Source organism: Lithobates pipiens, unplaced genomic scaffold (assembly GCF_037356315.1).
Source record: "Lithobates pipiens isolate NorthernLeopardFrog02 unplaced genomic scaffold, aLitPip1_a1.2 Scaffold_22, whole genome shotgun sequence".
In the NCBI taxonomy this organism is placed as follows: domain Eukaryota; kingdom Metazoa; phylum Chordata; class Amphibia; order Anura; family Ranidae; genus Lithobates; species Lithobates pipiens.
In genome coordinates, this window is record NW_027507784.1 from 208,846,670 (window position 1) to 208,918,758 (window position 72,089).

Genomic DNA, 72,089 nt, shown 5'->3' on the forward strand with positions numbered 1-72,089 from the left:
TTATATCTGTCAGTTCCTGATATATTTTTATTATCTTAACCCAAAATATTTTTATCTTCCAGCAACTGTACCAGATATGTTCTAGAGCAGTGGTCCCCAACCTTTTTGGCACCAAGGACCGGTTTTGTGGAAGAATATTTTTCCAAGGCCCGATGGGGGGGGGGAATCGCGATGTGGTGCGTTATCGGTTCAATCATCCTGATACCATTGCATAAATAATATTTAATGTCCCATTGCATGAATAATAATAAATGTCCCATTGCAGAAATAATATTTAATGTCCCATTGCATAAATAATATTTGATGTCCCATTGCATAAATAATATTTGATGTCCCATTGCAGAAATAATATTTAATGTCCCATTGCATAAATAATATTTGATGTCCCATTGCAGAAATAATATTTGATGTCCCATTGCAGAAATAATGTTAAATGTCCCATTGCAGAAATAATATTTAATGTCCCATTGCAGCAATAATATTAGATGTCCCGTTGCAGAAATAATATTAAATGTCCCATTGCAGAAATAATATTTAATGTCCCATTGCATGAATAATAATAAATGTCCCATTGCAGAAATAATATTTAATGTCCCATTGCATAAATAATATTTGATGTCCCATTGCAGAAATAATATTTGATGTCCCATTGCAGAAATAATGTTAAATGTCCCATTGCAGAAATAATATTTAATGTCCCATTGCAGAAAAAATATTTAATGTCCCATTGCAGAAATAATATTAATTTCCCATTATAAAAATATTAGGAGTGCAGAGTGCACTGTACTTACTGTTCCAGCATGGGAGTGAGGGGAGGAGCCGTTGGAGACTGCAGGAAAGTAAGTTCAGTGAGGGTGGGCGGGGAGAGATGAGGTCACACTCTCTCTCTCATTAGCCGGCGCTTCTCTGTGTAGCCAGCTTATGGTAGGGCGGGACAGCGGCGCGCCTGTGCGTAGCGCAGAGGGATGAGGTCATGTCTCTGCTTGTTCGGCCGCATCGCAGTTTTCTCCGTCAGCTGCGAAGCTGACCTTAGCCGGCCGCGGCACGGGGGTTGATGATCTCGGACCTGACAGTGTCCTTGGAGCTGCGGCCCACCTAGAGAGGCGGTACGGCCCGGCTTTGGGCCGCGGCCCGGGGGTTGATGACCCCTGTTCTAGAGTACCCTTCTCATTCTTACATCTCCAACATAATTCAGAGTTCCGTTTATTTATTTTGTTCATAATCACTGAGCTTCTATAGCATCAGAATAGAATTTTATAATTTTTTTCTTGATATTTAATAGCTAAGGATGTTTTATATATTCCTTCAAATACCTCTCCCCACTCTTTCTCTGTCAACTCCTGCCCTATTTCTTCCTCCCATTTTTTAATTCCTGCTATTTTTTTAATATCCCCACCAGGAAGTAATAGGTTATATATCTTAGCTAATTTCTCCTTATTCATTGCTATTTGTTCAAATATGGTTGGTGGTCTATTAATCATTATCTTTATTGGGTCAATAAATGCCCTCAGCTGTAAGTACTGAAACCATTTGTTTTTATACTCTTGCCCCAATTCCTGAAACGTTCGAATATTTCCATCATTTAGGATTTGTATTATCCGCTCATGTTCCTCTATATTCCATTTCAAAAATGTATTATCCTTTATAGCTGGCCTAAATTCGGGATTACCAAATAAAGGGGTCATAGGGCCTATTAAAGATGATAGTTGTTTTTTCTTTATCATATCATCCCAGATTTTTAAAGTTGTTTTTACAAAGATAGGCATTTCCTTCCTCTCTGGTCTTGACTTAGGTTTTATCCATGGCTGGTGTTTTATTTTAGCCCCTAATATGTCTTCCTCCAATTTTATCCATTGCTTGTCTTTTTCATTATGCTGCCAATCGATTATTCTCATTAAAGAGGCAGCTTGTGAATATTTTAAAAAGTCAGGCAATGCTAATCCACCATTATTTTTCGTTCTAATTAATACCTCCCTACCTACTCTAGGGGTCTTATGTGCCCATACAAAGCCTTCTACCATTTCTTTCAGATCTTTCATAATTTTTTTTGATGGTATAATGGGTACCGTTTGAAAGATATACAGCATTATTGGCAAAATCTCCATCTTTACAATATTTATTCTCCCAAACCATGAATGGGTTATTTTATCATATTTGCCTAGAAGTTTCTTTACCTTCTGAACTGCCAAGTTGTAATTCACATCTTGCAAAAGTTTTAAATCTCTTGGAATATATACTCCCAAGTATTTTATCGCATCTTGCTTCCATTTAAATGGAAAATTCTTTTGTACAATAGTTTGATCTTTCTCTTCTAATGTAATATTCATTAATTCAGATTTGTCATAATTTACTTTGAAATTACTAATTTCACCAAATCTCTCAAGTTCTTTTATTAAATTTGGTATAGTAATTATAGGGTTGGTTATATATAATAGAAGATCATCTGCATAAGCAGCCATCTTATATTCTTTGCCTTTAACCTTTATCCCCGTAATATCTTTGTTTATTCTTATAGCCTCCATAAGATGTTCCATCATCATAATATATAAAAGTGGTGATAAAGGACACCCTTGTCGGGTTCCATTTGATATATTTATATACTTTGATAATATCCCATTTGCTCTCACTTTAGCCCTTGAGTTCTTATATAGGGCCATGATCCTTCCTAACATCTTGGGTCCTATCGCTGTTTGCTTCAATACTTCCTCTAAGAACTGCCATCCCACCCTATCGAATGCTTTTTCAGCGTCTATAGCCAGTAGGCAGGTAGGGATGGCAGTTCTCTGAGTGTATTCAATAAGCGTGCATGTTTTAATGATGTTATCTCTTGTCTCCCTCCCTTCCATAAACCCCGTTTGTTCCAAGCTTATATTATTTGAGATAATGGTCGTTATTCTTTTGGATAATATTTTTGAGAATATTCTTATATCTAAGTTAGTCAACGATATAGGTCTATAATTTTTACATAGTGATTGATCTTTTTCCGGTTTTAATATTAACACTATATGAGCTTCTGTACCTTGTATCGCAAATGGCTGATCTAAAGATATAGAGTTAAATGTTTCCTTAAGTATGGGTATTATTTGATCCTTGAATGACTTATAGAATCTAGCTGTATACCCATCTGGGCCTGGACTTTTTCCCAGAACAAGTTCTTTAATAGTCTGTTCAATTTCCTCTGTTGTAATTTCTCCCTCCAACCCCTCCATCTTTTCTTTTAAACAGTTAAATATAGCCATTTCCTTTACATATTTTTGTATATTCTCCCTTTTATCTTCTCCTTCCTGATGTTCCTGACCATCTTTTATATTGTATAATTTAGAATAATATGTATGGAAGGTTTCAGATATTTCCTCTGGGTCATATGTAATTTCCCCATTTGGTTTTACAATTTTCTCTATATAACTTGGGGGTTGTTGCTTTTTTAGTGTTCTGGCTAATATTTTCCCAGGTTTATTACCAAATTTGTACCACTGCGTTCTATCCTTATCTCTTATTCGAAGGGAATCTTCATCAAGCACTGATTGTAATTCCAATTGTTTTTCCTTTAGTCTAGCTCCATCACACGGTTTCCTACTTACTTTATGCAGTTCTTCTAATTCTTTGATCTCACTTTCCAATTGACCTATTTTTTGTGTTTTTTCTTTTTTTATTCTTGCTCCGTGCTTGATGAATATTCCCCTCATAACACATTTTAATGTTTCCCATTGCGTTGGAGGTGAGGTTTCATCCCTTTCATGAATTATCAAAAATTCTTTTATAACTTGTAGTATTTCTGCCTCACATTTTCTATCTTTAATTAAATTATCATTCAATCTCCATGTCCCATTCCTTTTCTTCGTTTCAATCACTGAAATTTCCATATATATTGGGGCATGGTCTGACCAAAGGAATCCTCCTATTTCTGTTACTGGTTTCATCATTAAACCCTCTTTATTTATAAAGAAATAATCCAATCTATGATATGAGTTATGTATATTTGAATAGTATGTGTAGTTTTTTTCGTTTTGATGTTGAGCCCTCCATATATCTATTAATTGATATTTTTTCAATGTATTCTTAAATTCCTTTATTCTATTGTTATTGTTATTTTTTTTTTTTTGTCATTGAGTATTTGTAGTGTCTTTCTTTACATCCATTACAAAATTTATATCACCACCCACTATTACCACTCCTTCCGCCTTCTTCATTGCGTCCGATAGGGCTTTCGTACCATTCTCTATTTGTCCATAATTAGGAAGATACAAATTAACTATAGTGAATTTCTTTCCATATAACATAAACTTTATTATTAAAGATCTCCCATCTTTGCCTTCGTATTTTTGTAGTATTTGGACCGGCAAGTCCCTATGGAACGCAATTGATACCCCTTTTGATTTGGAATATGGAAATGTGTCATGTAACCATGTACTATAATTTCTATTGTTGATTTTAGGTATATGATCTGAGCGGAAATGTGTTTCCTGAAATAGCACAATGTCTATTTTCTGCTTATGTAGGAAATTTAGAATTTGATTTCTTTTAGCAGGGGAATTAATACCTCTTACATTAAAAGAACAAAGCTTGACACTACCCATAGAAAAAAATAAAAAAAAATAAAAAAAAAATAAATAAATTTCCAACAAACAATAATCTCACTTAGAATTACCTCTGTCTATTTCGACACAGATATTAGATATTACAAACCCCCTATCTCTCATTCATTCCTTAACTTACGTTCCCCACCCACCCTATCCCTATCTCATATACACATCCACTTATCTTCCCCACTTCAATTCCCACCCCCTATGACACCTCTTAACCCCTATATATTGACTCTATTAGTCTATCTCACCAAAGGTGAGGTCCCTATTGAGGGGGTATTTAAGACTACTGATCCAGATATACTACCATTTGGTCTATGCAAGCTACTTATAATCTCTTCCCTTTCTTTCCTCGTTGCAAACTCCTTGCATTATGAGTCTTTTGAGCGGTTAATTTTTTTACACAAGTCTTCAGAAAACGTGGAAAGAAAATTAAAATCTTTTTTTTTTTTTTACACAAAGTTGTCCATTTATAAGATATTTCTAACACATAGCATGTATATAGCAAAAATGACACCCCAAAACACATACTGCTACTCCTCCTGAGTAATGCGATACCACATGTGTGAGACTTTTACACAGCCTGGCCATATACAGAGGTCCAACATGGAAGTGGTACCTTCAGGCGTTCTAGGAGCATAAATTACACATCTCATTTCGTTCCTACCTATCACACTTTTGAAGGTCCTGGAGCACCAGGACAATAGAATTACCCACAAAATGACCCATTTTGGAAAGCAAACACCCCAATGTGTATTCTATGAGGCATGGGCTGCAAATAGGTACTCGGGTACTCTGACGGGCTAGTGACAGGTACTCGGGTACTCCGACGGGCTGGTGACAGGTACTCGGGTACTTCGACGGGCTGGTGACAGGTACTTGGGTACTCCGACGGGCTGATGACAGGCATTCGGGTACTCAGATGAACTGTGACAGGTACTCGAGTACTCAGATGAACTGTGACAGGTACTCAGGTACTCAGATGGGCTGTGACAGGTACTCGGGTACTCAGATGGACTGTGACAGGTACTCAGATGGACTGTGACAGGTACTCAGGTACTCAGATGGGCTGTGACAGATACTCAGGTACTCGGGTACTCAGATGGGCTGGGACAGGTACTCGGGTACTCAGATGGGCTGGGACAGGTACTCAGATGGGCTGGGACAGGTACTCGGGTACTCAGATGGGCTGACAGGTGCTCAGGTACTCGGATACTCAGATGGACTGTGACAGGTACTCAGGTACTCAGATGGGCTGTGACAGGTACTCGGGTACTCAGATGGGCTGTGACAGGTACTCAGGTAATCAGATGGGCTGTGATGGGTGATGACAGGTAATTTGATGGGTGATGACAGGTACTTTGATGGGTGGTGACAGGTCCTCTTTATTGAGGGGGGGTGGGTAATCAGTGTGTGATTGGTGTACACTGAGCGGTAACGAGATGTTACCGCAATCTCCTCTTCACACATGATCAGTGTGTGAGGAGGAGAACCCGATAACATCTCGTTACTGCGGTTTGTTTCCATTCTGTGACCGGCTGTGATTGGACACAGCCGGTCACGTGGTAAAGAGCCAATTTCATTGGCTCTTTACTGCGATCGGGGTTGGGCTGTGTCAGGGTGACAAGCCGCATCCCCGATCGGCGCTCTGCACGTGCCCTAGGAGCGTGCACGAGCCCTATAACGGCACAGTACATGGGACCAGCTGTGATTGGACATGACCGGTCACATGTATGGGGGGGGGTCAATGGGGAGGAAAACAGGGACACAGCTCATTCACGATCGCCATGCTGCGGGCCCCCGGGGGCCTGGAGGAGCGGCGAAATACTGAGGCCGTCATATGACGTCCACCCAGGATGGGAGATCCCATCTGTGGCCGTTGTATGACTATGGCTGGGTATTGAAGTGGTCAAGTAAAACAATACATAAATCCTTTAAATATAGTGCCTGGGGGGTCCCATTAGTCCAGGGGTAGGCAACCTCGGCACAGCTGCAGTGAAACTGCAAATCCCATCCTGCTTCTAGGAGTTATGCCTGTGATTGTGAAGGTCTTGCAATGTCTCATGGGACTTGTAGTTTCACCACAGATGGATGGCTGAGGTTGCCTACCCGTGCCTAAAGCCCCATACACACTATCAGATTTTCTGCTGAATTTTGTCTTCAGATTTACCAAAACCATGTAGTGCAAGGGCCTGCCTTATTGCATACAAATTGAAACTAGTAAGGTTTGACCTCATATTATATGGTTTTGGTAAATCTGAAGACAAAAATCAGCAGAACATCTGATAGTGTGTACGGGGCTTTAGTCTGTCTGCACAGTTGCGCATCTGTATCAAAAATGAAATTTCGAAAGAAAAAAAAAAGAGTCAAATCACATTTAAATCGACTGCACTTGCAATTTCTGGCACACAGCTATTTTTAAAAAAAACAGCATAGCCCCCCCCCCCCCCCCCCCCCCCCAGTCCATACCAGGTCCTTCAGGTCTGGTATGGATTTTAAGGGAAACCCCACACCAAAATAAAAAAAAGGCCTAGGGTCCCCAAAATCCTTACCAGACCCTTATCCGAGCATGCAGCCCAGCAGGTCAGGAAAGGGGGGGCTGAGCGCGTGCCCCCCCATGAACCATACCAGGCCACATGCCCTCAACGTGGGGGCATGAGTGTGTTGGGGGCTTTGTGGACAAGGGCCTCTTCCCGACAACCCTGGGCTGTGGTTGTCAGAGTCTGCTGGTGGGGGGCTTATCGGAATCTGGAAGCCCCCTTTAACAAGCAAAAACCACAAGAAACAGTTTTTGACAAGCCCTTTATTAAAAAATGAAAAAAATAGTGTACCTCAATGTGCATCCATCGCCAAACACGATGGCCGCCAGACACATAGATATGCAGAAAGGTAGCAGGCAGAGCATTGTTCAGGTCACTCCGCACCTGGAACTGCGGAACAGGATTGGCAAATGCGGCCACTTGCTCCTTTAGTCACCAGCTCCAGCCTGCTTCTATTTAAAAATATTTCCAACTGGCTCCAAACTCTGCCTGAATAAGTGGTTGCAGGTGTTGAATCAAGCTGTCAAGGGGTTCTTTCTTACACTTGTGGAGCCAACACTAACCTGCCTAAAAAATAAAGGGCAGATTTTTACTGACATAAAATTTCTCTAATTGATATTTACAGACAGCTGTAAAAATCACACATTTTTTCAAAATGTCAGTATACAGTATGTACTAATCAGTGGCAGCCCATGCATCATGGGCGAATGGGCGCCGCCCCCCCCCTCACACTTCCACCGCTTTCCCTATTCATTGCCTGGCCCCTTTCAGGATGCTGGACACATGAAATACTATGGTGGGGATAGGTGGTGGATGTGTATTTTGAAGCACGTGATTAGAGCCAGAGGCTCTTATAGGCTTTAAAATAGGGTTGGCTCGGGGAGCAGAGCAATGCATCACGGTCCCATCATGTTGTGTGGCATAGTGAATTAATTTTTGCTATTTTCACACTAACGTTCTTCCCTGCCAATCAGCAGGCAGGTCAGTGAGACCTCTCTCCCAATTGGCCAAAACATTAGACGATCCTATTGAATGCCTAAAGCTTTGGTGGAAGAGGAGACACAGCGGAGGAAGCCTGAGGAGCCAAGCGGGCACAGGAGCCGCAGCCACCGCTTCCCGCCGTGGAGGAGAGCCGCCGCTTCCCGCCAAGGAGGAAAGCCACCGCTTCTCGATGAGGAGGAGAGCCCCGTCACACGAGCGGTAAGTGCCACCAGACTGGCCGCGGGAGGGGGGGTTAGTGAAGTGACAGCTGAGCCCGGGGATGCATAAACAGAAGAAAAAACAGCGCCAATCTAAGTGCAGTATTGTTGAATCAAAGACATTTAATTTGTGAAGTTATGCACTCACACTCTACCAGAAGGTTTCAGGCACATCATGTATCTAGAGGGCATCGCAGGGCTCTCGAGGAGAAGCGGTAACTCGTTCGGCTGTATCTCTCGTCCGATGGCGCCGGTGGTTCCCAGCGTCGCACGGCTTGGTATAACAGCGTCAGGGAGGTCCGTTCGTCCGTTCGTTGTTACGTTGAGGGGCGCACTGCGATGACGTTTCGTTGTAGTTTACGTTGCACGCGTTCGGAGCATACGTGCTCCTTCATCAGGCATCTGGGTTACCATGTTTGGAGTGGTTTATATAGGGAAAGGGGGCAGTTCTAATAGGTCGTTCGGGTTTAGGTTCCACCTTATGGGGCGGAGCTGTTCCGACCAAAGCATGGTGTTGATTGCTCATGTGTTGCAGGCTGGTTGTATGTGATTATTGTGTGTGTGTTCATCAATGTATGTGGATACAAGTTGGATAGTGTGGACAAGATGTGGGAAAAAGTGATAAGAATTGGAACTTTTTTATTTATTTACTTGTTTTAAAAATTGTTTTAAAAAATTATGAAAATACTTGTTAAAGGTGTAAAATAGAAGTGGATTTTGTAAGAATTAAAAGAAGGTTGTTAAAGGTTAAAAAAATTAAAAAAATTAAAAAAATATACATAGAAAATACTTATAAAAAATATATATATATATATATATATATATATATATATATATATATATATATATATAAAAGAAATTTTTTTATATATAAAAAAATATATATAAAAAATATATATAAAAATTATAAAGAATCAATAAAAATACAGGTAAAAATAATAAGGATAAAATTAAAATAGGAATAAGAATAACAATAAAAATAATAATAATAACAATAAAAATAAAAATAAAGATAAAAATAAAAATAAAAATAAAAATAAGAATAAAAATAAAAATAAAATAAAGATAGAACTAGGAATAAAAATAAAAATGAAAAAGGGGCAAAAAATTGTTAATTAAATTGCTGAAGGTAAATTTCTATGGTGGGTAATTATGACATAACATAGTGGGAGACATATATATTGATAGGATTTGATATTGTGAAAATTTGGTACTGTAAATTATAATAAAATGGTGTTAAAACGAGACGTGGATGTTAAAGCAGAACATACACACATATATATATATATATATATATATATATACACATACACACACATACATACACACATACATATACATATATATATATATATATATATATATACATATATACACATACACATACATACATACATACATACATACATACGCATGCACACGCACTCGGGGGGCGGCTAAGCAATTTTAAGTCTCATTAAAAAATCTCATGGAAAAAAGTGTGATGGGTAAAAATTTGACAACTGAGTTGATTTCTATGTCCTCGTTGAGGCCTCCAGGCGTGAGGGTGTCTAACGTATATATCCAAAAAGTTTCCCTCTCGCAGAGATGTTTGAAACGTTCTGCGAGGGGGAAGGATCCAGGTATCTGTTCAAGGGCCCGGGGATGCACCTGACTGCATTTGACGGGCACAAATGGCTGCATATACTGGGCACAAGTGGCTGCATTTGATGGGGCACAAGGGGCTGCATATGATGGGCAAAAGTGGCTGCATATGATGGGGCACAGTGGCTGCATATGATGGGCACAAGTGGCTACATATGATGGGCACAAGGGGCTGCATATGATGGGCACAAGTGGCTGCATATGATGGTGCACAGTGGCTGTATATGACGGGCACAAGTGGCTACTAGGGACGAGCCGAACACCCCCCGGTTCGGTTCGCACCAGAACTTTCGAACGGACCCCAAATTCGTACGACCGTTAGAACCCCATTGAAGTCTATGGGACTCGAACTTTCGAAATTAAAAGTGCTAATTTTAACGGCTAATATGCAAGATACTGTCCTAAAAGGGGTTTGGGGACCTGGCTCCTGCCCCAGGGTCAATGCCTAAAATGTTTTTAAAAATGGCCGTTTTGGCGGGAGCACTGATTTTAATGACGATTAAAGTGAAAAAAAAAAGTGAAATATTCCTTTAAATATGGTGCCTGGGGGGTGTCTGTAGTATGCCCGTGAAGTGCCACGTGTTTCCCGTGTTTAGAACAGTCCCTGCACAAAATGACATTAAACGGAAATAACTCCATTTAAAACTGCTTGTGGTTTTAATGTTATATCTGGTTCCTGCAATATGGTTGAAAATCATTGAGAAAAATGGCATGGGTAGCCCTCCCTGCCCATTACCAGCCTATTTGGGTCTTGTACGCATATTAAGGGGAACCCTGTACCCATATTTAAAAAAGGAAATGCGTGTGGCCCCCAGGCCCTATATACTCAGAACAGCAGTATACAGGCGGTGCAAACAAGACAGGGACTGTGTAGGTTTGTTGTGTTAAGTTGAATCTGTTTGTAATTTTCAACTGGTACATTTTTAAAGTGTAGCTCCAGTCAAAAAAACTATTTTTAAGCTTTTTGGAAAACATAGGGAAGGGTTATCACCCCTGTATAATTTGTTCTGTCGTCCATCTTTTTTCATCTCACTTGCTGTTGTCTCCTTCCATTTGCAAGTAAGAGATGTTTGTAAGTTGGATGTTTGAAAGTAGGGGCCTGCCCTATATGCTCTGCAGAAATGGCGGAACAAGGTGTTGGTTTTGCCACAACATTGTAAGCCCTCAAAGTGACTCTTGGTGGGCGCTGGAGCGCCCTGCTGTGAACGATTATATTAAGAATTGTAATTACATGCCATTGTTGAACAGTGGTAGAAAAATTGACCTTTGGTGGTTGTGGTGCTGGTGCCACAACACTATAAGTCCTCACCGTTACTCTGGGTGGGCACAGGAAGGGGCCCTCCTGTGAAATATTATATCAAGAATTGTAATTACATGTCCTTGTTAAACAGGGGCAGAAAAATTGGGCCTTAGGCACTGGTGCTGGTGCCACCACACTGCAACCTCTCCCATATACTCTAGTTTTATTGCAGGAATTAGCTCTGCTGCAAAGCATTGCATCAAAAATTGTACTTAAACGCCCCTGTTAAACAGGGGCAGAACAATTGGGCCTTAGGCACTGGTGCTGGTGCCACCACACTGCAACCTCTGCCATATACTCTAGTTTTATTGCAGGAATTAGCCCTACTGTAAAGCATTGCATCAAAAATTGTAATTAAACGCCCCTGTTAAACAGGGGCAGAAAAATTGGGCCTTAGGCACTGGTGCTACCACACTGCAACCTCTTCCATATACTCTAGTTTTATTGCAGGAATTAGCCCTGCTGCAAAGCATTGCATCAAAAATTGTACTTAAACGCCCCTGTTAAACAGGGGCAGAACAATTGGGCCTTAGGCACTGGTGCTGGTGCCACCACACTGCAACCTCTGCCATATACTCTAGTTTTATTGCAGGAATTAGCCCTACTGTAAAGCATTGCATCAAAAATTGTAATTAAACGCCCCTGTTAAACAGGGGCAGAAAAATTGGGCCTTAGGCACTGGTGCTACCACACTGCAACCTCTTCCATATACTCTAGTTTTATTGCAGGAATTAGCCCTGCTGCAAAGCATTGCATCAAAAATTGTACTTAAACGCCCCTGTTAAACAGGGGCAGAAAAATTGGGCTGATGGCATCACCCAGAACCAGAAATGTTCTTCCAACATATCAGCGGAGGAGGAAGAGGATAGACAATCAACGTAACAGGACAGTCACTCAGCATCAGCATAGGCAGTTTTGAAGGGATGTGATATTTCAAAACAAATTATTCTGTTACATCAGCTTCAGGTGCTTGGTAGCTGTGGGTGATCCAAGACTGATTCATCTTAATGAAGGTCAGTCGATCAACTGATTCGGTGGACAGGCGCACCCTGTGATCGGTAAAAAAGCCACCAGCAGCACTGAAGGTGCGTTCCGAAAGAACGCTGGATGCAGGACAGGCCAGTAGCTCAATTGCATACTGTGAAAGCTCTGGCCAGTGATCCATCCTCAAGACCCAGTAAGCCAGAGGATTTTCGGTGGGAAAGGTGTCCAAGTCTGACCTTGCCCCTAGGTATTCCTGCACCATGTAAATCAGACGCTGGCGATGGGTGCTGGAACCGATCATACCTTGGGGCTGCGGACTAAAAAATTGTCTGAAAGCATCAGTCAGACGGCCACCTTCTCCACCGCTCCTTCTGACCGATGCCTCAGCAACACGTTGTCCAGGACCAGGAGTTTGTAACCTCCCAGTCTCTGGGAACGCGTTGCACAGACCTTTCTGCAAGGCCTCCCGGAGATGTCTCATCCTCTGCTCCCTCTGCGATGGCAAGATAAGGTCGGCAACCTTACCCTTGTACCGTGGATCAAGGAGAGTGGCCAGCCAGTAATGGTCCCTCTCCTTGATCCGAAGAATACGAGGATCCTTCCGCAGGCTTTGCAGGATCAGGGAGGCCATGCAGCGTAGGTTAGCTGAGGCATTCGGTCCGGAGTCCTCTGGGTCACTAAGGACAACATGATCCGCAGCTACCTCCTCCCAGCCACGTACAAGTCCACGTGTTTCTTGGGACTGTAAATCATCCCTACAAGACTGCTGCTGCTGCTGCTGCTGATGCTGAGTGCCAGCCTCCACCTCCATGCTGACACAATCATCCTTCTCCTCCTCTTCCTCCTCCTCATCCTCTTCCTGTGTGATGGGTGGCACAGCAGGAACACTGTCTGGATAAAGGGGGCCTTGAGAGTCAAGGAAGTCCTCCTCTTCCTGCCTCTGTTCTGCCTCAAGTGCCCTGTCCATTATTCCACGCAGCGTATGCTCCAAGAGGTGGACAAGAGGTACAGTGTCACTGATGCATGCACTGTCACTGCTCACCATCCTTGTGGCCTCCTCAAACGGTGACAGGACAGTGCATGCATCCCTGATCATGCCCCACTGGCGTGATGAGAAAAAACCGAGCTCCCCTGACCCTGTCCTGGTGCCGTAGTCGCACAGGTACTCATTGATGGCCCTCTGCTGCATGTGCAGCCGCTGCAGCATGGCCAACGTTGAGTTCCATCTGGTGGGCATGTCACATATAAGGCGGTTCTTGGGCAGGTTCAACTCCTTTTGGAGCTCAGCCAGCCGAGCACAGGCATTAAATGATCGGCGGAAATGCACACAGACTTTCCTGGCCTGCTTCAGGACATCCTGTAAGCCGGGGTACCTGCCCAAGAACCGCTGCACCACCAGGTTAAGGACGTGAGCTACACAGGGCACATGGGTCAGTTGTTCCTGTCGGAGGGCGGAGAGGAGGTTGGTGCCATTGTCACAAACCACCATTCCTGGCTTAAGCTGGCATGGCGTCAACCACCTCTCGGCCTGCCCCTGCAGAGCTGACAAAACATCCGCCCCAGTGTGGCTCCTGTCCCCCAAACAAACCAGCGCAAGCACGGCATGGCATCGTTTTGCCTGCGTACTTGCGTAGCCCCTGGAACGCCTACGAAGCACCGCTGGTTCTGAGGACAGAGCACTGGAAGAGGCCATGGAGGAAGAAGAAGAGGAGGGGGTGGAGGAGAGAGGTGTGTCACAACCAATAGTAGCATTTTGGAGGCGTGGTGGCGGAACAACCTCCAACACTACTGCACCTTGTCCTGCATCCTTCCCAGCTGCCAGAAGAGTGACCCAATGGGCCGTGAAAGACAGGTAACGTCCCTGTCCATGCCTGCTGGACCATGAGTCAGCGGTAATATGCACCTTACCGCTGACCGCCCTGTCCAGCGAGGCAAGGACATTGCCTTCCACATGCCGGTAGAGAGCCGGAATCGCCTTCCGTGAGAAAAAGTGGCGTTTGGGGACCTGCCACTGAGGAACCGCACATTGTACAAACTCACGGAAGGGGGCCGAGTCTACCAACTGAAAAGGCAGCAGTTGAAGTGCTAGCAATTTAGCCAAGCTAGCATTCAACCGCTGGGCATGTGGATGGCTGGGAGTGAACTTCTTTCGCCGGTCCAGCAGCTGGGGCAGGGACATTTGCCTGCTATAATCGGATGTGGGTGTACCGCTAGCAGAGTTCCCGGAAGCACTTGGCTGTGACACACCTAATTCTACACCTTCATTCCTCTCAGAGCAGGTTTCAGAGAGGACTGAAGGTCTAGTGGGGTTGGAGATGCCAGCTGATGAGGAGCAAGGAGAGGTCCGCTTTGTTCTTTGGTGTGGGTCTTTGAGGTACGCTTGCCAACGAGCTGCATGGCAGGTCAACATATGTCTGGTCAAGCATGTGGTGCCCAAGCGGCTGATGTTTTGGCCACGCGAGATACGCTTGAGACATATGTTGCAAATAGCAGCGGTGCGATCTGATGCACTCGTCTCAAAAAAGGCCCACACCAAAGAACTTTTAGAATAACGCGCAGAGGCAGCGCCCTGCACAGGCGGAGCTCTGCGGTGTGATTCAGTCGGTGTGCTGCCCCTAAGCTGGCCCCCGGAGGGCATCCTGCCTCTTTGGACATGTGCCTCCTCCTCCTCCTCTCTCCTTCCAGGCACCCACGTGGAGTCAGTGCCCTCATCATCCCCTCCCTCTTCATCGCTGTAGCAAACCTGGCAGTATGCTGCAGCTTGTGGAACATGACTGCCAGATTGCTGTCCTTCTTGAGCATCCCCTCTCTCTGCGCTCACGCTACTGCCTTCCTCTAGCTGAGTGTCATCATCAGAGCCCAAAAAACACTGGGCATCCTCCTGGAGCATGTACCCAACACTGTGCTCAAAGAGTTCAGGAGACTCCTCAGGAGGACGTGGTGGGTCTAGGGAAGGAGTCACTGATGATGACATTGAGAGGAGGGAAGACGATGCGTTGGCAGCTGCTTTGCTAGTACCCTGAGACTGGGTGAGAGAGGATGAGGAGGATGAAGAGGGCTTGGTCATCCACTCTACCAAGTCGTTGGCATGTTGCGGCTCAACATGTCCAGCTGCCGAAAAGAAGGACAAGCGTGTCCCATGGCCACGTGCTGATGACAATGCACCGCGTCCACGACCAGCACTGTTGTCTCTAGACACAGAGCCTGCTTGCCCTCTTTTATCGGCTCGCGCCTGTCTGCCTCTCCTTGCTGGCCTTCCAGACATGGTAATGGCCTGAAGGGAGTTGGGTAAAAAAGCAGTTGGGTAGTGTATATTGTGCTAGAGGCACACAACACCCACTAACTCCTGCAGATGCCTTTATTATAGAACACCAGAGATAAAGGGGTATATACAGATGTATACTGTGCTGTGCTGGAGGCACACACAACTTCCAATAACTCCTGCAGATGGCAAGTGGTCTCAAATAGAGAAGAGCTATGTAGGTGGATATAGCGGTATGTACTGGGTACAGAGCACGCAGACAGCACGCACAAGTTCCTAACACTACTGACTGCAAGCTCTATTATAAAAGATAGATCACTAGCTATATAGGTGAGGTAAATATAGCGGTGTATACTGCGGTCAGGGCACGCAGACAACAACCACTACACAACAGCAAGATCGAAAAAGCGTCCGAAAACGATCGGTGTGTACTGTGTTGAAGGTACACAGAACACCCACTAACTCCTGCAGATGCCTTTATTATAGAACACCAGAGATAAAGGGGTATATACAGATGTATACTGTGCTGTGCTGGAGGCACACACAACTTCCAATAACTCCTGCAGATGGCAAGTGGTCTCAAATAGAGAAGAGCTATGTAGGTGGATATAGCGGTATGTACTGGGTACAGAGCACGCAGACAGCACGCACAAGCTCCTAACACTACTGACTGCAAGCTCTATTATAAAAGATAGATCACTAGCTATATAGGTGAGGTAAATATAGCGGTGTATACTACGGTCAGGGCACGCAGACAACAACCACTACACAACAGCAAGATCGAAAAAGCGTCCGAAAACGATCGGTGTGTACTGTGTTGAAGGTACACAGAACACCCACTAACTCCTGCAGATGCCTTTATTATAGAACACCAGAGATAAAGGGGTATATACAGATGTATACTGTGCTGTGCTGGAGGCACACACAACTTCCAATAACTCCTGCAGATGGCAAGTGGGCTCAAATAGAGAACAGCTATGTAGGTGGATATAGCGGTATGCCATCGCAGTGCCATCGCAGTGCATTGTGGGCCGTGAGCGCCACACGAATTTGGCGCGAACGGACCAAAATGTTCGGACTTCGCCGATATACGTCGGCAGAATGGCACGGGCAGGCATATGGGCGTACGATACGTCCCTGCCTCCCAGCGGATGGGGGGCCCGATCAGGCCCCCCCCCGGTGCCAGTGGCGGTCGGAATCCCTTCAGGAGAGATCCGTGCTGAGGTGGAGGCCACTGATTCATGGCCAACCCCTCGTGATCGCTCCTGACAAATGACAAACTTTCTCTGCTTCTGTAATGTAAACAGAAGCAGAAGAAGTGATGTCATCGCTCCTTGTGAAGCCTTTTCGTTCCAGCTTCCAAGGAGAGAAGACATCCAAGTGAGTGCACAAACACTACACATACAGCAGAACACGCAGGCACACTATTCACCCCCTAATCACCCCCTGCACCCCCTGTCACAGTGACACCAATAGCAGTTTTTTTTTTTTTTTTACTGATTACTGCATTGGTGTCATTTTTGACTGTTATAAGTGTTAGGGCAGTTAGTGTTAGGCCCCTTTAGGTGTAGGGTATCCCCCTACCCCCCCTAATAAAGGTTTAACCCCTTGATCAACCCCCGTCACCAGTGTCACTAATGCTACGTACACACGATCAGACTATCAATTCAAGTCTGGCGGACTTAGAAAGAAGAATTGACTCGAAATTGTCCGCTGGACCCGTCTTTCGAGTGGACAATCCGCTCGTCTGTGTGCTAGTCCGCCGGACTTTCCAAATGAACGGACTTGCCCACACACAGACTAAAGTCCGTTCATTTTGAACGTGACTTCAGGTACGATGGGACTAGAGAAGGAAGTCAATCTCGTCGCCTCCATCGGCGAGATTGACACCTTGCAAGCCCCGTCGCCTGGTATGGGCTTTAAGGGTAACCCCTACGCCCAAAAATGGCGTGAACGGACTTTAGTCCATGTGTGGGCAAGTCCGTTCATTTGGAAAGTCCGGTGGACTTCCGCTGCAAAGTCCGCCGGATTGTCCGCCGGACTAAATCCGCTGGATAGTCCGATCGTGTGTACGTGGCATAAGCGATCATTTTTCTCATAGCTGTATTAGTGTCACAGGTAATGCTAGTTAGGCAGGTAAGTATTTAGGTTCACCATCAGCTTTTCTGCGGTGGGTGCAGGAACGGGCCCTGCTGTGAAATATTCTATCAAGAATTGTAACTACATGCACCTGTTAAACCAGGGCTGAAAAATTGGGCCTTAGGCACTGGCGCCACAACACTGCAACCCCTCACAGATACTCTAGTTGGAGCGCAGGAATGAGCCCTGCTGCAAAGTATTGCATCAAAAATTGTAATTACACGCAGGGGCTGAAATATTGGGCCTTAGGCACTGGTGCCACGACACTGCAACCTGTCCCAGATACTCTAGTTGGAGTGCAGGAATGAGCCCTGCTACAAAGCATTGCATCAAAAATTTTAATTACATGCCCCTGTTAAACAGGGGCTGAAAAATTGGGCCTTAGCCGCTGGTGGCGGCACCCAGAACCAAAAATGTTCTTCCAAGCTATCAGCAGGATCATTGAGGAGGAAAAGGAAAGTCAGTCAACATAACAGGACAGTCACTCAGCATCAGCATAGGCAGTCTTGAAGGGATGTGACATTTAAAAAAAAATTATTCGGTTACATCAGCTTCAGGTGCTTGGTAGCTGGTGGTGATCCTAGACTGATTCATCTTTATGAAGGTCAGTCGATCAACCAAGTCGGTGGACAAGTGCACCCTGTGATCAGTTACAAAGCCTCCAGCAGCACTGAGTGTGCATTCCGAAAGAACGCTGGATGCAGGACAGGCCAGTAGCTCAATTGCATACTGTGCAAGCTCTGGCCAGTGATCCATCCTCAAGACCCAGTAAGCCAGAGGATTTTCGGTGGGAAAGGCGTCCAAGTCTGACCTTGCCCCTAAGTATTCCTGCACCATGTAAATCAGACACTGGCGATGGTTGGTGGAACCGATCATACCTTGGGGCTGCGGACTAAAAAATTGTCTGAACGCATTGGTCAGATGGCCACCTTCTCCACCGCTCCTTCTGTGACTGACCGAAGCCTCAGAAACACTTTGTCCAGGACCAGGAGTTTGTAACTTCCCAGTCTGTGGGAACGCGTTGCACAGGCCTTTCTGCAAGGCCTCCCGGAGATGTCTCATCCTCTGCTCCCTCTGCGACAGCAAGATAAGGTCCGCAACCTTACCCTTGTACTGTGGATCAAGGAGAGTTGCCAGACAGTAATGGTTCCTCTCCTTGATCTGAAGAATACGAGGATCCTTCCACAGGCTTTGCAGGATCAGGAAGGCCAGGTAGCATAGGTTAGCTGAGGCATGTAGTCCGGAGTCCTCTGGGTCACTAAGAACGACATGATCCACAGCCACCTCCTCCCAGCCACGTACAAGTCCACGGGTTTCTTGGGACTGTAAATCATCCCTACAAGACTGCTGCTGCTGCTGCTGCTGATGCTGAGTGCCAGGCTCCACCTCCATGCTGACACAATCCTCCTCCTCCTCGTCCTCTTCCTGTGTGATGGGTGGGACAGCAGGAACACTGTCTGGATAAAGGGGGCCTTGAGAGGCAAGGAAGTTCTCTTCTTGGGCAGGTTCAACTCCTTTGGAGCTCATCCAGCCTAGCACTGGCATTATATGATCGGCGGAAACGCACACAGACTTTCCTGGCCTGCCTCAGGACATCCTGTAAGCCTGGGTACCTGCCCAAGAACCGCTGCACCACCAGGCTAAGGACGTGAGCCACACAGGGCACATGGGTCAGTTGTCCCTGTCGGAGGGCGGAGAGAGGGTCGGTGCCATTGTCGAAAACCACCATTCCTGGCTTAAGCTGGTGAGGCATCAACCACCTCTCCGCCTGCCCCTGCAGAGTTGACAAAATATCTGCCCCAGTGTGGCTGCTGTCCCCCAAACACACCAGCACAAGCATGGCATGGCATCTTTTTGCCTGTGTACTTGCATAGCCCCTTGAACGCCTACGGAGCACCACTGGTTCCGAGGACAAAGCACAGGAAAAGGCTGTGGAGGAAGAAGAAAAGGAGGGGGTGGAGGAGAGAGGTGTGTCACAACCATTAGTAGCATTTTGGAGGCGTGGTGGCGGAACAACCTCCAACACTACTGCACCTTGTCCTGCATCCTTCCCAGCTGCCAGAAGAGTGACCCAATGGGCCGTGAAAGATAGGTAACGTCCCTGTCCATGCCTGCTGGACCATGAGTCAGAATAGCCTTCCGTGAGAAAAAGTGGCGTTTTGGAACCTGTCACTGAGGAAAAAAGGCCCACACCAAAGAACTTTTGAAATAACGTGCTGAGGCAGCGCCCTGCACAGGCAGAGCTCTGCAGTGGGATTCAGTTGGTGTGCTGCCCTTAAGTTGGCCCCCGGAGGGCATCCTGCCTTGTTGGAGATGTGCCTCCTCCTCCTCCTCTCTCCTGTCAGGCACCCATGTGGAGTCAGTGACCTCATCATCCCCTCCCTCTTCATCACTGGACCAAACCTGGCCAAGTATGCTGCAGCTGGTGGAACATGACTGCCAGATTGCTGTCCTTCTTGAGCATCCCCTCTCTCTGCGCTCACGCTACTGCCTTCCTCTAGCTGGGTATCATCATCAGAGCCTTCAAAACGCTGGGCATCCTCCTGGAGCATGTACCCAACACTCTGCTCAAAAAGTTCGGGGGATTCCTCAGGAGGACATGGTGGGTCTAGGGAAGGAGTGACTGATGGCATTGAGACCAGGGAAGAGGATGCGTTGGCAGCTGCTTTGCCAGTACCCTGAGCCTGGGTGAGAGAGGATGAGGAGGGCTTGGTCATCCACTCTTCCAAGTCTTTGGCATGATGCGGCTCAACCCGTCCAGCTGCCGAAAATAAGGACAAGTGAGTCCCATGGCCACGTGCTGATGATGATGCGCCGTGTCCACTACCAGCACTGTTGCCTAAAAGAGCTTTTATTGCCTCGTGACTCTCTCTTTGTTGGCCTTCCAGACATACTAATGGCCTGGAGGGAGATGGGAAAACCAGCAATTGGGGTAGCTTTAGGTGCACACTGAGCAGTTGACACAGTACACCGACTGTAATTACTGCAGCTGCCTGCCTGTAGTATAGGATCTGAAGAACACCAGCAATTGGGGAAGCTTCAGGTGTATACTGTGCAGGTGGCACAATACATCAACTGTAACTGCTGCAGCTGCCTGTGGTATAGAAACAGAACAACACCAGCAATAAGGGGTAGCTTCAGGTGTATACTGTTCAGGAGGCACCCTACACCCACTGTAACTGCTGCAGATGCCTGTGTTACAGAAACAGAACAACACCAGCAATAAGGGATAGCTTCAGGTGTATACTGTGAAGGAGGCACACTATACCCACTGTAACTTCTGCAGATGCCTCTGTTACAGAAACTGAACAACACCAGCAATCAGGGGTAGCTTCAGGTATATACTGTGCAGGAGGCATATATATATATTTTAGGCACATGTTGCGGTAAAAAATCTTTTTTATTTTTTTACTATGTTTTTTTTTTGTATTTGCTTTGCAGGTATGATAAGTCTTACTGTTATACTGTAATTTTACTTTGTTTTATTGTTAATCACCATTTGCTTAACAGGTACACCATTCGGCTGCAGCACGGATTTATTTATCTTGACAGCAACAGCGTTTGCGCCCACGATACATAAAACCGTGACTCCAGCGCTGTCAGAGGTGATTTCACCACCACAGTTAAAAAAAAGAGCATATATGCCGAAACACGGGGACAGCAGGGGTGGAGGAGCGATTTGCTCCTAACTTTTGGGGCTGATGCCCCCATGCTTAGGCCTATAATTTTTAGGCCATTCAGCTGCAGCACTGATTTATTTATCTTGACAGCAACATCGTTTACTCCCATGATACTTAAAGCCGTGACTCCAGCGCTGTCAGAGGTGATTTCACCACCACAGTTAAAAACAAAATAGTGCATTAGAAGTGAGTGGATGAAAGGAGGTATTTTAATGGTGGGCATACCCACCAATCAATCTCTTTTTTTCGTTCAGCCCACAGGCTGCATGAAAAAAAAGATTACAATATATGCCCAACAAGGACCAGCAAAGTACTGGTATGATTATACCAGAATGATGCCCTTGGGTTTAAGTATCATCTTTGTATCATTCTTTTCAGCCAGTGATCGGCTTTCATGTAAAAGCCAACCTAGCAGCTAATTAGCCTCTAGACTGCTTTTACAAGCAGTGGGAGGGAATGCCCCCCCCCCGTCTTCAATGGTTTTCTCTGGCTCTCCTGTCCCAGCAGGGAACCTGAGAATGCAGCTGGTGGTTCCGTCAGCTGATCATAGAGCTAATCAGGGCCCAGAATGGCTCCAGTCATCTCTATGGCCTAAGAAACCGGAAGCTACGAGCATTTCATGACTTGACTTGAATTTCAACAGCGCCATTGGGAAGTTGGGAAAGCATTTGATCACACCGATCTTGGTGTGGCCAGATGCTTTGAGGGAAGAGGAGAGATCTAGGGTCTAATAGACCCCAATTTTTTCAAAAAAGATTACCTGTCACTACCTATTTCTATCATAGGGGATATGTACATTGCCTGAGATAACAATAAAAATGATAAAAAATGATATATAAATTAAAGGAACAGTCACTTTAACTGACAATTGCGTGGTCGTGCGACGTGGCTCCCAAACAAAATTAACGTCCTTTTTTCCCCACAAATAGAGCTTTCTTTTGGTGGTATTTGATCACCTCTGCGGCATATATATATATTACTAGACTACTAATGTGCTTCAAAGTTGAGTCTTGCTATTAACAGCAGGGGTACAGTGATTCTCAAGTGGGGAAGTCATTTGGGCAACACAGCTTGGGAGGCCTCAGGTATGCTCCAAACAGATGGCTATAGGTAATCTCCTATTGTCATGGCTAGAGGCATATCCTATTCAGGTTGCCAACGCTAAAACCTGTCATCGCTCTATGTTCTAGTGTCTCAGAACTTCCTGTCAGATACGGTAAAATACGAAGCCTTGGGTGTTAAGGGTGGTCAATAGGAAGAATGTTCCGCTTAAAAGGGTGCTCAGAATGCCACCTTAGAGACAGCTAAAAATATATTTTGTGTCATGCTGCTGGTTTTGCAAAGTGATGCTGAACCTTGAACTCTGGAGGCACCGTCAAAAAGGTAGTTCATCAACCACAGCTCAAGGAAACCCTAGCAACCTCTGGAGGAATTCCAGGGGTCCATGGAACCCTGGTTGAGAATGGCTGCCCTATACCAACAAGCAGTTCAATGAATCTCAACCTGGCAGTACACTCAATGGTCAGGAATGGAAGTCATTCTTGCAAGAGGAGCTTCCCAGAAGTGGAAGCAGTGGAGCTACTAACATCCAGCTGGGTTAGCAGGTTAGCCTGTATAGCCACCAGACTTGTGATCTCTAAGCTCCTCATCAGGATCATAGTGCATGGTTGGGCAGGTTGAAAAAGCACACAAGTCCATCTAGTTCAACCAGGATCCATAGTCATACAGCTGGGATAAGGACAATGATCTGGTGGCCTTAAAGGCCATGGTGTCCTCAAAGTACTGTCTTTGGCCCAAGTTCCTCCTATTTTAATCTTCCTGAGATCTCAGACCTTGCACAACAGAGCCAAGTGTATCCAAATTCAGCCACGTTACATCTAGCAACTGGGAGACCAAGTTAGAAAGGCTCATTGCGGGAGCTCGCCTTCATTTGAAACCTGGTGGAAGCCGGGGGAACCGGCGGCAAACTCCAGCTATACTAGAACATGGAAAATCTTGCAGAATTTCAGAATGAATCCTCTGCTCCCGACTGCAACTAGGGTCATTCTTCTGAACAAGACTACCACAATCTGTTCAGTGACACCAAAGTAGTATTTCTTAAGGATATCACGTCTTTGATAACTCTTTCAGAAATCCAAGCGTCAAGCAGTAAACTACCTTATTGCTACCACGATCAAACAAAATGGCTCCGATTTCTTCTTCACCAGCACCAGACAAAGGTCTGCATCTTTGCTTCTGGGTCAAGACATCACCCTTTCGGCATGTCCAAACTGTTGTGAATTCATTAAGAAAAAAAATAATAATAATACATTTTATATTTACTGTCAGAGAGGTGAGATTTGTTTAGGCCTCAAGAACAGATGAACCACGATTTTGCTATCATTGAACTATTACCCTCTTGAAGAACACAAAATACATGATCTCATGTTCATTACATCAACTATTGAAAACTTTTACAAGCATGCATTGGGACAGAAACTCGCTGAAACAATGGTATTTTCTGTCACCAAACAAAAAGCTGTTTACTTATTTTGTTGGTTATAGTGAAAAGACCAAAATTGCATAAGTATTTATCGCATGGAAATAACCCTTAACTAGAAAACCCCATTGTGCATAAGTAAAAAGACTGTTTGGTTAGTACACAACCATGCAAATATATATGACAAGGTTTGGGCTATACTTTGGAGTACCTGTGACCAACAGCCATTAAACCTGAATGACCAGAACAAATATCCCATTGTCTCAGAAAGTGAGAGATCAATAAGCCAAGTAGTCAGTGTTGTCCTAGCTTCTCATGAGACAATGACTAAGATACGAAGTGGAGATCTACCCCAACATTGCAAATAAGACACCTCCATTAGAAAAGTAAACAATGGGACTGTATCCTGAATGTTCAATGTTCATTTGGAGATACTGTAAGGAAACATTGAAAATTGTGTATATTTTTACATCATGAATATACGTATATTAGAAGCAGGGATATGATATCTTACTACAGTACAAATGTCTCAAAACATGGTGTGAGAGGAAGATACAAATCAGACATATTTCAAAAATACTTCAAGTGATTAAAACTGTATGTGATATTTGTGGGTCAACAAGGAGATAATGTGATTTGGTACCTAGTGATCTGGGGAACTTTGTCATGGAGAGATTATATATGAAAGTGTGATCATATGTAGAGGTGTTTTAGCAACAAATTAGTATTATGAAAAACATATAATCAAGATTATAATTGTATAAGAATTTAACCTAGGTTTAGATAAACAAATATTGATTGGATACCCGAATTATACGTGTATCCATATAGATAATAATTGTAAGTGATTTGTTTGATATATATCTAACCTGTGCCCTTTCTAAATGGACTAAAGATTAACAGATATACATTGATATACATATATATCACCATTTTATGCAAGTGATTATTGAAATTTATGTTAAAGCGTATTTTATATTATGCCATAATTCGTGAACACTCGAGATATATTCATTAGAACATATATAAACAACGAACGCATATTACAGAAATAGAAAAATATTCACTTAAAGAAACAAAACACCAAACACATGTGAGACACCTGGTGGTTGAAGGTGCTATTACCTTAAAATCACGAAACTCCCGGGAAAGCTAACCATTAAGTCTGCCGGCCAATGAGGAGGGAACACATACCCTCTGGGCAGAACTTAGTATAATTTTATGATCTTTTTGTTCAAGAGGATATTTAAGAAACTAGAAAGATGGCCACTAGAGAGGAGAAAGGAGAAAGAAAGCTCGGAGGAGAGCTGGGGGGAGAGAGTCAGGGGGAAGCTTAGGGACCCCCCCTGAGAAGGGACACTGGAAGACATGCATGAATACACATTTTTACATTCATGAAGATCCCTGCTCCTTGGAACTCGGAGGTCACACAAAGTAATTCCTCTGTAAAAGGATCCATGTTGAAGCCACGGCAGCCATCTTAAAATTCCTGGTAACCAACAATCCAATAGTCATATTTGGAATGGGTAAATATATGTTTATCATTTATTCTATGTTCTCTTAAATATTGATTTTTTTGAATATTCTATTATTGAAATATTTCTCTCGAATCAATAACCGCCTTTTAGATTTTTCTCTAAATTAAATTTTTCATTATAAATTTATTTTTGCATAGATGCCAATTTTATTGACAAACAAATGTCTAATTTATTTCACATGGTTAATCACTTACTTACTTGCAGTATAGTAACGGTTGGACGTGTGAAATACAGACATTCTGTTTAATTGTCAAGTATCAAAAGGTTATTGATTCTACCGAGAAGTGATAATGGTGATAATGGTGTCCAAGGTACTACTACACCCGGTTGAGGGTGTTTCCAGTAATTGTCAAAATGATCAAGTAATGTAATCTGTATTTTAATATTTCATGTAAATATTTGTTTCTGTCAACCAATAAATGTAGCTATTTTGTATGATCACTCGTCTCCGTGAATAAGTTTCACATATATAGACTGTGTCATATAGACTGATTCTGTATATTAAAAATATCTTCGTTAAAAATTACTTAGTAAATATTGTGCGGGAAAATATCCTTAAAAAACACGACAAAACTAAGATGTCAAGCGTCACCACAAGCTGGAGTAAGGGACTCTATGTGGAAGAAATACATGGAAGTAGTCCTTCTCTAGAATATCAGACAGTGGCCTCTTCAGGCCTGGCAGTATCAGAAAAAGACTTGCACTGTCCACTAAGACAATAGCATTATCTTGGGTCAGAGTAGCCTAAAGGGCTTATAGAAGGAAAATAAATGAATCAATCTAGTGCAGAGCTCACTTTATCAGATGGATGTGCTCATGGGCAAAATTCAGAGGTCCAGAATTTTATAGGATACCAACCAGGTTCATATACTACAACCATTTTTTTGCCTATTGCAAAGTCAATCAGGCAATATTGGAAGCAAGGGAATCAACTTCAGTTCTAGTCTGACGATATGTTGATTCAAACACTTCAGCATGGCCTCCCTTATAGGTTTTGTGGGCGTGCTACATCCCATTCATGTATGCTGTCATGCTTTGTGTCAGGAAAACTGAAAATGTTATACTTACCTGATGGTAATTTTCCTTTCCTGATGCATAGCATGACAGCATACAGGTCCCTCCCTTGTGTTTTTGCATTTGAGTATAGTTACGAGAATACCGCCTAGGGGGGAGGCGACTTATTTAAATATAGTATAATCAGTCCTGATTGGGCGAGAGGCAGAGCCTATCCCATTCGTGTATGCTGCCATGCTTTGCATCAGGAAAGGAAAATTACCGTCAGGTAAGTATAACATTTTCAGTTTTTTTCATTTAAACAAAAAGTGTTAGAAAGGGCTTTGTCTTCAAATGGTTAGAAGAGTGGGTGATGTGTGACATAAGCTTCTAAATGTTGTGCATAAAATGTCAGGACAGTTCAAAACCCCCCCAAAATGACCCAATTTTGGAAAGTAGACATCCCAAGTTATTTGCTGAGAGGCATGTTGAGTCCATGGAATATTTTATATTTTGACACAAGTTGCGGGAAAAAAACTATTTATTTATTTTTTGCACAAAGTTGTCACTAAATTATATATTGCTCAAACATGCCATGGGCATATGTGAAATTACACCCCAAAATACATTCTGTTGCTTCTCCTGAGCACGGGATACCACATGTGTGAGACTTTTTGGGAGCCTAGCCATGTACGGGACCCTGAAAACCAATCACCGCCTTCAGGCTTTCTAAGGGTGTAAATTTTTGATTTCACTCCTTACTACCTATCACAGTTTCGGAGGCCATGGAATGCCCAGATGGCACAGATGTATCAAAAGAGGGTAGGGACCCATGATGTACTCCAAGAAAAGGATTTTACAGGTAAGCTGTTCTAAAAATCCTATTTTCTTTATTGTACATCACGGGACACAGAGCCATAGTAGTTACTATGTGGGATGTCCCAGAGCAATGCTATCTGAGGGGAGGGAGACACAAACAAAAGTAGGATGCCATCAGACTTGAGGACCTATACTGTTGACTGCAGCACACTGCACCCAAAGGCGATATCCTCATGCCTTTTTACATCCACCTGATAGAATCTAGTGAATGTATGGACTGAAGCCCAAATAGCGGCCCTGCAGATTTGAGCCATGGGGGCTTGGTAATGCACTGCCCACGCAGCACTAACAGCCCTGGAGGAGTGCACTTTGATCCGAACCTTCCTCTTCAAACCATAAGCTTGAATAATGATTTGCCAATTCCACTTAGAAATAGTAGATTTGGATGCTGCCGGTCCTTTTCTAGGACCTTCAAGCAACACAAACCAAACATCCCTTTTTTGAATCTGAGCAGTCGCCTTCAAAAGACTTTGACTACTCTCACTATATCAAGAGAATGTAGCGACTTTTCTTCCATAGCACAGGTTCGGGAAAAAAATTAAGGTAGAACAATATCCTGATTTAGATGAAACCTGACCCCACCTTTGGCAGAAAGCTAGGATGAGGATGCAATACCATCCATCCTACCCTTGTGACTAACCTAGTATGGCTCTTTTACAAGAAAGAGCAGCCAACATTGATACCCTTCTTGCAGAAGATATAGTAACCAGAAAAACAAACTTCCTTGTCAAAAGGATCAAGGGAGTATGTCATATTATCTCAAAAAGCAGTTTTTGTAATATTGATTTAAAAAACAAAACAAATTCAAGTCCCAAGGTTTCAAGGGTGGATTAAGACGCGTTACCCCCTGAATAAAACTATGGACCAGGGAATGCAAAGCAAGTGGTCGTTGGAACAATACGGATAAGGTCAAGACCTAGCCTTTGATAGTACTCAAGGCCAGCTTCATCTCTATCTCTAATTGCAGAAAGGCAAGGATTCTACCTATGACATACTTTCTAGGATGCCAACCACTGGATTCACACCAGGAAACATATTCCCTCCAGACTCTATAATAAATGACTCTGGATCTGGCTCCTTGCATTAATCAAGGTAGATATAATTTACCCTGATAGCCCACAATTCTTCAGAATGTGGGTTTCAATAGCCAAACCGTTAAAATGTAACTCTTTGTAAGGTAGGATGTAATATTGGTCCCTGCGAGAGCAGGTCTGGACATGGTGGTAGGGTCCATGGTTCCCCTGCCATCATCCTTATGATCTCTGCATACCAAGATCTTCTGAGCCACGCCAGGGGCCACAAGAACCACTGACTTTCTTCTTGCTTGATCCTGCGAAGAACTGCTGTGGCATTGTCGGATTGGATCCTGACTGGACAATTCCGTAACCTGAATGTCCAGGCCCTCAGGGCTAAGCATGCTGTCCGAATCTCTAGAATGTTGATGGGCAAGGTCCTTCATTCTGGATAATTTCCCTTGAACAGTTGCTTCTTCCAAGACTGCTCCCCAACCTGAAAGGTTGCCATCTGTTGTTACCACTTTCCAGGTAACTGGTATGAAGGATTTCCCCTTATGCAGATTCTTGGATATCCACCACCAACTGAGGCTCTGGCACACTTTAAGAGACAGCTTTGAACAAAGCCACTATCTTTCCCAACAACCTCATGCAAAGGCAAAATAGAAGGATTCTTCTTCGGCCTGACCACCTGAACCAGCCCCTTTATGGAGTGGATCTTTGCCTGGGGTAAAAACACCCTTTTCTGGGCTGAATCTATGATCAGACCCAAGTACTCTAGTCTTCTTAATTGGTTTTAAAGAAGAGCTCTCTGGGTTGAGGATCCAACCTAGGTATTCCAGGTAGTTTTGGTAACCATACTGGTCTATCAAGAACAGGTCGTCTAGGTATGCTATAATTGTTGTACCTTGAGCCCTTAATCTGGCCAGAATAGGGGTCAGAACTTTTTTAAACACCCAGGGTGCAGTAGCTAGACTGAAAGGTAAGGCTACAATTGAAAATGTAGCTTTCTACCTCGAAATGTAAATGCATCCTTGATGTCGATTGATGACAGAAGTTCTCCTCCTTATAGGATGGAGACAACTGCTTGGATTGATTCCATGTGAAAAAAGCGGATTTTCAGGAATCGATTTAGACCTTGAATGTGTTTGCTACCACCATTGGGTTTTGGCACCGTGAAAAGGTTTAAATAAAATCACAATCCCTGTTCTTTCATGGGGGCCACATTTGAGACAAAAGCCAATCTAATGGTTGAAAGGGAGACCTTTTTCTCTGGATCTTTGTACATTTGACCTGAGAAAACAAGGAGACGGGAACTCTTCTAGTGTAACCTAGAGTTATTATGGAGACCACTGATCTGTCTCAAAACTCTTCCTGCCATATCCTTGAGAACTGCAGAAGAATTTTTCCCCACACTCGAGCGAGCAGGGGCGCCCCTTCATAAAGAGGCTTTAGCATTCTGTTTGTAGGATTCCTTCCCTAGGACTTCTTCTGTCACTGGGATTGACCATGAGGTCTACCTTTTGAACCCAATGGTGAAAACCGTTGGGACTGCTTGGGGGCTGATGCCCCTGGAAAAGGAGCCAGTTTAAATGAGGGACGTTTACTCCTTTTCCTTCTGACAAAAGGGTACATTTTTTTGGATGCTTTTGACCAAATCATCCTCAAACAGCCATTCACAACGGAAAGGAAAAAATGACCAGGGGTTTTTGGCATGGTGCTTTGGCTGCAAATTTTTCAACCATAAAATTCTATGCCTGTGCACCATCCCAGTGTAAGGCATGAGGCCTGAAGAATAGATCTCTCATAGCGTCAATTGCAAAACATAAAGCCCCTGGTAGCTCGGCTAAATCCTGGGTCTGTTGATCAGGGATAACTTTGAACACCTGTCTCAGCTGGCCCTTCAAGGATTGACATACTCCAATTGCCACCACTGCAGGTTGAGCCATCATCATAACTGACAAAGAAAATGCATTTGTTTAACAGGAATTCCAAGTTCTTATCGGTTGGATCCCAAATCACTTGAATGTGACACCGGACAAGTCAAATTTTTATTCACAGAGGATACGGCAGCTTCAATTGCTGGTATACCCCACCTTTTAGTGACTTTTTTTCCCCCTAGAAGGTGAAGTACTGAACTTTTTAGAAGTAAAAAAACATGCTTATCTGGGTGATCCCACTCATGATACACAAGCTGTTCCAGTCATGAATGGACAGGAAAGGCATTCAAAGCTGGAGGAGGCTTTAGTGAACCCAAAGAAGAAGTAGGCTTTCCAGCTGATTCAGTTAGGGCTAGTTTAAATGTACAGCAAACCAATTCTGTAAGAGATTGCACTAGCAGTTTCTCAGATTGTGAAGCTGAAGAGGGATCTTCCCCAACTGACCCCTCGGTAGAGGAGTCAACAGCCTCTTCATGGTTCCCTGTTCCCTGTTTCTGACCTGGGCGGTAGAAGGGGACCTATTGCATCTCCCGTTTTGGGAAGATGCGATTAAAGCAGCTAACCTTTCCTCTAAAACCACCAAGGCTGAGGAAAAAACGTCTTCAGAGGCTGAAATGTTGGAAACAGTCGCAACACTTGATGGACCCAAAGGCTCACCTTGACCAGTCACCCCAGGTCTTTAAGGGGAGGATGGTAGTGCAGCGGTGAGATTAGGGTCTCCAGAGCCTGATGGTGACACCTTTAGGCCCTTTTTTGGGTGTTTACCCTCCCTTTCTGCCAGGCATAGTCCTGAGTACAAATGCAGAGGTACTGCCAGAAAAAATGCACCCACTGCTGAGTAATAGTCCAGCACTGCCGGTGCTATTAATGCTTTAGCCTGGTGCAAGTAAATGTGGCTTGGTGAATGTCTGTGTCAACACACTTACATGCCCCCATCTGCTCTCGTGTCCCTCGAACAGCCAAATGAAGCCTGGCAGTGGAGACTTTATAGCTAATACAGACCTACGATGAGGATGTTGAAGCACGCCATCAGCGTGCTAAGCCACGCCCCCTCATCTTTCCACCATGCCCCCCTTTTCAAAAAAGGCCAAACCGGTGTGTGGGTGGGGGCAGTGGACAGGAGGGAGAGGAGGAAGAGCAAGAGAGCCGTCCCTGTTTCAAAGAGGCAGAAGGAGTGGAGTTTGCAAAAAAATCCCCCCTCCAACATCTTACCAGAGGCTTAGGACTGCTTAGCTGGAAGAAGACTGCAGCTTCTACTGACACAAAGCGAGACATGGAAATCTTGAACAAGGTATGCTCTTTACAGCCCCCAGTGGTGACATTTAGGCATGACAACATTTAGTTTAAAGGAGAAAATTTTAAATTCCTTAGGAATCTCCACTTACTTTATCCCGCTGCAGGGATTCTGTGGTAAAACCAAACAGACCCAATCATCACCCCTCACGGCGGGCTCTGTTAAAAAACCTTCAAGGACCAGGGCCCCTTTTTAATCAGGGGATTTACACCCTTGGACCCGTATAGCACCCCACCAGGAAGCTTTATGGATGCAAAAACCAAAGCACTGGATCCCGGGGCCCAGCTCTCAAATATGAGAGGCGTTACAGGTTAACCTCGTTTCTTCCACCACGAGGCCTGGGTACCAATCAATTCTGCCTGAAAGGACACTTTGAATGGATCCGGCTGCATAGCTTGCCCCAGCAAAAGATTACTCCAGTGGAGCTCAGCATAGCGCGTCTTTACTCGTGACTAACACCTAAGACACTGCCGAAAAAACTGAGGTACTCCCAGTAATGAACTTCCTGTCTTAGGGTGTGCCAGTGTCCATCACCTAAAGCAGTGGTGGCGAACCTTGGCACCCCAGATGTTTTGGAACTAAATTTCCCATGATGCTCATGCACTCTGCAGTGTAGATGACCATCATGGGAAACATAGTTCCAAAACATCTGGGGTGCCAAGGTTTGCCATCACTGACCTAAAGGTATGGCTCTGTGTCCCGTGATGTACGATAAAGAAAGTTCAATTTTAGTCTCATCAGACCAGAACACCTTCCTCCATACATTTTGGGAGTCTCCCACATGCCTTTTCGCAAACTCAAAACATGCCATTTTGTTTTTTACTGAGAGTAATGTCTTTCTTCTGGCCACTCTGCCATAGTCCAACTCTATACTGCAGGGGTGGCCAACCAGACAAAGACCAAGAGACACATTTTTTACCAAGTTACCGCAAAGAGCCACATCATACGCATGGGCACACATGAACATCACCCCATCCCTTCCTCATACACACATACGTTTGCTCAGCTGGATTTATTGTAAATGTCACACACTGTTTTAACACTACAAAGATCACAGGCCAGTCATTTTCAACAATGAACATTGTGTGCACTCTCACACAGACAAACTCTGTTTAACCAAATCCATAACAAGAATAATAGAACAATTTACAAAACATTTTACCTTTTATTATGCGCATTATATGTGTTATTTAGTGGGACTTCTGGCAATCCTTGCCTTGAACAATCCTGTTCAAATCTGGCTTGTACTCCGTTGTTGTAACTCGAAGCAATTCTTTCACATGAGTGTCGGTCAGAACAGACCGATGCTTCGATTTCACGTGTTTCAGGGTGGAAAACACAGACTCGCAGACACATGTTGACCCAAACATTGACAGTATCTTAAGTGCAGCTCGTTTGACATTGGGGTATTTTTCCATTGGCACAAGTTTCCAAAACTCAATGGTCCCTTCCTTTAAAGCAGGTTTCAGTTTGTCCTCTTCACGAAGATCAATCATCTCCATCTCAGCCGCACCCTCATCTATGACTAGCGGGGCTTTCAAACAGTCCGTCTCAGCGTTAAATGGGTCGACAAGGAACGTAATCTGTGGCCTTTTCAGTTGTAGATCACGGAACCGGGCCACAAAGCTTTCGTGCAGCTTTTCAACCAGTGTTGCATATCTGGCTCTTTGCTTGTTCAGGACGGCGCTGGTGACCTGCCCGCTGGCTTTTAGTAGAGTGGGAAAATGTGTTAAATCTCCCTTTTGAATATGCGCCTTGAACAAATTCAGTTTGTTGACAAATGCAAACACACTTTGCACCATATCAGGCAGCATTTTTAACTTACCCTGCAAGGTCAGGTTCAGTTTGTCCAAGTGACACAGCATGTCAACCAAAAAGGCCAGATCCATAACCCACTCGAGGTCCGAGAGCTGTGGATAGTCCTTGTTCTTCTCTTCCATGAATAGTTTCACAGCATCCAAAAGCTGGAAGAAGCGAGAGAGTACCTGGCCTTTTGACAGCCACCTTACAGTGCAGTGTTGCGCCAGGTCACCTGGAAGCCCTTGGTCCAGCTCAGCGATGAGATTCTTGAATTGCCGGTGGTGAAGCGCATGTGTACGGATGTAGTTGACGACTGCCATCACAGGCTTCATGACACTGTCCAAATTCAATGTTTTAGACACAAGTTGCTCGCTGTGTATGATGCAGTGGAAATTCCAAAACTCTGGAAATGTTTGGTCAGCTTTGCACAGCCCCACAAGCCCATTTACAGATCCAATCATGGCTGGCGCTCCATCTGTGGCTATTGCAGTTAGTTTCGCTATGGGCAGATTTGCTTTCACAAATGCATCCATCATTGTATCTTTCACATCTATGCCACGGGTTCTGTCTTTTAAAGGCATAATATCGAGGAGTTCTTCTTTGATCAAACAATCGTTTGACACAGACCGTACAAATATTGCCAATTGAGCCTTGTCTTGTATGTCACAACTCTCATCCAATGCGACACTAAAATACTCACAAGCTTGAAGATCAGAGTGCAACTTTGACTGAATAGACGTGTTAATGTCTGATATTCTGTGCTCAACAGTGTGGCGGGACATTTGGAGGTCTGATACCATTCGTTTTAGTTTGTCGTTTTCAGGAGACAAGATTTCAACAATGTCACAGAGGCATTTTTTAATGAACTCCCCTTCATTGTATGGCTTTTTGGCCCGTGCAATGTTCCAAGCCAGTTGATACGATGCAAGCGTTACAGTCTCTGTGTGCTTTGTAAGTTTTTTGAAAAACTTTGCCTGTTTTTCTGTCTGACTTTTCAAAGTAACCAACTTGTGCTTGCGAAGTTCAGTCCCTTTTGGAAATTCCTGGTCGATGTTAGCATGGAGTGAGCTGAAGTGGCGCTGAAGGTTTGAAGCTTTGAAATGCGACAAGGACACCTGACATATAAGGCAGAATGGCTTTCCATTACGTTCAACAAAAAAATATAAACTCTCCCACTCTGTTAAAAATGTCCTGTGTTCTTCTTCATATTTTCGTTTTGCTGTGCATTTTTTCCCTGCCATTTTGCTCTTACTGAAAAACTGCCCACGTGTGCATTTGACGTAAATACAGAGCAAGGGGGCGGGGTAGTGAGAGTGAGGGGTGAGCGGAGGTGTGTATGAGAGCGGATGGCGAACGGCAGAGTTCTGGCCGAAAAATTTGAAGCATGTTTTGCAATTCTGACGGACTTTACGAATGAGCGGACTTGGCCACACACAATCACACCAAACTCCGACGGATTTGAACGTGATGACGTACGACTCGACTCGAATAAGGAAGTTCATAGCCAGGAGTAGCCAATGCTGCACTAGCGTCGGTTTTAGTCCGTCGGAATAGCACGCACACGAGCAAATTTCTCGGTAGGAACTGGGTCCGGCAGAGTTCTGGCCGAAAAATTTGAAGCATGTTTTGCAATTCTGACGGACTTTCCGAATGAGCGGACTTGGCCACACACAATCACACCAAACTCCGACGGATTCGAACATGATGACGTACGACTCGACTCGAATAAGGAAGTTCATAGCCAGTAGCGTAAGTAACGTAAGAGCCGCACGGAACCGGGCAAAGAGCCGCATGCGGCTCGGGAGCCGCGGGTTGGCCACCCCTGCTATACTGCTTATTGTTGTCCTATGTACACATACTCCAGTCTGTGCTGTGGAACTCTGCAGCTCATCCATGGTTACCTTAGGTCTCTGTGCTGCCTCTCTGATTAATGCCCTCCTTGCCTGGTGGGTGAGTTTTGTGCTTGTGCCGTCTCTTGGCAGGTTTGCTGTTGTGCCATTTTCTTTCCATTTGGTTATGATAGGTTTGATGGTGCTCCTAGTGATCATCAAAGATTTGGATATTTTTCTATAACCTAACCCTGACTTGTACTTTTCAAAAACATTGTCCCTTACTTGTTTGGAAAGTTCCTTGGTCTTCATGGCAGTGTTTGGTTAGTGGTGCCTCTTGCTGCCTCTGGGGCCTTTCAAAAAGGTGTGTATATGTAATGATAAATCATGTGACACTTAGATTGCACACAGGTGGACATCATTTCACGAATTATTTGACTTCTAAAGGTAATTGGTTGCACCAGAGCTTTTTATGGGCTTCATAACAAAGGGGGTGAATACATACGCACATGCCAATTATCATTTTTTTTATTTCTGAAAAATAGTTTTATGTGTATATTTTTCTAATTTTACTTCACCAACTTAGACTATTGTGTTCTGATTTATCGCATATAATTCAGATTAACAAAACATTAAACCAAAGGCTGTAATGTAATAAAATAGGTAAAAAGCCAAGGGGGAGGGGGGTGAATACTTTTGCAAGGCACTGTAATCTAGAGCGAGTGCACTTGTAGTTCACAGTGGATTTGCCTTTAGTAAATTAATCCCATTGTGTCCCTCAGCATTAAAGCCCATAGTAGCCTTCCGGAGTTGCTTGTAAACTCTAATTGGGTGCCCCTAGATACAGCAGCACCCATTTCCCCCTAATTCAGGTGGAAACAAGAAATGTAAGTTTAAAGGGTAAAAACCTTCTGTCTGCACTCACCCCCCCCCCCTCCCAAGTCCCATCTCGGTCCAGTGATGTGCAGTAGAGTAGCTCTTCCAGGTCTCTCCCTCCTCTTTGGCTAAAGCACAGCAGCGGGAGCCATTGGCTCCTCCTGCTGTCAATCACTGCCACTGAGCCAATGAGAACAGAGCAGGGGCTAACAAAGCAAACAGCAAACAGAATATTGGCATGCATTAAAAATGGAATTAACTTGAGATAAAACGATTATTCTCCCACTCTACAAGACTCTGGTCCGGCCAAACCTGGAGTATGCAGTCCAGTTCTGGGCACCAGTCCTCAGGAAGGATGTACTGGAAATGGAGTGAGTACAGAGAAGGGCAACAAAGCTAATAAAGGGTCTGGAGGATATTAGTTATGAGGAAAGGTTGCAAGCACTGAACTTATTCTCTCTGGAGAAGAGACGCTTGAGAGGGTATATGATTTCAATTTACAAATACCGTGCCGGTGACCCCACAATAGGGATAACATTTTTCCACGGAAGGGAGTTTAATAAGACTCCTGGCCACTCATTAAAATTAGAAGAAAAGAGGTTTAACCTTAAACACATGCCGACCGGGCCATAGCCGAAAGACAGCTACAGGGTGGTCGGCTTATTCTGGGAGGGCATCCATGGACGTCCTCACAGAATCTTGCTCCCGCTCGCCCCTTGGGGCGCGCACCTGGAAACATCTGTGTCCAGACCCGGCGCATCACAGATCAAGGAAAATGGCCACTGATAGTGGCCTTATACCACGTTATTGCTCTGTCAAATGACGCAGTGATCACAGCAACAGACTGCCATCACGTCCGATTCCTTCCTCCCCAGGGCAGGGCTGTGGGCTGGATGTGTAATGCCCACAGCGCTGCTCAGTGCCCATTCTAGCTACATTCTGACTCTGCCAATACCCTGCAATACTCTGCCATACCCTGAAATACTCTGCAATACCTTGAAATACTCTGCAATACTCTGCCATACCCTGCAATATTTTGCCATACCCTGCAATTCCCTGAAATACTCTGCCACACTCTGCAATACTCTGCAATATTCTGCCATATTCTGGAATACTCTGACATTCCCTGCAATACTCTGCACTACTCTGCTATACCCTGCAATAACGATCCATACTCTGCCATACTCTGCAATACTCATCCATCCATCCATACTCTGCAATACTCATCCATCCATAAATCAACCATACCCAGCTATACTCAGCCATACCCAGCCATCCCAACCGCACTCAGCCATACCCACCCCGCCATCCACATCCACGGCTCATCCATGCAGCATCAGTTCCCATCCATGCTACTACAGTGCCTCAAAGTGTAATTAGATAGTCAAATTAGACCTGAAATGTATGCCCCTAGAACGCCTGGGCTTTTGTATGTGCCAACGCTGTGTAAAAGTCTCACACATGTGGTATCGCCATACTCAGGAGGAGTAGTAGAATGTGTTTTGGAGTGTAATTCAGAGATTGGCACTGTAGCTTGTGGACTCTATAACTTTCTCACCGACCAAATAATATACACCAATTTTGATTATTTTTACCAAGGATATGCAGCAGTACAAATTTTGGCCAAAATTTATGAAGAAAAATTACTAATTTGCTAAATTTGAACAGAAACAAAGACTTTTTTTTTTACAGAATTTTAAGTATTTTTTGATTTATAGCGCAAAAAATAAAAAACCCAGCGGTGATTAAATACCACCAAAAGAAAGCTCTATTTGTGTGAAAAAAAGGACAACAATTTCATATAGGTACAGTGTTGCATGACTGAGTAATTGTCATTGAAAGTGTGAGTGCACCGAAAGCTGAAAATTGGTCTGGTTAGGAAGGGGGTTTTAGTGCCCAGTGTTCAATTGGTTAAACTGTGTAGAGGGTTCTTTACTGTAATGTCCCATACACACGGTCGGATTTTCTGACGGAATTGGATCATGTTGTCGGAAAATCCGACCATCTGACTTTTTCCGTCTGATTTTCCGACGCACAAAGTTTGAGAGCGAGATCTAAAATTTTCCGACAACAAAATCCAATCACATAAATTCCAATCGTGTATAGACAATTCTGATGGACAAAGTGCCACGCATGCTCAATATAAACTAAGAGACAAAAGCTATTGGCTATTGGCCCGTTTATAGTCCCGACGTGTTTGGCATCACCTCGATCAGAACGATCTGATTTTCCGACAACTTTGTGCGACTGTGTTTATGCAACACAAATTTCGGCCAAAATCCGACAGATTTTGTGGTCGACCTTGTGTATGGGGCATAAGAGCGGCAACGCATGGCCTGCCTCTGAGGACTGCTGAGGAGTTCTCCGGAGAGCACGGCCTACAGCCACTGTGGAACATCTACAGACTTTGCCATCCCTCTGAGTGCAGAAGCAAGACACAGTGAGCGGATCGGTTGAGGATCCAGAGATACCTCTTGAAGAATCAGAAGGACCCGGTTCAACTTGCGGAGCGGTGCGACGGAGCTGGCTGGCCAGAAGTAAGACATAGTGCACCGGAGCAAGCTGTCACACCTTTCAGTATCCAGTGGGTGAGAGGGCTGTTGCCCATTGTCTATTACACACTTGTATACACTTAGGCAGTCAACACAGCACCGCTGGGACCTGTAGTCCTACAGAGAAGGTTTTGCTAAAGACTGAAATTAAGCAGGCCTCAAGCCTATTTTGCACAGTGTCCTTAACCCTGTGTTATCGTTCTAGCAACCTCAGGTGTTTCCACTACAGGAACAAGTACAACACTCATTTACAGTTATATTTGCCATCTCATTTTCCCGATTACAAATTATTACTAATATCAAAGCTAGCAGAAGAAAGAAGATTAAGGACTGTATTCTGCATTATAAGGCCTGGTATTTTGACTAAAGTAGGGGGAGTTCCCTGGTGGTATATATACACTGCAATTGTCAATGTTTATATCACTTAAGCCCTTGGAGTGTGCCTGGAACTGGGAGAGTTGTCCAGAGTCAAGCTTATGTACTCTGGGCACTGGTTCCATTTTAGGACACACCTTCAAGGTATATACAAGTTTATGTACATTTATTATTGTGGTTAATCACTGTATTGCTGCACTACGTTGGTGAGGCATTGTAGTTTATGTGGTTGTATTACTTCACCATTATTACAGTAAAAAATACGTTATTTTGGGTTAAGTTAACTTGTGTGGAGTGTTGTTCTTTGTTTTCAACAGCAAGTGGAGACAAAGGACATTCAGGTACTAACAAGGTATACTGTTATTATATTGTGTATTTGGAGGTTGTCTTTCACCGTTAGCCTTACACCAACATCGCACCACAGCTGTCAAGGGGACTGAGCCTAGTCAGTGGGGGTTCATTAGCACAGTACAGGCCCAAACAAATTCAGCAGCTCCTTCAGGGGTCAGTGCTACATATGAGAACAACTTTTATGCGAGCACCACTTTTTAGACACTTTATCAATCTTAAGAGAAACAAAGCTTCACTACCCTCTACAAAAAAAAGTGCTAATAATGCTGTACCCACATTTTTTACCAAGGGTTAATGTACCATTTGGATTATAAATTCATATGTTTCATGCAAACATAACAATTCCATTAAACTCATAAAAACTGCACAAAATAGATTATCCATGCAAAAAGTGTTTCAATACAATCAAAACTTCTTAAAGGAGAAGTACAGCCAGAGCTCATTTGGCTGTACTTCTCCTGTAGATCACAGTTCGTTCCGCACTCCTGTTACCCATTTTCACTATACTCAGGAAAGATCATGATCATATGGTCGGGATCCACCCACATGCCTGGAACGGCACCCGTCTCAGCCTTTTAGCGGGCCACTGAGAGCATGAGCTGGCCGCTCCCACCCCCTCCACAGCCCAGTGGAGCGGTGATCAAATACCATCAAAAGAAAAAAAGTGCTAAACATTTAATTTGCTTACAGTGTTGCATGACCGAGCAGTAACCAGTTAAAGTAGAGCAGTGCTGAATAGCAAAAAATGCTCTGGTCATGAAGGGGTAAAATCTTCCAGAGATCAAAAGGTTTATGGAAATCTCTGCTGAACTCTTCCTATAAATATGCCGATTGCCTGGCTGTTATGCTGATCTCTAGGCTTCAAGTCACTAATCCGGAACAAGTATACAAATGAACACACTTTGTACAGTTGCACAAAATCTGAGATTTTGTAGGATTAAAGTCAGGTGTATGACTAATGAATTATACCAAGCAGGTGCTAATGATCTCCAGTTTCATATGTAGGTGGAAAAACAGTCATTACCTGAAACAGAAACACCTGTGTAAAAGTCTTAAAGTGTTACTAGACCCAGGAGCCTGTATTCACTATATCTGATTTCCCTCAGTACACAGAACATGGAAATGCAATTATTTATATAAAATAAATGTAATATAATGTAAATATAAACTACTGAATACCTTTCTCATCAGCAGTATATAGCAGTCTTGTGACTTCTATTAGTGTCTGACTTGTTGTGGAAAATGTATGAAGATGTATTGGATGTATTTTAATATGTATTGTCATAAGAGTCCCCTCTGGGGCATACTAGGTTGAGATCTGGTTGAGATCCTTTTAGGTAGTGGAAAACTTCCTGGGATTGGAGAGAGGGGGAATGGGGAAACAGAGGAGACATGCGCTCAAAAGGAACATTGTATCATTGAAGATTGAAGGGCGCTTATTAGCGCAAGAGTGTGGTGTAACAGTTAAAATGGCAAGCCAGGGTCTTATGGAGCAAACAGAGCCCCCTCTACACAGGCAGGAAAGGGGGGAGAACAGATCCCAGTCCAGGACATCAAAACTTTGTTGTCCTGACACAGGAGAGGTATGTTTTCTCTGCCTGGTGTGTTGGGGAGGCTCGGCTTTGTGAAAGATGGCCCATTTCATTCCTATGTTAGGAACCCCCTTAGGAACGGAGACCGCTCATACCTTCATCAAGGAAGTGGTTAGGCTCTATGGAGTACCGAACAGCATCACTTCTGATCGAGGAGTACAATTCACTTCCAGAATCTGGAAAGATCTTTGCAGGATACCAAAGATCGAAACTTGTTTGTCGTTAGCCTATCACCTACAGACGAATGGCCAAACAGAACAAATCCGACTCTGGACCAGTACCTTTGGTGCTTTTCATTCTTTGCCTGGGCATCACTTTTACCCCTGGCAGAATTTGCATATAATGATGCTGTTCACTCGGCTACAGAAGAAGTCCCATTTTTTGCAAATTATGGGTAATTCCCAGTCCTCATACCTGACATCTTACCTGATTCCTCGGTCCCCGCAGTCCAGGAAAGGATAAGTGCTCTTCAGTTGAATAACAAAGAATTGCAAGATGCCCTTTCCAAAGCTCAATGGGTCAATAAAAAATTATTTGACAGAAAAAGAAGAAAAGACCTAAAGCTTAAAATAGGAGACAAGGTTTGGTTATCCATTGCCAAATTAAAATTCTCATGTCCATCCAAGAAGCTCAGACCTAGATATATCGGTCCATATCCTGTTAAGAGGCAGTTTAATCCAGCAATTTACAAAATTTTACTCCCAGAGACTTACAAAATTCATCCTTTCTTTCACGTTTTCCTTGCTAAAAACCACAAGGCTAGACCCATTCCCTGGCCGTGAGTCAGGTCCACCAGCACCTACAATAATCGACAGTAATGAGGAATATTAGGTCGAGACAATTGTGGATTGTAGGAAAAGAAGGGACACCATCCATTACTTGGTTAAATGGAAAGGTCATGGACCAGAAGATAACTTCCGGCAACCAGAATCCAATCTCCATGCCAAAGGATTGATACAGGCTCACAAATGCGCATTGTATGCACAAGGTGAAGCATGTATTGGCGCATGCATGAGCACACGTGCATGCACTGGTGCCAGACAACCTATTTAAACCGAGCAATGACACATACACATTGCTGAATGGTCTTTCAGATTGTTCCTGTTAACCTGTGCCTTGATCTGTTCCAGTTATCCCTGTTTTACCCGGCTTCACCTGTACCTTCCTTTGGACTTCTGCCTGCCTACCTGTGAACCTGGCCTGTATCCTGTCTCCACTTCAGTCTTGCATTCTGACCTGCTCTGCCTGGCTGTTGATGACCCACTGGCTTATGTGCTGGCAACGCTTCTGCTTGCTGATCCAGCGACACGGTGTTCCAGTTTCCAGTACCTGTCCGGTGATCTACGGCCATCAGTTTCCTGTCAAGCCTTAGCTGGTGTCACCTGCTAAACTGGCCCTCGTGCTACTCTCCTTCACTCCCTGTCATCTCTATCAGGGGTGTGGGACAGGAGGTGCAAGAGAAGCCCTCTCTACAGCTCAATCTCCACCAGGTACGTAACACTGGTCAGGCTACAGGAAGGAGCAGAGAATCAGGTAAATCTCCTTTTATTTTTTCCCCCCTGTACATAAACAAGCAATTAACCATTGCATTGTGGGCACCAGCTCTATTGCAAGGGATTCTTTTTTATTTGCCTGGAGATGGGCTTTAACTGTGAATATCCATTTTGCATAGTAAAGAAATGGTAGAAAAGCACTGTATACATATAAATTAAAGCTGAATTCCAGCTGGGTTTAGTAATACTTTAAACCTGAGTGAGGAACAGCCAAATTCTGCTACTAAGATGAGGTTGTAGAAGACAGTTTAATGTCACAGGTAATAAACCATGGCAAGACTGAGCATACAAGGTAGTCATACTGCATCAGCAAAGTCTCGCCAAGGGAAAAATTTCAAAGCAGACTGGGGTATCAAGATGTGCTGTTTCAAGCTCTTTTGAAGAAGCCCAAAACAACAGGCAACTTTGAGGAGTGGTCGGGCAAGGAAACTTAACCACTTGCCGACCGCCGTACGACGATATACGTCGACAGAATGGCACGGGCAGGCATATGGGCGTATATATACGTCCCTGCCTTCCCGCGGGTGGGGGGCCCGATCGGGCCCCCCCCCGGTGCCAGCGACGGTCGGTATCCGTACGGGAGCGATCCGGGATGAGGGGGCGGCCATTCGTTCATGGCCACCCCCTCGCGATCGCTCCTGACGAATGGAAGTGAGGCGGGACATCACTTCCTCTCCTGTAATGTAAACACAGGCAGAGGAAGTGATGTAATCTCTCCTCCGTGTCGGTATTTTTCGTTCCGGCACCGAGGAGAGAGGATCGGTGAGTTGCACCAACACGACACTACACAGTAGAACATGCCAGGCACACTCACACCCCCCCTTCACCCCCCGATCACCCCCCCAATTACCCCTGCCCCCCCAGTCACAGTGACACCAATTGCATTTTTTTTTTTTTTGCATTGGTGTCATTTGTGACTGTAATAACTGTTAGGGCAGTTAGGGTTAGCCCCCTTTAGTTCTAAGGTACCCCCCTAACCCCCCCAATAAAGGTTTAACCCCGTGATCACCCCCCGTCGCCAGTGTCACTAAGGCTGGGTTCACATTGCACCGGTTTATGAGAATGGATGTGATTCGCACCGCACTGCAGTGCAAATCACATCCGATCTCTGTGCAATTCGAGTTCAGCCATACAGATAGTATGGCTGAATTTGCGTCGCACCCGCCGCAAATTCGCACGGGACCCTTTTTTTGGTCCGCAGCAGAATCGGATCGCATGGGTGTTCACACCATGCGATCCGAGTTTGCAGATCGCACTGCGATATGCGAACTGATCTGGGGGTGTCATTAACATTTCACTGACACTCCCAGCAGTTCGCATAGGGCAGTGTGAACTGCCGCCTGGAGGCATGCGATGCGGGAACCCGCCGCGGATTCGTGGCGTTCCTGCATCGCTCCAGTGTGAACCCAGCCTAATAAGCGATCATTTTTCTGATCACTGTATTAGTGTCACAGGTGACGCTAGTTAGGCAGGTAGGTATTTAGGTTCGCCGCGGCTTTTTATAGCGCCAGGGACCCCCATATACTACCGCATAAAGCCCCCTGATTGCCCCCTAGTTAACCCTTTCACCAGTGATCACCATATAACTGTTACAGGTGACGCTGGTTGGTTAGTTATTTTTTTATAGTTTCAGGGCACCCGCCATTTATTACCTAATAAAGGTTTAACCCCCTGATCACCCGGCGGGTGTCATTTGTGACTGTAATAACTGTTAGGGCAGTTAGGGTTAGCCCCCTTTAGTTCTAAGGTACCCCCCTAACCCCCCTAATAAAGGTTTAACCCCGTGATCACCCCCCGTCGCCAGTGTCACTAAGGCTGGGTTCACATTGCAGCGGTTTATGAGAACGGATGTGATTCGCACCGCACTGCAGTGCAAATCACATCCGATCTCTGTGCGATTCGAGTTCAGCCATACAGATAGTATGGCTGAATTCGTGTCGCACCCGCCGCACCCGCCGCAAACTCGCACGGGACCCTTTTTTTGGTCCGCAGCAGAATCGGATCGCATGGGTGTTCACACCATGCGATCCGAGTTTGCAGATCGCACTGCGATATGCGAACTGATCTGGGGGTGTCATTAACATTTCACTGACACTCCCAGCAGTTCGCATAGGGCAGTGTGAACTGCCGCCGGGAGGCATGCGATGCGGGAACCCGCCGCGGATTCGTGGCGTTCCTGCATCGCTCCAGTGTGAACCCAGCCTAATAAGCGATCGTTTTTCTGATCGCTGTATTAGTGTCACAGGTGACGCTAGTTAGGCAGGTAGGTATTTAGGTTCGCCGCAGCTTTTTATAGCACCAGGGACCCCCATATACTACCGCATAAAGCCCCCTGATTGCCCCCTAGTTAACCCTTTCACCAGTGATCACCATATAACTGTTACAGGTGACGCTGGTTGGTTAGTTATTTTTTTTATAGTTTCAGGGCACCCGCCATTTATTACCTAATAAAGGTTTAACCCCCTGATCACCCGGCGGGTGATATAAGTTTGAGGGTCAGATAAGGTCTGCGTCGCCCCAGGCAGCGTCAGGTTAGTGCCAGTACCGCTAACACCCACGCACAAAGCATACACCTCCCTTAGTAATATAGTATCTGATCAGATCTATTTTAGCGTCGCCAGCAGTTTAGGTTTCCCAAAACGCATTGTTAGCGGGATCAGCCCAGATACCTGCTAGCACCTGCGTTTAGCCCCTCCGCCAAGCCCAGACCAGCCCACCCAAGTGCAGTATCGATCGATCACTGTCACTTACAAAACACAACACGCATAACTGCAGCGTTCGCAGAGTCAGGCCTGATCCCTGCGATCGCTAACAGTTTTTCTTGTAGCGTTTTGATACAGTCGCTGACAGCCTAGGTGCTTTTTTATCTGTGAGTCTCACTAGTGTACCCCTAAATTTAGGGGTGTCTACTTTCCAAAATGGGGTCATTTGGGGGGGGTTTGTGCCATCTTGGCATTTTATGGCCTTCAAAACTGTAATAGGTAGTGAGGAGTGAAGTCAAAAATTTACGCCCTTAGAAAGCCTGAAGGCGGTGCTTGGTTTTCGGGGCCCCGTACGCGGCTAGGCTCCCAAAAAGTCCCACATATGTGGTATCCCCGTACTCAGGAGAAGCAGCAGAACTTATTTTGGGGTGTCATTTCACATATGCCCATAGCATGTGTGAGCAATATATCATTTAGTGACAAGTTTGTTAAAAAAATAAATAAATAAATAAAAGTTTGTAATTTTCCCGCAACTTGTGCCAAATATAAAATATTCCATGGACTCAACATGCCTCTCAGCAAATAGCTTGGGGTGTCTACTTTCTAAAATGGGGTCATTTGTGGGGGTTTTGTGCCATCTTGGCATTTTATGGCCTTCAAAACTGTAATAGGTAGTGAGGAGTGAAGTCAAATATTTACGCCCTTAGAAAACCTGAAGGCGGTTCTTGGCTTTCGGGGCCCCGTACGCGGCTAGGCTCCCAAAAAATCCCACACATGTGGTATCCCCGTACTCAGGAGAAGCAGCAGAATTTATTTTGGGGTGTCATTTCACATATGCCCATAGCATGTGTGAGCAATATATAATTTAGTGACAACTTTGTGAAAAAATAAAAATAAAAATAAAAGTTTGTAATTTTCCCGCAACTTGTGGCAAAATATAAAATATTCCATGGACTCAACATGCCTCTCAGCAAATAGCTTGGGGTGTCTACTTTCTAAAATGGGGTCATTTGTGGGGGTTTTGTGCCATCTTGGCATTTTATGGCCTTCAAAACTGTAATAGGTAGTGAGAAGTGAAATCAAAAATTTACGCCCTTAGAAAGCCTGAAGGCGGTGCTTGGTTTTCGGGGCCCCGTACGTGGCTAGGCTCCCAAAAAGTCCCACATATGTGGTATCCCCGTACTCAGGAGAAGCAGCAGAATTTATTTTGGGGTGTCATTTCACATATGCCCATAGCATGTGTGAGCAATATATCATTTAGTGACAACTTTGTGTAAAAAAAAAAAAAAAGAATTTTTTTTTGTCATTATTCAATCGCTTGAGGCAAAAAAATAAAATATTCAATGGGCTCAACACGCCTCTTATGAATTTCCTTAGGGGGTCTACTTTCCAAAATGGGGTCATTTGGGGGGGTTTTGTACTGCCCTGCCATTTTAGCACCTCAAGAAATGAGATAGGCAGTCGTAAACTAAAAGCTGCGTAAATTCCAGAAAACGTACCTTAGTTTGTAGATGTGACAACTTTTGCGCAAACCAATAAATATACAGTTATTGACTTTTTTTTTACCAAAGACATGTGGCTGAATACATTTTGGCCTAAATGTATGACTAAAATTGAGTTTATTGGATTTTTCTAATAACAAAAAGTAGAAAATATCATTTTTTTTCAAAATTTGCGGTCTTTTTACGTTTATATCGCAAAAAATAAAAATCGCAGAGGCAATCAAATACCATCAAAAGAAAGCTCTATTTGTGGGAAGAAAAGGACGCAAATTTTGTTTGGGTACAACATTGCATGACCGCGCAATTACCAGTTAAAGCAGCGCAGTGCCAAATTGTAAAAAGACCTCTGGTCATTGACCAGCAAAATGGTCCGGTCTGAAAGTGGTTAAAGCGGTAGTAAACCGCCAAACTATTTTTTAAAATATTTTTCAACATGCAAGGTAAGGCCATAATGTTCTAGTGTGCATTGCATACAGGCACCATATGTGAAACTTACCTTAGAATGAAGCCCTTCCAGCAGTGAGCTGTCACTGCTGACATGGCTTCCATCTTCACCCATCTTCCTTCTGGGTTTGCGGTCTCCGGCTATGTGACTGGCTGGAGACGCAATGACCTCACTCCTGCGCATGTGTGCGGGAGCTGCCTCTCGGGCTGTTCCTTCAGATTCAGAGCGCATGCTCCGGTTATGTCACCAGCTGCATGTACAGTAAATATATCCTAAACAGTGCACGTTTAGGAGATATTTACAGTACCTATAGGTAAGACTTGTTATAGGCATACCTATAGCTAAAAGTCATGTATGGGAGTTTACTCTTTAATGTTATTTATAAAGAGTACTAATATCCTTGGAAGACCTTGACTGTTAAAAAGCACAGGCATTATAATCTATGACATGCCAACCAATATACCTTGCCCGTCGCTCACCCAGTAAAAACACTGAACAATTTTGATTGGCAAGGACACTGCCAAGTTATCAATCATAGACGGTCGGACATTCCGACAACAAAATCCATCTTTTTTTTCCAACGGATGAGGGCTCAAACCTGTCTTGCATACATACGGTAGCACAAAGTTGTCGGAATTTCCAATTGTCAGGAATGTGGTGACGTACACCGTGTACGACGGGACTATAAAAGGGAAGTTCAGCACCACGTGTGGCACCCTTTGGGCTCCTTCAGCTGATCACGTGTTTATCGCATGTTAGTAGAAGTTTGGTTAGAGACGATTCACACTTTTCAGACTTGTGCTTCAGATCGTTACTGCTCTTCAGTTTGTGCTTGTTGGTGCGTAACTTCTTATCAGTGCGTGTAGTCAGTTCGCATTTGTTTGTCATTGCATGCTATTTTATATAGTACTCTTTGATTTTCAGTGCGTTATTGTCCCCTCGTTGCTGATTTTCAGTTCGTTCTTTCAGGCCTTGCTGTTTATCAGTGCTTTCTGTTAGTCTGTTCTGACCAGCCGACCGCTTTGAAGCCATGTTGCGTATACTTACTAGTCGTAGAGTGCGTGCTGTGCAGGGGCTTGGTGTTGGGCTTTTAGCTTTGACACAAGCCCAGTCCATGAACAGAGCCAGGAGAAGTTCATGGAGCGGCAGGGGGAAGCCTGCAGGACCTCAAGTTCTCCACAGGCATCTCCCCCAGGCTTTGGGGATCATTATTCCAGAGACCTGTTCTGCCATCATTCAGGTCTTGCAGAAGGACTATATTAATTTAAGTTTTCTTTCTTCTGGGCCCATATACACCTATAGCCTAGTCACTCAGCAATGTATTTTGTTAGCTCCATAGTAGTGCTTTCCCCTAAACACCCCCTAAAACGTGTACAAATGTTATGTATGTCCTTAAATTCATGCAGTGCCAGAGGCTTTTTCTTTTGTTGGGCCAAACTCATTTGGAACCCCCCACCCCCAACCGCTAAGTCAGCTCATACCAATCCTCTATCTGCTGACTTTGGCAACCCATACAAACTATACCTACCTCTTTTGTGGTCAAATTTATGAATGAATTCAACAAAGCATGTAGTGCAAATGCCTGCCTGAATACTTTCAAATGCTACTGTTTAAAGTTTTTTTTTCCTCCTATAATTATCTTGATAATAGCAGAATGTAAAAATGTGCTTCCATTTGTTCAGTGTGTATTTTTATTTTTTGTATTATGAAACTTCTTACCTGTCCAGTGGGTTGCCAATAGTGTAAGTAAGGAGGGGCTGGCCAAAGTTAACGCACATTATTTAGGCATTCAGCTCTCAATGAAGTGGAGAGGGTTACCTGTCCAAAACACCCCCCCCCCCCCTAATTTTTTGCAATGGGCCATCAGATGGGGTGAGGAATCTGATAAGGGGACCTTATACTTTTGTCTTTAAATACTCATTTCAAAAAATTTTATACTTATGTTGGACAATAATTGTGTGTCTAATCTGCTTGCAATGTTGATGTGCAAAATGATAAAAAAAAATGTCTTGTTTGACTTGTGTGACCAGCCAAAATATATTAATACATTAAAATATTTGTTCACCAATGCCAGAAGTCTGCCAAGCAAAATAGGCGAAGCTGGTTGGAAGCTCTGGTGCATCAGGAGAGCTATGATGTAATCGGTATTGCTGAAACTTGGCTTCATTCCTCACATGACTGGGCTATTAATATTCCTGGCTATGCACTCTTTCAGAAAAACAGAGTAAAAAGGAAAGGTGGAGGGGTCTGTCTGTATGTGAGAAGTGATCTCAAAGCGAGTGAGAAAGAGGACCTGGTGGACGGAGAGTGTAATGTGTCCGAAGCATTATGGGTGGAACTACATACAGATGTGCGTAGTTCAAAGTTAGTCATTGGAGTTTGTTATAGACCACCCAATGTTAATGAGGAGGTGGAGAGTCAGCTCCTTTCACAGATAGAAAGGGCTGCAAGGGCTGGGACAGTGATAATAATGAGGGATTTTAACTACCTAGAAATTGACTGGGGTAATGGCACTGCTGGGACAGTTAAAGGGCAAAAATTTATAAACCTATTACAGGACAATTTTATGGTCCAGTTTATTGAGGCCCCAACTAGGAATGATGCTCTGTTGGACCTGGTAATCTCAAACCATGCAGAACGTATTACTAATGTTCAGATAAAGGAACATCTGGGTAGCAGTGACCATAACATGATTTCATTTGATGTTAGCTGTAAGCAAAAATCACATACGGGAAAGATAAAAACACTTAATTTCAAGAGAGTAAATTTTCCAAGGATGAGGGCTGCTCTCCAGGACTTAGACTGGGAGAGAATATTGGCATCAATGGGCACAGAACAGAAATGGGAATTCTTCAAAAAGACTGTTTGTGATCTCACGGCAAAGTATATTCCCATGGGCAATAAGTTTAAAAGGCTAAAAATAAAACCGATGTGGCTCATGGCCAAAGTTAAAAAAGCTATAAACTATAAAAAAGAGCCTTTAAAAAATATAAAAATGAAGGAACGCTAGTGTCATTTAAATGTTACAGGGAATATAACAGAATATGTAAAAAGGAAATCAAGGATGCAAAAATTCTAAATGAAAGACAGATTGCAAAAGATAGTAGGACAAACCCCCCAAAATTCTTCAAATATATTAATAGTAAAAAGGTTAAGTCAGAGCATGTAGGCCCTTTGCAAAATAATCGGGAGTGGGTGACTGGGGACAAAGAGAAGGCTGACTTATTAAATACTTTCTTCAGCTCTGTGTATACAAAGGAGCATGGGGGAGCTCATGTTCATAATGGGGGTGGTAGTGACGCAGCCCCAAATCCACAATGGCTCAAAAGTGATATGATCCAGAAATATTTGGACAGAATAAAGGTGGATAAAGCACCTGGATCTGATGGCATCCACCCACGGATCCTAAAAGAATTGAGCTCTGTAATTTCAAAGCCATTGTATCTAATTTTTAGGGACTCATTAATGACAGGAATAGTACCACTGGATTGGCGCAGGGCCAATGTGGTGCCTATATTTAAAAAGGGAACAAAGTCTTTACCAAGTAACTATAGACCCGTTAGTTTAACTTCTATAGTTGGGAAGCTACTGGAGGGATTAATAAAAGACCACATAGATGAGTTCTTGCTGGAAAAAAATATTATAAGCAACAGACAGCATGGATTCATGAAAAACAGAAGTTGTCAGACAAACCTGATTTCTTTTTATGAGGTGGTAAGTAAAACCTTGGACAGAGGGGTGGCGGTGGATGTGGTATAGTTGGATTTATTGGATTTTGCGAAAGCGTTCGATACAGTTCTGCACACACGGCTCATGTGTAAGGTAAAGTCTACAGGTTTGGAAATATCAGTTTGTAAATGGATAGAAAACTGGCTAAAAGACAGAATTCAGAGAGTAGTGGTTAATGATTCTTACTCTGAATGGTCTAAGGTTATGAGTGGTGTACCCCAAGGTTGAGGGACCCTTACTTTTTAATATCTTTATAAATGATATTGGGTCTGGGATCAAAAGTAACATTTACGTCTTTGCAGATGACACCAAGCTATGCAGTGGAATAACGTCCTTACAGGATGTCTCCAATTTACAAGCCGACCTCAATGCTCTGTCTAATTGGGCGACTATGTGGAAGATGAGGTTTAATGTTGAGAATTGTAAAGTTATGCACTTGGGGGCTAAGAATATGCATGCATCATACATGCTAGGGGGAGTACAACTGGGGGAATCCATAGTGGAGAAGGATCTGGGGGTTTTGGTAGATCATAAGCTGAATAATAGCATGCAATGCCAAGCTGCGGTTTCCAAAGCGAGCAAAGTCCTTTCCTGTATTAAGAGAGGTATGCACTCCAGAGAGAGAGATATAATTTTGCCCCTGTTCAAATCATTAGTAAGACCTCATCTGGAATATGCAGTTCAGTTTTGGGCACCAGTTCTCAAAAAGGATATCGGGGAACTGGAGAAAATGCAGAGAAGGGCAACCAAACTGATAAGAGGCATGGAGGAACTCAGCTATGAGGAAAGATTAGAGGAACTGAATTTATTCACTCTTGATAAGAGGAGATTAAGGGGGGATATGATCAACATGTACAAATATATAAGGGGTCCATATAGTGAACTTGGTGTCGAGTTATTCACTTTACAGTCAACAAAGAGGACAAGGGGGCACCCTTTACGTCTAGAGGAAAAGAGATTTCATCTCTAAATACGGAAAGGTTTCTTCACAGTAAGAGCTGTGAAAATGTGGAATAGACTCCCTGCAGAGGTGGTTATGGCCAGCTCAGTGGATTGCTTTAAGAAAGGCCTGGATTATTTCCTAAGTGTACATAATATAACTGGGTACTGACATTTATAGGGAAAGTTGATCCGGGGAAAATCCGATTGCCTCTCGGGGGATCAGGAAGGAATTTTTTCCCCTGCTTTAGCAAATTGGATCATGCTCTGCTGTTTTTTTTTGCCTTCCTCTGGATCAACTGTGGGTATAGAATTGGGTATATGGGCTGGTATGATATTATTATATATATATATATTTTTTTGTGGTTAAACTGGATGGACTTGTGTCTTTTATCAACCTGACTAACTATGTAATTATGTAACTATGTAACTCCACAGTTTCCTTCAATGCCACGGGAATGGCAGACTGTGGCCTCCCACTTTGCCACCCTTTGGAACTTTCCCAATTGTGGAGGTGCAATTGATGGGAAACACGTCCGCATTGTCCCACCCCCCAACTCGGGGTCCTACTATTATAATTACAAGGGGTATAATAGCATAGTGATGTCAGCGGTAGTGTCAGCTACCTATGAGTTCCTGTATGTGGACGTGGGGAAAAATGGCCGGATGTCGGATGGTGGAGTGATTGCCCAGATGGAGTTCTACTGGCATCTCCAGAGTGGCAGTTTGGGCTTGCCACCTCCAGAGCAGAATGTGGAAGTATTCCCCTTCGTGTTTGTCGCGGATGAAGTGTTTGCGGTGGGGGACCACCTTATGCAGCCGTTCCCGATGAGGACCCTCACAACGGACCAGAGGGTTTTTAATTACCAGCTAGCCAGAACCAGAAGAGTGGTGGAGAATGCTTTTGGGATAATGCCCAGCTGGTTCCACCTATTTTTGACACCCATCCACATGGCGGAATATAAACCGAACCATATAGTGCTTTCCTGCTGCATTTTGCAGTTTTTTTTTTTAGATACTCACCAAACTATGTGGCCTCAGTTGGGCCTGAGGCAGACTTTCCAGAACTTGCCAACCTGACGGCACTTGAAGCAGGCTGTCCTGGCTTGCTCCCCCAAAGTGCCCATGAGGTCAGAAATAGATGCATGGAATACTTTGCGGGTAGGGGGGCCATTGATATGCCAGACAATGTCTGAGAGGCATTTTTTTAATAAATTTATTTTTCAAACTGCAATAATATTTTTTTCATTTACTGCTTCGGTTTGTTTTAGGTGTCTCCTAGATTTTTTATTTTTTTTTTGGTTATTTTTTTCTTCAACAGGGCAAACCAAATTTCTGGGCGAGATGAGGTGACAGTCTCTTCTTTAGATAATATTATTATGTTGTGGGTTTGCTACACACACTTTGTTTTTGTTGTTAATGTATGTAGTGCATTACTGACAAAAATATTCTTCATTTTCAGCACCATGACAGAAATGTGTGGAGTCACGAAAATGGCATGATTGGGGCAAATTAAAAAGCACCGTGGGTGTTATTTATTAAAGGCAAATCCACTATGCACTAAAAGTGCACTGAAAAAGTACACTTGAAACTGCACTTGGAGTGCAAAGTGGATTTTCCTTTAGTATATAACACCCATTGCCACAGAAAACAACAACTTTACTACAAATACTGCTTTTGCACATTGAAAAAGGAAGCCACACATTGTTGATAATAAAACGTTTTACTCAAAGCACATTCGCTCATGAGCTTTTGTAAAAAGGTAACATTAATATAACTAGCCGTTTCAAAGCATAACATACAGAACTCAGGAACTTACAAAGTTCAACTTTGAAAAGTGAAGACAATATCAGACATGAGTATGTCCAAATTTTGTTGATATTGCCTTCATCAGATGGGGTGTCACCCCTGTAAAAGCCAAATTTGGAAGATGCACACAAATTGATTCTGGGGGATCAATGTATGTGTTTTGGGGGTGCAACCCCTTCATCTCAGCCACTTCAGTAGCGAGAAAGGGGTTGCACCCACAAAACACATAGATTGATTCCCCATGATGGGAGATAGCACATGTTGATGCATTTTGTGTATCTTCCAAATTTGGCTTTTGTCAAAATATAAAACTGTTTTTTAAAAGACAAAATCAATACTAGCTAGTTTTGTGTTTTTCAGATTCTCCCTAAAACATCAATGATTGCACCCCATTATCTCCCAGATGATGATCTGGGCACTTTCATTGGTAAAATGCGATTCTTCTTCCACAACATCCACATCACCTAAAAATAAACCAAAAAACACACCATGTATTATAAAAATGCAGGCATACATCTATTACCTGAAGATGTGGTCTCAGACACTCACCTGACAATTTCGCCAATTTTAACAACCTCTCCTTTCTCCTCCTCCTCTGCTTGTGCTTTTGGGATTTCCCCTTCTTTGTGAGGTGTGGGCTCCCTGGAGTCCTCAGATGTCCCAAGTCTTCTCTCCCCTATAAGAATGTAAAAAAGGAATACTTAACACACAGATATTTGAGGGCAGAAATAGGAATATGAAACATTGCTTGGAAGTGTCATACAATTTCTTTTTTGGCCGAGTTCAAAGCATATTATTTTAGAGACTTTCTAAAGCTGGAATACTTACTTGTTTTGTGCAAGTTTCACAGATGGAGACACCCCTATAGTATCCACTGGAGCATGTGTGTGGGACACCCTAATAAAAAGGGTGTTCTGGTGTTCCACACTAGTGCTCCTGAGTGTCCTCTCCTTTACACTGAATCAAGTTTGCATTTCATTCTAGTTAAAAACCCCTCTAGACAACAAATTTCCTTTGACTAGAAATAGGCCTGAACAAATGTAGTTAACTGCAACTTGCCAAAACATTGTATTTGAAGTGGGTGAGCAAACAATGTTTACTACAAATTATTGAACCCATGAACATGAAAGTGTCCATTTTAAACTGTACAACACTAAAGAAAAGCACATGGAGCAGTATGCAAGCAATAATAATAATATGAACACACGATAACTACTCATTTTTTAGAAGAACATCGTTTGATCCTTCTGTACCGATCGTGCTCCCTCAGTTTCAGGTCTGACCAGCTTTTCCTCAGTTGATCCTTGGATCGTCGTACCCCAAAATTCTTCTGCAGACTCTTCACAACTTTAGTCATGATCTTGGCCTTTCTGACATTTGGGTTTGGGTAAGGTCCATACTTAGGTCCATACTTTCCATCATAGTCGTTCCTCTTCAATATGTCCACCATCTCCAACATCTCTACAAAAGACATATTTGAGGCCTTAAATCTTCTCCTCCGGGATCGGGACCTACCTGCTGTGTCTCCGCCATGTGCTCTCCCCACTGTGCCTAAAGAGAAGTGGCGGGAATAGACTAGAAAGAACGTCAGGGGCGGGCAGAGTTTCACGCATGTGCAATGTATATAAAACGTAACACACGTGCGTCATGCGTACGATCTGTGATCGGAGGAAGGAGTAGCAGAAGCATTGATCATTCGAACAAAGGTACAAATTTTACTTGGTACATCATTGGCCTAAACTGCTTCTAGACTGAGGCTTATATTGGGACACAATTAGAAGAGTTTAGCCTGACATTAGGGTTTGTCTTGTGTTGTGTCTTGCAGAGAATATGGATCCAATCCAATAATAATAATATGAACACACGATAACTACTCATTTTTTAGAAGAACATCGTTTGATCCTTCTGTACCGATCGTGCTCCCTCAGTTTCAGGTCTGACCAGCTTTTCCTCAGTTGATCCTTGGATCGTCGTACCCCAAAATTCTTCTGCAGACTCTTCACAACTTTAGTCATGATCTTGGCCTTTCTGACATTTGGGTTTGGGTAAGGTCCATACTTAGGTCCATACTTTCCATCATAGTCGTTCCTCTTCAATATGTCCATCATCTCCAACATCTCTACAAAAGACATATTTGAGGCCTTAAATCTTCTCCTCCGGGATCGGGACCTACCTGCTGTGTCTCCGCCATGTGCTCTCCCCACTGTGCCTAAAGAGAAGTGGCGGGAATAGACTAGAAAGAACGTCAGGGGCGGGCAGAGTTTCACGCATGCGCAATGTATATAAAACTTAACACACGTGCGTCATGCGTACGATCTGTGATCGGAGGAAGGAGTAGCAGAAGCATTGATCATTCGAACAAAGGTACACATTTTACTTGGTACATCATTGGCCTATACTGCTTCTAGACTGAGGCTTATATTGGGACACAATTAGAAGAGTTTAGCCTGACATTAGGGTTTGTCTTGTGTTGTGTCTTGCAGAGAATATGGATCCAATCAAGGACACAGAATTTCTACCGCTATTCATTGATATGTTCAGGGAGCTGCCCTGTCTGTGGCAGGTGAACCACCCATTTTATAAGGACCTAAGAAAGAGGAAGGCAGCCCTGGAGAAATTGCTTGCTTTGGTGAAGCCGATGGTCCCCACTCGCAGACATCACCTATGTGAAGGCCAAAGTTATCTGAGGGAGTGCAAGAAGGTCTAGGATTCCCTGAGATCAGGAGAGGCAGATGACATTTATGTACCCAGGCTGTTGTACTATGACAGACTGCACTTTCTGGCAGACCAGAGGGAACCCAGGCCAGCACTCTACAGTCTTCCTTGGAGGTTTCCTTACCCCCCAGCTGAGGCTTCCGATGTCCAACCTGGACCTTCCAGGCAGAAACATGTGGAGGAGCCCAGCTTGAGTCAGGTATAGCATTGTTCAACATATTTCTTGTCATAAATATAATGATGTTAACTAGATGTTATTATTGATCAGTAAGTTTGGATTTAACAAAGTGATTTACATATCAATAGACAGTAGTGACCAAAAATGTTTGGGACAAGAAGGAAAAATGCTGAGATCAGAATGATAGTCTGTTCTATTTATTAACAATTTGCAACAGTCATGAGCTGAAAATTGTGCGAATGATGAACAAAAAACTAAAACATTGTCCCATTTTCATATACAGGAAGACCTCAGCCGGGAGGAGGCTGTGGCAAGTGGCAGCCACGAGGTGGTGGGGGTAAGTGGCAGGAAGGAGGTCGACCATCGCCCTCCTCCTCTTCCACCTCCTGCTACAACTACAATAGCAAAGCCACAGCCTGGAAGGAAGCTTGGAGGGATGTGTCCAAGGAAGACCAGAGAGTGATGGCCTGGGTTCAGTCTGGTTTGACAAAAGATGCAGGCTGTTATATGACCACAGCCTGGGGACATAAATGTCATCTCTTGCTCTTCCTGATCTCTTGGGACTTCTGGACCACACTGCACTCCCTTAGATATGGACTCCTCAGGCCACCAGTTTTGCATTTAAATAATTGATGTGTGCCCTAGGGGCTAAAGGCTTCGCCAAATCTACCAGTTTCTCCAGCGTTGCCTTCCTGTTTATTTGATTATGACACCTAATAAAGGTTGTTGTTTGGTTAAAGAAATACATGCCTATGTGTTTTACTTAAAAAATTACAGTTTATTTGTGAGTAGGCTGGTACATTTCAAAAATACAAAGTCAAATTAACAAGGGGCACCAACACCAAACAACCTCCCCGAGATTAAAAAATAAAACAATAAAATAAAAAGATAATAATGGTGTTGTGGTAAGTTGACACACAAAACACACAAAAAAAATTACAAAGATGACCAAAATTTAAAAAAAAGGAGATCTTGATTAAAAAAGCAATTAAAAAAAATATTAAAACATAAAAATCCAAAATGATTCGGGAGATCTGACAAATAAAAATATTCTATTCATGAAATCAGGACAAAGAATAAAGAAAGAAGTTTGTGAGAAGTCTGTGTGAATATGAGCAGCAAAACAACTTCATTCTTCTAGCATTATAAAGAAAAAGAGAATGCGCTGCATTAGACAACTTTTAACATTACAGCGTGACGAATGTGCTATATCCATTACGAGCGCTAGTTTTACCAGACCGAGCACTTCCGTCTCATAATTTATTCTGAACATGTGTAGCACTTTGTGCATCGGACTAGGCTACACACGATCGGAATTGATGCGATCGGATTTTGTTATCGTAAAATTTTAGATCCTGCTCTCAAACTTTGCGTCGGAAAATCTGATGGAAAAAGTCCGATGGAGCCCACACATGGTCGGATTTTCCAAAAACATGATCCGATCGCACATTTTCCATCGGAAAATCCAACCGTATGTATGGGGCATTAGAATTGGAACCCTGCTAATAAAGCTGTGACAATCAGAAAGAAAAATAGGGCAGGAGGATGGGAAAGGAAGGTCTGGAAGTAGAGACATGTCCTTTGACTGAAATGTTATTTAGTATGGCCTCTCTTTGTATCTACATGTGGGTAGCCAACCTCCTAGCCCAACCACTTTAAGGCTGCATTCAGACCTGAACATTCTCAGCTCATAAAACATTAGTAAAATGACTGAAAAACGCCCAACAAGCAAAATCCCATTCATTTCAATGGCACCTATTCACAACTGAGCGTTTTGTCACCTGAAGCAAAATGCCTGACAAACGTAAGTTCAAAAAAGAACATGAGCTTCTTTGGGGCAGATTACAGGCGTTTTTCTGCCTTTTACATTGGCGACCTGAACAAAATTGCGGCAAAAAACGCAAGACTTTGAAACGCTCATGTGTGAATGAGTAACCCGCCAATAACCTATTACATTCTTACATTTTTATACCTCACAGAAACACCTATTTTTATGCTATGTTTCTAAGGCCTCTTTCACACTGAGGCGCTTTGCAGGCGCTAGAGTGCTAAAAATAGCGCCTGCAAATCTCCCTCAAACAGCTGCTGCTGTCTCTCCTGTGTGAAAGCCTGAGGGCTTTCACACTGGAGCGGTGCACTTGCAGGACGCTGAAAAATGTCCTGCAAGCCGCATCTTTGGAGAGCTGTAGGAGCGGTGTATTTACCGCTGCTAAAGCGCCCCTTCACATTGAAAACAATTGGGCAGTTTTAACCCTTTTTCGGCCGCTAGAGGGGGTTAAAACTGCCCCACAAGCGGCCAAAAAGCGCGGCTAAAACGATGGTAAAGTGCCGCTAAATATAGCTCCTCTTTACCGCCAGCATGCCCAGCGCTTCAGTGTGAAAGTAGCCTTACAGTCAAAGATCCTTTTCACTACATCTCAAGGTGTCTATGCATTCCACTATTACTGGAACAGCTCAGACCAGACACCACAGAGATCCAGGGAGAACAAGCAATAAAAGTAGAACTAAAAGTTGTAGTATTGTGTGTGTCACTGACTTCACATTCCTGAACTAAGAAAATCAGTTGATTGAGGGGGAGAAAAGTATATTATCTAATCTACATAACACACAGATAACAGAAATAATGGAATAACAGGAAATTGGGCATAACCAAACAGACCAATGAAGGATAGAATTAAATTAATCAAATTTGCAGCCACAAAATAATTACTAGCTGTGCAAACATAGTCCCACCACATGGCCAATGGCATAACACATGTATGAGGTGAATCAACTACAAGCATTCTTTTTTTATATGTGAAATTGTTGTGACAATTCAGGACTGTGGAGCGCATGAAGGCAATGGAGGAGAGGGAAGGTCAGGGTAGGCAAAGAAGAGGGTGCAGGAGATGATCACCAGCAGCGTGACATACAGCAATGACACCTGCACCGTGATAGAGTCATCTGACACCAGCACCGTGATAGAGAGCACTGACATCAGCAGCGTGACATACAGCAATGACACCTGCACCGTGATAGAGTGATCTGACACCAGCACCATGATAGAGAGCACTGACATCAGCAGCGTGACATAAAGCACTGACACCAGCACCGTGATATACAGCACTGACACCAGCACCGTGATATACAGCACTGACATCAGCAGCGTGACATACAGCAATGACACCTGCACCGTGATAGAGTGATCTGACACCAGCACAGTGATAGAGAGCACTGACATCAGCAGCGTGACATAAAGCACTGCCACCAGCACCATGATATACAGCACTGACACCAGCACCATGATGGAGAGCACTGACATCAGCAGCGTGACATACAGCAATGACACCTGCACCGTGATAGAGTGATCTGACACCAGCACCGTGATAGAGAGCACTGACATCAGCAGCGTGACATAAAGCACTGACACAAGCACCATGACATAAAGCACTCACACCAGCACCGTGATATACAGCACTGACACCAGCACCGTGATATACAGCAATGACACCTGCACCGTGATAGAGTGATCTGACACCAGCACCATGATAGAGAGCACTGACATCAGCAGCGTGACATAAAGCACTGACACCAGCACCGTGATATACAGCACTGACACCAGCACCGTGATATACAGCACTGACATCAGCAGCGTGACATACAGCAATGACACCTGCACCGTGATAGAGTGATCTGACACCAGCACAGTGATAGAGAGCACTGACATCAGCAGCGTGACATAAAGCACTGCCACCAGCACCATGATATACAGCACTGACACCAGCACCGTGATGGAGAGCACTGACATCAGCAGTGTGACATACAGCAATGACACCTGCACCGTGATAGAGTGATCTGACACCAGCACCGTGATAGAGAGCACTGACATCAGCAGCGTGACATAAAGCACTGACACAAGCACCATGATATACAGCACTGACACCAGCACCGTGATGGAGAGCACTGACATCAGCAGCGTGACATACAGCAATGACACCTGCACCGTGATAGAGTGATCTGACACCAGCACCGTGATAGAGAGCACTGACATCAGCAGCGTGACATAAAGCACTTACACCAGCACCATGATATACAGCACTGACACCAGCACCGCGATAGAGAGCACTGACATCAGCAGCGTGACATAAAGCACTCACACCAGCACCGTGAGATACAGCACTGACACCAGCACCGTGATATACAGCACTGACACCTGCACCGTGATAGAGTGATCTGACACCAGCACCATGACAGAGAGCACTGACATCAGCACCGTGATATACAGCACTGACACCAGCACCGTGATATACAGCACTGACATCAGCAGCGTGACATACAGCAATGAAACCTGCACCGTGATAGAGTCATCTGACACCAGCACAGTGATAGAGAGCACTGACATCAGCAGCGTGACATAAAGCACTGCCACCAGCACCATGATATACAGCACTGACACCAGCACCACGATAGAGAGCACTGACATCAGCAGCGTGACATAAAGCACTCACACCAGCACTGTGATATACAGCACTGACACCAGCACCGTGATATACAGCACTGACACCTGCACCGTGATAGAGTGATCTGACACCAGCACCATGATAGAGAGCACTGACATCAGCACCGTGATATACAGCACTGACACCAGCACCGTGATATACAGCACTGACATCAGCAGCGTGACATACAGCAATGACACCTGCACCGTGATAGAGTGATCTGACACCAGCACAGTGATAGAGAGCACTGACATCAGCAGCGTGACATAAAGCACTGCCACCAGCACCATGATATACAGCACTGACACCAGCACCGTGATGGAGAGCACTGACATCAGCAGCGTGACATACAGCAATGACACCTGCACCGTGATAGAGTGATCTGACACCAGCACCGTGATAGAGAACACTGACATCAGCAGCGTGACATAAAGCACTGACACAAGCACCATGACATAAAGCACTCACACCAGCACCGTGATATACAGCACTGACACCAGCACCGTGATATACAGCAATGACACCTGCACCGTGATAGAGTGATCTGACACCAGCACCATGATAGAGAGCACTGACATCAGCAGCGTGACATAAAGCACTGACACCAGCACCGTGATATACAGCACTGACACCAGCACCGTGATATACAGCACTGACATCAGCAGCGTGACATACAGCAATGACACCTGCACCGTGATAGAGTGATCTGACACCAGCACAGTGATAGAGAGCACTGACATCAGCAGCGTGACATAAAGCACTGCCACCAGCACCATGATATACAGCACTGACACCAGCACCGTGATGGAGAGCACTGACATCAGCAGCGTGACATACAGCAATGACACCTGCACCGTGATAGAGTGATCTGACACCAGCACTGTGATAGAGAGCACTGACATCAGCAGCGTGACATAAAGCACTTACACCAGCACCATGATATACAGCACTGACACCAGCACCGCGATAGAGAGCACTGACATCAGCAGCGTGACATACAGCAATGACACCTGCACCGTGATAGAGTGATCTGACACCAGCACCGTGATAGAGAGCACTGACATCAGCAGCGTGACATAAAGCACTGACACAAGCACCATGATATACAGCACTGACACCAGCACCGTGATGGAGAGCACTGACATCAGCAGCGTGACATACAGCAATGACACCTGCACCGTGATAGAGTGATCTGACACCAGCACTGTGATAGAGAGCACTGACATCAGCAGCGTGACATAAAGCACTTACACCAGCACCATGATATACAGCACTGACACCAGCACCGGGATAGAGAGCACTGACATCAGCAGCGTGACATAAAGCACTCACACCAGCACCGTGATATACAGCACTGACACCAGCACGTGATATACAGCACTGACACCTGCACCGTAAGCAGCCCCAGGAGGAAGTCAGCATAGCACAGGGATGGTGGGAGCACCTCATAATGAGCATAGCACAGGGATGGTGGGAGCCCTTCCTAATATGCACAGCAGAGGTACAGCCCCAGGAGGAAGTCAGCACGGCACAGGGATGGTGGGAGTCCCTCATAATAAGCAGCCCCAGGAGGAAGTCAGCACAGCACAGGGATGGTGGGAGCCTCTCATAATAAGCAGCCGCAGGAGAATGTCAGCATAGCACAGGGATGGTGGGAGCCCCTCATAATGAGAATAGCACAGGGATGGTGGGAGCCCCTCATAATATGCACAGCAGAGGTACAGCCCCAGGAGGAAGTCAGCACAGGGATGGTGGGAGCCCCTCATAATAAGCAGCCCCAGGAGGAAGTCAGCACAGCACAGGGATGGTGGGAGCCCCTCATAATGAGCATAGCACAGAAATGGTGGGAGCCCCTCATAATATGCACAGCAGAGGTACAGCCCCAGAAGGAAGTCAGCACAGCACAGGGATGGTGGGAGCCCCTCATAATGAGCATAGCACAGGGATGGTGGGAGCCCCTCATAATATGCACAGCAGAGGTACAGTCCCAGGAGAAAGTCAGCACAGCACAGGGATGGTGGGAGCCCCTCATAATAGGCAGCCCCAGTAGAAATATGACACCGCTCAACCTCTTCAAACAGGAGGGTACGGGCATATAGTACGGTGTGCTTTTTTGGGACAAGGAAGTGAGCCAAATGAAGAAAGAAGGTCTGTGTGTTCGATTAAAAAAATCGTTTATAGACATATACATGGTCTATTGGTCACATGTGTTGAATTCCTCCGAGATCCATGCCTCATTCATTTTTAGAAATGTGAGGTAGTTAACACTGTCGTGAGCTAGGCGAGTACGCTTATCGGTCACGATCCCCCCTGCTGCGCTGAACGTCCTTTCTAACAGGACACTGGACGAGGGGCAAGCCAACAGTTCGATTGCAAATTGGGCAAGCTCTGGCCAGAGGTCAAGCCTGCCCACCCAGTAGTCCAGGGGTTCATCACTCCTCAGAGCGTCCACTCGGCCGTTAACCTGATGTAGTCGGACACCTGACGGTCTAGGCGTTCCCTGATGCTGGATCTGGGTGACACCTGTCGATGGGTCGGCTGAAAGAATGACCTCATATCAGAAGTCACCAACACATCTTCAAACCGGCCTCTTCTTGCAGGCGCTGTTGGATTGGTACCCGCAACTCCTTCTCTGGGAGTGGGAATTGCTCCTCTGCCAGCGCATGCAAAAGCAGAATGCAGCATTTTGCGAAGCAAGGCCCGGAAGTGCTCCATTCTGACAGCCCTCTGTGACGACGGTAACATTTCCGCCATTTTGTGTTTGTACCGGGGGTCTAAGTACGTTGCCACCCAGTACTGGTCCTTGACCCTTATGCTTTTTATACGGGGGTCCCTGTTAAAACACTGGAGCATGAAGGCCCCCATTTTCACTAAACTGGAAGCGGTGTGGTGGCCTGGCTCCTGCTCATCATCCAGGATAATGTCGTCCTCTTCATTCTCCTCTCCCCATCCACACACAACAACAGGGATCCCAGAAAGGTTTAAAGCATGCTCTTCTTGCTCCTCCTCATCCGCCCTGGCACCATCCTCCTCTGACTCCTCTTCAGACTCCTGTTGTTCACTTGTCTCAGATAGAATAGCCCCCCCCTGGGAATTCATCCAGCATTGCGACTTCCTCATCTTCCCGCTCTTACTCCTCCACAGCTTGCTCAATGACACGACGCAATGCACGCTCCATAAAGAAGGCATAAGGTACCATGTCACTGATGGCGCCATGGCTGCAACTGACCAGTTTGGTGATCTCCTCAAATGGCCGCAGAAGTCTGCATGTGTCGCGCATGAGCAGCCACTGGCGCGGTGGAAAAAAACCCAGCTCCCCAGAACCTGTTCTGCCGCAGAGTTCATACAGGTAGACATTAACTGCACGTTTCTGCTGGAGCAGCCTATCAAGCATATAGAAGGTTGAGTTCCATCGCGTCGGGCAATCGCAAATAAGACGTCTGACCGGCAGATTGTGTCGCCACTGAATGTCAGCAAGGCGAGCCATGGCCGTGTAAGATCTTCTGAAATGGGTCGAGATTTTCCTTGCCTGCCGCAAGATGTCCTGGACCCCAGGGTATTTGACAACGAATCGCTGCACGACCAAGTTTAAGACGTGTGCCATGCATGGCACGTGCGTCATTTTGCCCTGTTTCAATGCGCTATGCAGATTGGCACCGTTGTCACACACCACTTTACCAACTGTCAAATTGATCGGTGTTAGCCACTGATCTGCCTGTGAACGCAAAGCTGAAAAGAGTGCCGGGCCAGTGTGGCTCTTGGCTTCCAGGCACAACAGACGCAGCGCGGCATGGCAACGTCTCCCCTGGCATGTCGAATAGGTTCTGGGGAGCTTGGGTGGCGCAGCGGAAGAGATGCTAGCAGCGGAAAAGGAGGAGTCAGCTGAGGAGGAGAGGAAGAAGGATGGAGTAGAAGGAGGAGGAGAAGAAGAGCCAGGCCTGCATGCAATCCGTGGCGGTAAAACCAAATCTACACGGGTGCCACGGGTTACATGCTTGACGGCTGTCAGAAGGTTCATCCAGTGGGCAGTAAAAGTGATATACCTTCCCTGCCCGTGTTTGCTAGACCACGTGTCTGTGGTCAGATGTATCTTGGCACCGACACTGTGTGCCAGAGATACATTCACTTGCCGCTGAACATGGACATATAGCTCTGGGATGCCCTTCTGTGAGAAATACTTCCTTCCTGGGACCTTCCATTGTGGTGTTCCAATGGCCACAAATTTGCGAAAGGCCTCCTAGTCCACCAGTTTATATGGCAGTAGTTGGCGGGCTATGAGTTCTGACAAGCCAGTCGTCAACCGTTGGGCAAGAGGGTTATCCGGTGTCATCATTTTTTTACGCTCGAAAATTAGGCCCACGGAAGCCTGCCTTTTTGCAGAAAAATGTGAGCTTGGCGTGATGGAGGGTGGAGTGGAGGACAATTGTGAGGAGAGAGGAGAAGGAGAAGTAGAAGACGAGGCTGGACGGTGAGAGCCTGGAGTGTGGCTTTGTGTGTTCCGTTGCTCCCACTGGGCTCAGTGATGGCTGCTCATGTGCCTTCTTAAGGCGGTCGTCCCTAGGTGAGTGTTGGGCTTACCGCGACAAATGCGTTGACTGCAAAGATTGCAGATGGCAACGCTATTGTCAGCAGCGGACACGTTAAAAAAAGCCCACACTGAGGAGCCACGTGCCAGTGTCCTGGGAGCGCCAGATGTGACCGTACATGGTCGATGACTCGCTCCTGATACATTTGCAGTCTGCTTTGTCCCTCCTGTGCAATGTAAGTTATTCCTGCTTCTCCTCCCTATCTGCTGGTCCATCTCTCCCTCTGAACTCCCCTCCTCTTCCTCTCTTGTGGGCACCCACGTGACATCACTAGACATGTCATCATCGACGTCACCTTCCCCACCGCTATAAGTAGAGATCTCGGAGTAGGCAGCATCACCGGGGACCAACCTCCTCCATGGGCTGATCTGTGTACTGTCGTCAGACTGCTGAGTGGCGGTTGGTGCTACCTCCTCTTCCTGATCCAATACCAAGAGTGGCTGCGCATCAGAAATGTCTTGATATGGATCGGAAAATAATTCCTGTGACTCAAGCGGAAGGTATGTGGTGGTGGTGGTGTTGTTGGTGGTAGTGTCTTTGGGGGTGCACATAGCAGAGAGTGAAGAAGAGGGTGCAGATCGAGAGGATGAGGAGGGTGCAGAAGAGTAAGGCTGAGTGAGCCACTCAACCAAGTCTGGTGCGTCCTTTAAAGTAATTGAACGCACCTTCTGCAACTTCCCACTTTGGCTCAAGCCTGTTGCTCCTGCCCTACCCCTACCACCCCTGCGGAAGGGCCTGCCTCTTCCTCTGCCTGTCATTTTTTAAATGACTCTGTGACAAAACTCTCAGTCCCTATACTGATAAAGGACTGCTGCAGTATAGGGCAGCAGTCAGCAGTAGTGCACCTCAACCCTATGTATTGTGGACCTATACCAGGTCTTACGGAATAGCAGACTGTACCTCACTCAACCCTATGTACTGTAGTACCCTATACCTTACCAGTCCTTATAAGGACCTTTGTGGAACAAGTAGGTTGTGAATGATTAGCAGACTGTACATCAGTCCCTATACTGATAAAGGACTACTGCAGCAGAAGGGCAGCAGTCAGCAGTAGTGCACCTCAACCCTATGTATTGTGGACCTATACCAGTCCTTACGGAATAGCAGACTGTACCTCACTCAACCCTATGTACTGTAGTACCCTATACCTTACCAGTCCTTATAAGGACCTTTGTGGAACAAGTAGATTGTGAATGATTAGCAGACTGTACATCAGTCCCTATACTGATAAAGGACTACTGCAGCAGAAGGGCAGCAGTCAGCAGTAGTGCACCTCAACCCTATGTATTGTGGGCCTATACCAGTCCTTAAGGAATAGCAGACTGTACCTTACCCAACCCTATGTACTGTAGTACCCTATACCTTACCAGTTCTTATAAGGACCTTTGTGGAACAAGTAGGTTGTGAATGATTAGCAGACTGTACCTCAGTCCCTATACTGATAAAGGACTACTGCAGCAGAAGGGCAGCAGTCAGCAGTAGTGCACCTCAACCCTATGTATTGTGGACCTATACCAGTCCTTAAGGAATAGCAGACTGTACCTCACTCAACCCTATGTACTGTAGTACCCTATACCTTACCAGTCCTTATAAGGACCTTTGTGGAACAAGTAGGTTGTGAATGATTAGCAGACTGTACCTCAGTCCCTATACTAATAAAGGACTACTGCAGCAGAAGGGCAGCAGTCAGCAGTAGTGCACCTCAACCCTATGTATTGTGGACCTATACCAGTCCTTAAGGAATAGCAGACTGTACCTCCCTCAACCCTATGTACTGTAGTACCCTATACCTTACCAGTCCTTTTAAGGACCTTTGTGGAACAAGTAGGTTGTGAATGATTAGCAGACTGTACCTCAGTCCCTATAGTGATAAAGGACTACTGCAGCAGAAGGGCAGCAGTCAAGTATAATATTCTTTCTATATTTGGAAGAAAGAATATTATACGTGTACAAGCCTATTACCATACCAGTCCTGAAAAGAACCTTTGTGGACCTAATAGTAACAGCTACTAATTAAACTGACTGTCCCTCACTGCCTCACACACAGCTTCCTGCCTGTCCCTATTTAAACTGACAAAACAGAGGCTGCTGGAACAATAACGTGAATAGCACTTTTGTGGACCTAATAGTAACAGCTAATGATTAAACTGACTGTCCCTGCAGCACACAGCGTCCTGTCCCTCTCTCTACACTGACAAAAGACAGGCTGCTGCAAAAATCAGTAGCATAGCAGTGCCTCAAACCTATATCCTGAACTACACCTAACACCTATACCAGTCCTGAAAATAACTTTTGTGGACCAAATAGCTAGCGATTTGGGTCACTGCAGTCTCTCCCTGCTCCACACAGCAACCTCTCCCTATAGTGACAGAAGAAAGAATGTAAAATGGCCGCCGGATCGGGTCTATTTATAAGTTAGGGGGAATGTCCAAGTGTCCATGTGCAGTAATGTCTCAATTGGCTGTCCTGTACCCCATGATGGATGTGTCATCATAGGTCAAAGTTCTTTTACACAGTAAACACGGAAGTCCGCCAGGCGAACGGCGGCAATAGTCCGCCGATCGGGCGGACGGCGAACAGCCGAAATTCGCCGTGAAACGACCGCCGGGCGAACCGTCCGGCCATCCCTACCCAGCATCCCTTTTATTATCTCCAAAAGAATGACAAACAGGAAGTGATTGCCCACAACAGGCAAGCACTTCCTCAGTACAGAAAATGACATCACAGGAAATGACACATACAGTGGTGTGAAAAAGTGTTTGCCCCCTTCCTCATTTCCTGTTCCTTTGCATGTTTGTCACACTTAAGTGTTTCGGAACATCAAACCAATTTAAACAATAGTCAAGGACAACACAAGTAAACACAAAATGCAATTTGTAAATGAAGGTGTTTATTATTAAAGGTGAAAAAAAATCCAAACCATCATGGCCCTGTGTGAAAAAGTGATTGCCCCCTAAACCTAATAACTGGTTGGGCCACCCTTAGCAGCAACAACTGCAACCAAGCGTTTGCGATAACGTGCAATGAGGCTTTTACAGCGTCCTGGAGGAATTTTGGCCCACTCATCTTTGCAGAATTGTCCTAATTCAGTTACATTAGAGGGTTTTCGAGCATGAACGGCCTTTTTAAGGTCATACCACAACATCTCAATAGGATTCAGGTCAGGACTTTGGCTAGGCCACTCCAAAGTCTTCATTTTGTTTTTCTTCAGCCATTCGGTGGTGGACTTGCTGGTGTGTTTAGGATCATTGTCCTGCTGCAGAACCCAAGTTCGTTTCAGCTTGAGTACACGAACAGATGGTCAGACATTCTCCTTCAGGATCTCTTGGCAGACAGCAGAATTCATAGTTCCTTTTATCACGGCAAGTCTTCCAGGTCCTGAAGCAGCAAAACAGCCCCAGACCATCACACTACCACCACCATATTTTACTGTTGGTATAATGTTCTTTTTATGAAATGCAGTGTTCCTTCTACGCCAGATATACTTGGACACACACCTTCCAAAGAGTTCCACTTTTGTCTCATCGGTCCACAGAATGTTGTCCCAAAAGTCTTGGGGATCATCAAGATGTGTTGTGGAGAAATTGAGACGAGCTTTGATGTTCTTTTTGCTCAGCAGTGTTTTTCTCCTTGGAACTCTGCCATGCAGGCCATTTTTGCCCAGTCTTTTCCTGATGGTGGAGGCATGAACGCTGACCTTAACTGAGGCAAGTGAGGCCTGCAGTTCCTTGGACGTTGTTGTGGGGTCTTTTGTGACCTCTTGGATGAGTCGTCGCTGCGCTCTTGGGGTAATTTTGGGCGGACGGCCACTCCTGGGAAGGTTCACCACTGTTCCATGTCTTCGCCATTTGTGGATAATGGCTCTCACTGTGGTTCGCTGGATTCCCAAAGCTTTGAAAATGGCTTTATAACCCTTTCCAGACTGATAGATCTCAATTACTTTCTTTCTCAATTGTTCCTGAATTTCTTTGGGTCTCGGCATGATGTGTAGCTTTTAAGGATCTTCTGGTGGACCTTACTGTGTCAAGCAGCTCCTATTTAAGTGATGCCTTGATTGTGAACAGGTGTGGCAATAATCAGGCCTGGGTGTGGCTAGAGAAATTGAACTCAGGTGTGGACAACCACAGTTATAGTATGTTTTAACAAGGGGGGCAATCACTTTTTCACACAGGGCCATGATGGTTTGGATTTTTTTTCACCTTTAATAATAAACACCTTCATTTACAAATTGCATTTTGTGTTTACTTGTGTTGTCCTTGACTATTGTTTAAATTGGTTTGATGTTCCGAAACACTTAAGTGTGACAAATATGCAAAGGAACAGGAAATGAGGAAGGGGGCAAACACTTTTTCACACCACTGTACATGAAAGGGGAGGTCACTCACAAGAGGAAGTGCACACCCCGTTTTAGTCAGCATAGGGCACAGACAATAGTGTTTTCAAAGTAAACAGTATGGAGTGAGCTCATTCTAATGGTTCTTACAGGCTTGAGACAATCTGCGGGACATTGCTACTGGTGTTGTCAATATACAGTACGAGTATATTAACAAGGCAGATACCAATGTCCTCTTATTAATGCAGATATGTATCCAAGAGGGATAACGTAGCCACACAGAGATAAAATAATATGTTTATCTCGTTATGTGGACTTCGCTTCTCTAATGCGCATAGTCATTTGAAGGCAAGAAGCCCAGCGCGTTGCGCTTGGTACCTACAAACCAACAAACATCCACAGACACAGAAAACAGGTCTCAAATCCCATGAGAAGGTTTTCATACTGACCGTTTTTACACCACTGGTCCTCGATTTGGCCCAAGTGCGCTCTGCTAGAGCGCTCCTCGGTTAAACCAGACACAGGGAGACAGATGACAATCTATAAAACACACATCCTAGAATAAAATGTTATACAATCAAACTTCCACAACAACTTACATGTTATCTGGCCATAAATTTTTGTTATCTTCATTTGTTTTCTGGCCCCCCAAAGCCACAGGATGCTCCACTGTAAACTGCAAATTTCAAGACTTCCTGGAAGTCTGGAAGGTCCGCTTACCACCTCTAACTCCTTCTTGGGCACTAAGTCTGCACATCATAGTGATAAGTCAATAGGGCCAGTTTAAGGGCCGGTTCACACTGCAGAAACACAGTCTGGTTGTGTTCCGAGTGGGTTTCTGCATGAGTGTTTTTGATGCGCATTTTTACCTTCATCGTTTTCTATATCTTGTGTGTGTGGTGTTGTGGTGCACTGCAGTGAACGTGCATTGCTTCCACTGTTCAACATTGGGGTGTCATTCTATGTTAATGGCATTGTAATGCACAGGTGTGAGGGGCTTTAGAGGAGTAAACATTATTTAGTTGAAGACCCTACGAAGGGAAATACATAAAATACAGCAATATTGATATATAACAATCAGGGATGAGCTTTATGCTTGAGTCAAACTCATGTTCGACTCGAACATTGACTGTTCGCCAGTCAATTTTGGGTGTTTGCAGCAAATTCTAAAGCTGTGGAACACCCTTTAAAAGTCTATGGGAGAAATTAAAAGTGCTAATTTTAAAGGCTTATGTGCATGGTATTGTCATACAAAGTGTTTGGGGACCTGGGTCCTGCCCCAGGCGACATCTATCAATGCAAAAAAAGTTTTAAAAACTGCAGTTTTTTCGGGAGCAGTGATTTTAATAATGCTGTGAAAAAAGTGAAAAAAGTGAAACAATAAAAGTGTAATATTCCTTTAAATGTCGTACCTGGGGGGTGTCTAAAGTTTGCCGGTAAAGGGGCGCATGTTTCACGTGTTTAGAACAGTCTGACAGCAAAATGACATTTCTAAAGGAAAAATAGTCATTTAAAACTACTCGCGGCTACAATGAATTGTCGTTCCGCAATACACATAAATGTTAATTGATTAAAACGGCATATGGAATCCTGAACCAAATTTTTATTTTTTTTTCAAAATGATGTTTATTAAATTTCACAGGATACAAAAGTATGTATAGCAATTACATCCAATACAATTCTTGGATGTCATACAGATATAGTCAGTATAAACAATGACGATATCAACAACAATAACTTCGGCACATAGGTGTATCTAGATCAGAAAACAGGTATTAGTTATGTGTAACTCATGGGTGTGCCTTTTAACATAGTACAGCAGTAAAAATGGGGTAGAGGTTAGGGTAAGGAAGGGAGGGAGAGGATGATAGAAAGAGGGAAAGAAGATGGGGAGAGGTTGGGGGGTGGGAGGGAGGGAGGGGGGGAAGTTTTGAGAACAAAGTATGGAATGATGAACCAGCAAACACAAGTGAGTTAACAAGAATGATATTCATCAGGAACAAAGTCAGGTTATCTGGGATGAGTACCATTCGTGCCATGGGAGCCATTGGGCCTGGGTTTTTGCATATGATGGTAGGCCTCTGGACCCAATCAGCTCGTATGTATAGTGGGAGTGCACTAATGTGGTAACGTCTAGGATGCTAGGTATGGTAGAGGATTTCCAGTTTCTGGTTAGGAGTAGTCTGGTTGCTAGGAGAATATGAGTAAGGACCGTGCGGCATGTATGAGGGACATCGTCCGGAAATATGTTGAGTATAGCAAGTTGTGGTGACAAGGA

At 44.6% G+C, this 72,089-nt stretch overlaps 1 protein-coding gene across 1 annotated transcript; it reads right to left on the bottom strand.

Moving 5' to 3' along the window:
* Positions 1-32,657: 32,657 nt before the first annotated feature.
* LOC143925710 (general transcription factor II-I repeat domain-containing protein 2A-like) lies at positions 32,658-33,848 on the bottom strand. The gene has a single exon (XM_077450169.1). It carries the CDS (start codon positions 33,846-33,848, stop codon positions 32,658-32,660), a length of 1,191 nt encoding a protein of 396 aa, XP_077306295.1.
* Positions 33,849-72,089: the final 38,241 nt, after the last annotated feature.

Excerpts from the sequence above, each read along its gene's own strand:
- LOC143925710 (XM_077450169.1), bottom strand. The coding sequence starts at position 33,848 with ATGCCTTTAAAAGACAGAACCCGTGGCATAGATGTGAAAGATACAATG.